Consider the following 72,089-nt stretch of genomic DNA (forward strand, 5'->3'; position numbering starts at 1 on the left):
TAGTTGCAATGTGTGAAAAGTTCCTAATGAACCTCCTATAGTACCCTGCAAATCCCATGAATGATCTCACCTCATCCACATTCTTAGGAGCTTCCCACTTCATGATGACCCTTATCTTTTCTAGATATTTCTATACCCTCATTGGAAACAACATGTCCCAAGAAATGCACCTATGTCTGAAAGAAGTTGCACTTGCTAAGCTTGGCATACAATTGATGCTCTCTTAGAAATCTCAACACTGCTGCTAAATGCTTGGTATGCTCTTCCTCATTCTTGGAGTATATCAAAATGTCATCAATGAATACAATAACAAACTTGTCCAAATAAGGATGCAACGCACTATTCATCAAACACATAAATGTAGTTGGAGCATTAAACAAATCGAATGGAACTAAAAGAAACACATAATGCCCATACGTGATCCTGAACATAGTCTTGTAGATATCCTCTTCCTTGATGTGTACCTGATGGTATCTTGATCTCAAGTCAATCTTAGAGAACATTGTTGCTCCCTTCAACTGATCAAACAAATCATCAATCCTAGGCAATGGGTACCTGTTCTTGATCGTTACCCTATTCAAGTGTCTATAATCAATACACAATATGAAAGTACCATATTTCTTCTTTATGAACAACACTAGTGCACCCCTAGGTAATACACTTGGCCTAATGTATCTGTTAAATTATGGTATGTTTTATGCTTAGAGTAGTTTACTTATTTTTCTTCTTATTACCCACAAATTAGCAATCACATATACATTAAGTAAAGTGCAGATAGAACATTAAATTATCAACAAAAAACAAGCCAAGACAAGAGACACAAGATGTGGCAGCTAGCGAGGGACAAACCCCAATGCAAGGAAACCCTTCGATAAAATATTCTTTTATCTTCAATAGTTCAGCATAGAGAAATAATACAAAATTTGAATTTTGTAATTTTATATCAGCAGCAGCAAACCCTAGATCAACAAAGTCAAACTTGGTCAAACTAATTGAAATTGACCTCTAAAATGCTTGGTCAATTTCCAATGAACTTGTCCTTGAACAGCCTAAAGAAACATCCCTTGAACAACCCCAAAATTATAGTCAATTTGCAGATTTCTGAAGTCAACTTGCAGCCCGAAACTAGGGCAATCAACACTGGTCAAACCAGAGGTTAGATCACCTCGGTTTTCATACCAAAAATTGCGGCCTGCCTAGGAGAGGCAACCACACCCAATCCACACTTCTGGATGGTCAACGCTTGGTCAAAGCTGGTCAAAGAGATGACCTGCTGCCCTAGCGTCCTTCTTTTTGCGTCTTCCTTGCCCTAGGACGTCTTCCTTTCAACCACATGTGTGAGAGAGAGAGAGGCTCCTTTTATGCGTAGGAGAGAGAGAGAGAGAAGATAAGTGAATGAATTGTGCAAATGAGGAGGAGGCTCCTTGTATTTATATGCAAACGTTGAGGGTGAATAGACGTGACTGTTGGGCTTCTGAGCCTACATAAGTTTGTTGGCCGACCTTGACAATTTGTCCATAATCAAAATAAATTCATATCTCCATAAATATTTATTAGAATCGGATGATCTTTAGATCAATCCTACACCACTCGATGAGAGGAATCTAGGAAAAATATCAGAAGCCATAAATAAGGTGATCCACATAGAGTTTGGCCCTAGTTTCCAATTTTAACATTCCCTCTCAACTAGGGAGAAATTCATCTGCAATCCGTCAGACCATCGCTGCTATCCATCCATCAAATGCACTATCATGTACAGCTTGACCCCACTCTGCTCTGCTCAAACTATGAAGAAGAAGAAATGATCGAGGATGTATCATACCATCCTCCACTGACCCGAAGTCAGTCTTAGAGTGTGAAACACTCTCATTGATCCAAGATTAGTATCATTGATCCCAAATCAATGGAGGTCATCCTAGCATTGGGAGTATGGTAAATACAGTGATGCGTCCATCGATGGTACTACTATGGTCCCTATCCTCATTTCCCTGCTCATTGGTCAGATGAGAGGTACTTCCCATGAGTCCTAGACTGCATGGGTAGGATGCCTCAACATGAGAACTAATCATCCTGTCCACAGGAGAACGAATCATCCTGTCCAGTGGATGCCACGGAGAACTTATCATCTTGGCCTATAGGAGAACTAATCATCTAGCTCCACAGTCGCCACGGAGAACGAATCATCCTGGCCCATAGGAGAACTAATCATCCTGTTCCACGGTCGCCACGGGGTGTCACAGGGGAAGGTTGAACCTTTACCCTATACATAGTGCACCACCAGGGGATGGTGAGTCGCCCTGTGGTCACGTGTCGCTCCAAGAAGTACCCTGCGCCCCCCTGGAGCTCCCAGAGCTCAATACATCATACACGACCCTCATAAGAGGGTCTTTGAGCGACACCAAGTTGTTCTCGGAAAGTCAAGAATTTGACCTTTCCTAAGGGCTTTGCCAAAATGTCGGTGACCTGTTCATCTGTACCAATATGTTGGAGCTTTATTTCTCCTCGCTGCACCATATCTCAAATATAGTGGTGCCTAATATCGATATGCTTGGAGCGATCATGAAATACAGGATTCTCTGATAAATGGATCCCGCTCGGGTTGTCACACAGGATCACGGTGGTATCCAATGTAAATCCAAACAACGCACTAAAGAGCTTTCACAACCAGACTTCCTCACAGGAGGCCATGCTAGCAGCAATGTAATCTGCCTCGGCAATGCTCAAAGCCACCAACTTCTGCTTCTGCTCATCCAGGATATCGAGGCAGATCCCAAAGAGAAACAACACCCAGAAGTGCTTTTTCGGTCCACCACACTGCCTGCCTAATCAACATCAGTATACCCAAGTAGTCTCATATCTCTGATAGTGTATCTCAACCCATGAGCGATTGTGCCATGAAGATATATCAACAGATTCTTGGCACCAATCCAATGTGAGTGGTGAGGCTCAACCATATGTTGACTCAATGTGTTGACTGCAAAGCATATATCCAGATGGGAGTTCACCAAGAACATTAATGCTCTGATGAGTTGACGATACTCGGTAGCATTTCGTAAAATAGGTTCGGCAACACTACCGCTTAACTTCTTGAAGTCAAGCTCCATCGGGGTAGTTACGGGCTTGTAGTCCACCATGTCGAATCTCTCCAATATCTTCACCACATATTTTCCTTGAGATAGGAAAATCTCCCCTGGTTTCTGCCAAACTTCCAGTCCTAGGAAATAGTGCATAATTCCTAGGTCTTTCATCTCAAACTCAGAAGCCAGCTCCCTCTTACATTCGTGAATGAGAGGGTCTGCACCTATTAGAAACAGGTCGTTAACATATAGCACCAGTATGAGAGGCTTGTCATCTATAACCTTAAAGTAAAGGTCGGCTTCACTCCTAGTGAATCCCAACTTCATCAAGTAGCTATCGATCCTCTCATACCATGCTCGAGGTGCTTGCTTTAGCCCATAGAGGGCCTTCTTCAACTTGCATACATGAGATTCGCAATCATAAAGTTCAAATCCTTCGGGTTGCTCCACATAGACCTCCTCTTTGATCGAACCATGTAAGAACGCAGTCTTGACATCCCTCTGATGTAGGTTCCATCCTTACGAAGCAACAAGGGCTATGATCGAGCGGATGATGGTATATCGGGCAACATGTGCAAATATCTCGTCATAGTCTATACCTACCTTCTGGGAGAAGCCACGAGTGACAAAATGAGCCTTATAATTTTCCGCACTTCCATCAACTGCATGCTTTATCTTGTAAAGCCATTTTGAAGTGACAACTGCTTTGCCTGGGGTCTGGGGACCACATCCCAAACATCGTTTTTCATAATGGACTCATATTCCTTGGTCATAGAATCCTTCCATACTTAATGCTTTACAACATCTGTGAATGACGAAGGCTCATTCTGGATGATCGTGCTCATGATGGTCAGTAATCCTTGATACCTGTTCGGCTTCTTACTTTCACGGAAGGTTCCTCTGGGTGCAATGTGTCCTTTAGCATCATCAAGTGTCCCCCTAAGCCATGAAGGCCTCTTCCTAGAAGAGGAAGGCTCTTGCAGAGGAGGATCAATAGGATCCATAGGTTCTTCCACATCAGGCATCGTCTCATCTTCCTTTTCCTTCGGTTCCCCGGTGTCAGCTTCTTTAGATCCCCTTAAAGTAGGAAGATTGTCTACTTTGCTAAGAGCCATATCTTCGTCAAAGGTGACATCATGACTAATCTCAACTTCCCTTTGACCAGCTACATAGATTCTATAGCCCTTAGTATTTTCGCTATAGCCCACAAAGATTCCATTCTTTCTAGATGCACCCAATTTATTCCTTTTCTCTTTAGGCACATGAAAATATACAGGGCTTCCAAAAATTCTAAAATGAGATATGTCAGGTTTCTTACCAGTGAACATTTCTTCGAGAGTCTTGGAACCCAATGCTTGATGAGGGCATCGGTTTTGTACATATACGGTGGTATTTGCCGCTTCGGCCCATAGAAACTTCGGAAGTCTTTGATCATGGAGCATAGCACAGAAAACTTCCACAATTGTATGATTCTTCCTTTCCGCCACACCATTCTACTCAGGAGTATATGGTGTAGTAGTCTCCCTCTTAATGCCAACCTCTTTGCAAAAGTCATGAAACTTATTGGATTCATATTCAATCCCATTATTAGTCATTAGGCTCTTGATCTTCTTTTCGGTTTGATTCTCATCAAGGCTTTGAAGTGTTGAAACCAGGAGAAGACTTCATCTTTCTTTTTCAAGAAGTATATCCAAGTCTTGCGAGAATAATCATCTGTAAAAGTGAGGTAATATAAATATCCTCCCAAGGAGCTCACAGGCATCATACTGGATATGTCTGAGTGAACCAACTGCAATATATCAGAGGTCTTGCTTTGGATTGAGGGGAATGGTCCCCTTTTGAGCTTTCCTTCGGCACATTCTGGACATACACCTTCTTGCTCTAATCTGAACTCAGACATCCGGATCACAATGTTTCTTACATTGGGTAGAGCTTTATAATGAAGGTGAGAAAACCTCTGATGCCATAGTTCAGACTGAAGAGATGTGTCAGAAGACATGACACCCAGCGGACTTCCTCCGACCTGATATAATGAATCAACTCGAAACCCAAGAGTAAAAGCATCTTTAAAGTTCTTTTTCCATACACGTACCTTGCCATCACTGAAGGCCACCTTGTAGCCTTTGTCTTCCATTGCCGAAATGGACACCAGGTTATTTTTGAGATCAAGTACATATGGACACCAGGTTCTTTTTGAGATCAAGTACATATAATACATCTTGTAAGTGGATGGTATTACCCTGATTCAATTGAAAGGTGACATTTCCTACACCTTTCACAGGATATTTTGAATTATCTCCAAGAACAATTTCCAGGTTGGTTTCCTTCTCTATCAGATTATAGAGAGATTCTTTGTAACCAGTGAAGTGCCTTGAGGCACCACTATCAATAAGCCAATTTCCCAGTGAGTCTGGGGGAGCAGTAGTAGTTAGAGCTGTTGGTAGATAATATTCATCTTGCTTATTGTTAACAGTGTTAGATGCATACCTAGAATTTCTTGCCTTCTTGAATGGTTGTCCTCTTCCTTGATTTCTAGCACTTCTTTTACCTCTGCCATTTGACCTGCCATTCCTTTGATTGCCTTAAGATGGATTTTGATCATCGTCCCGGTGTGAGTCCCTTTTATCAAGGCACTCCCTTGCATAGTGACCTGTTTTATTGCAATTGTAACATCGTCCTTTTCTTCCACCCTTTGGTCCAACCTTTCCTTTGAATTTAGCCCCAGAATTGTTTCTTCTTTTAGTATGAGAAGAAAAGGTGGAGGGATGGCCTTTAAGTATGGGCATTTCTTGCTCTTCCATCCTCGTTTCTTCTTGAATGCATCTGGCCATTAATTCCTCAAATCTAGGAATTACGTTATTGTTGAGAAGAGTAGTCCTGAATATATACCATTCAGATGGTAGTCCTCCAAGAGTTGTGAGTGTCATTTCCCTATCAGGAATTACTTCCCCAATAGATAGGAGATCGTTCTTGATCTCGATGATCCTTAAGAAATATGCTTGCATACTCTCATCTTTGCCCTTTTTAATTTCCTTCGGCTTATTTCTAAGAAACAAGACTTGATTTGCATCATTAACTTTAAATAAACTCACCAGTCTATCGTAGATTTCCTTGGAGGTGTTCAGCTCGGAAACATAGGCCACCAAGTGCTTGTCGATAGAGTCCCGGATGATCTTCCTTGCTTTGACTTCTCCCTTGGTCCATTTGTTCCTAGTAGCAGCAGATGCATTTGATGGAGGCTCAACAATTCCGCCTCTCACATGGTCCAACACTTCCTGTTCTTCTAATGTTAGATCGAGAGACATCTTCCATCCATGATAGTCAAATTTCTCACGGAGTTTGTCTTCAACAGGGAAGTGTGTTGAGGACCCCATGATTTCTTTCAGATGGCCTTGCCAACCTTCTCTTCGGTGATTTCTCTTGCTCTTGCTCTTGCTTGGGCTTTGTCTTCACCTCAGCTCTGATACCATGTTAAATTATGGTATGTTCTATGCTTAGAGCAGTTTACTTATTTTTCTTCTTATTACCCACAGATTAGCAATCACATATACATTAAGTAAAGTGCAGATAGAACATTAAATGATCAATAGAAAACAAGCCAAGACAAGAGACACAAGATGTGGCGGCTAGCCAGGGACAAACCCCAATGCGGGGAAACCCTTTGATCAAATTTTCTTTTATCTTCAATAGTTCAGCAGAGAGAAATAATACAAAATCTGAATCCTGTAATTTTATATCAGCAGCAGCAAACCCTAGATCAACAAAGTCAAACTTGGTCAAACTAGTTGAAATTGACCTCTAAAATGCTTGGTTAATTTCCGATCAACTTGTCCTCAAACAGCCTGAAGAAACATCCCTTGAACATCCCCAAAAGTACAGTCAATTTGTAGATTTCTGAAGTCAACTTGCAACCCTAAACTAGGGCAGTCAACATCGGTCAAACCAGAGGTCAAATCACCTCGATTTTTGTGCCAAAAATTGCAGCCTGCTTAGGAGAGGCAACCACACCTAATCCACACTTCTAAATGATCAATACTTGGTCAACGCTGATCAAAGAGATGACCTGCTGCCCTAGCATCCTTCTTTCTACGTCTTCCTTGCCCTAGGACGTCTTCCTTTCAGCCACATGTGAGAGAGAGAGAGAGGCTCCTTTTATGCGTAGGAGAGAGAGAGAGAGAGAAGATGAGTGAATGAATTGTGCAAATGAGAAGGAGGCTCCTTGTATTTATATGCAAACGTTGAGGGTGAATAGACGTGACTGTTGGGCTTCTGAGCCTACATAAGTTTGTTGGCCGACCTTGATAATTTGTCCATAATAAAAATAAATTCATATCTCCATAAATACTTATCAGAATCAAATGATCTTTTGATCAATCCTACACCTCTCGATGAGAAAAATCTAGGAAAAATATCAGAAGCCATAAATAAGTTGATCCACATGGAGTTTGGCCCTAGTTGCCAATTTTAATAGTATCCCTTGTTAAGTATCTCCTTTAACTACAATTTCAACTCTACTAGCTCTGGGGTACTCATCCTGTAAAATGCCTTTGATGCTAGTGTTTCCCCTGGAAAAAACTCAATAGAGAAATCTACTTCCATGTCAGGAGGTAACTCTGGAATATTTGCTAGAAACACATCCTGATACTACTGCAATACATCGTACCTATTGAATATTTGTACATCCTCAACATCTTTACCCTTGTCACTAGATATATGCACTGCAAACATCACACAACCTTTTCTGCAACTATGCTTAGCCTGCATAGCGGTAACCATCCTCACTGATGTAGGCTTCTTCTTTCCCTGCAAAATTTTGTTTTACCCATTATCATCCAAGCACTCAATGGTCTTGTCGAAGCAATCCACTTTGATCATGTGAAGGTATAGCAAATCCATCCCCAAAAGCATGCTATACAATCCCAATGGCAATACATTCAAATGTGTTGTTCTAGGCATAACATTTAACTCAAATGCACAAGCTCTTGCACAATGGTGAACTCTCTTCTTTGTACATGTAGCCAACTGTACCAACCAAGATCCTGCATGCACTTATTTTCTCAAACCACACTTATCCACCAGGTCAGGATTAATATAACTATGGTTAAACCCAAGATCAATCAAAATAGAAACAACTTGATCACAAATCTTACTGTCCATCTCAATGATAGATGCTTGATGATCCACCTGCCTATTTTCCACAGCTACATAGATCCTAGGAATGCTATAACCAACATCACCAACTGTATGCACCTCCTGAGCACTATAGATCCGGGGTCTACCACCCTGATACTGCGGAGAGTCCCTCTTACTATTATCCTTGCCACATATCCAACACTGCAACAGTTCTCTACCATCGCCTCTTGTCTACTACTCTCCATGTCCCTTCTCAGTTGTATTGAACTTCTTATAAGGGAATACATTTCCTTTCTCACTTGCATCTTAAGGTCTTCCTCGCTTTGGTGGCCATTTTCCTTTTACTTTCTCATTTCCTTTCAAGTCACGCTTATGCTCAACTTTGTGCTTCCACTACTCATAATAATGTTTCAGCTTTTAGATGGCCTCCTCAAATGATCTAGGCTCATCAAACTCAATCCGGTCTTTGTATGCTGCTGGCAGTCCACTGATGAATATCTGAATCTTGGCCTTCTCCTCCTTGAGGTAATGCATATATCTCAAAAACTCCAAGAAACTGCTAGTATATTCATCATTTGTCCTGGAACCCATCTACAACTCATAAAACTCCTTAGCTCGGTAATCATAGTACATTTATGACAAATACTTCTTCTTGAAGAGCCTCTCAAACTCATTCCAAGTCAAGTCATCTTTCTGAATGCCTTTAACATTATTCACATCTTCCCACCAAATATTTGTGTTACCTTTGAGACTGAAAGTGGCTATCCTTACCTTCATGTTCTCTGAATAATCATGCAACCTGAAGAACTTCCTCATACCAAGGAACTATGCCTCCGCATCTTGTGGTTTCTTCATCTCTCCATCGAATGTAGGTGGTTTTTCTTTCTTAAACTCATCTGAAAAATATCCCATATCACTCCTCAGGTAAGGATGATAACGATGATGATCATAATGCCTGTCAGAATCAGAATTAGAATAGTACCCGTGTCTATCACCCCTCATATTTGGAGTACCCAAGGACTTGCCATCTCCGATCGTGTCCTCTCCATCCAACTTGTACTCACCATGAGACCTGTTGCCATATGTCCCATTAATTTTGTCCTCCTACTCATGGTTGATCTAAAGTGGTCCCTGTCGCTACAATTCTGACAAACTCTGGGTATCGTTGCATTTACCTTTGCTTGTTTCTCCTGTGCCTGTATGATTCTGTCATTTTTTGTGTTGCAACTCCTTATTTCTACCTTTAAGCTTTTCACTGTGTCTGCCAAATTAGAAGGGTGCCCAATGTCACACTGCTCATCGAATCCATAAGGAGAGTCTCGGGAACTGTAGTCTACCATCTTTCTAGTCATTTTTAATATTCTTCCTGCAATGTATATCATGTCATCTAAACCAAATCACAATAAACCAACATACCTTAGCATAATTCGGCCAAGATACCTTGTCTGCAAGATCAAAAAATCAGCATGATACATGTATAACATAATGACAATAGCACATAGAAATATAACACCTAAGCATGTAACCATATATTCATCATTCTAACTAGAGTCTAGTCATCAATGCTTAACCATATCAATTACACATACCATGACCTCATGCATGACAACAACCACCACATCATTGTAAAATTGACCACATGTGAACACTAACGTGCATAAACAACATGTAACCAATCATACACTCATGACGGCACACTTCACAACAACAACATCCTCCTTCACATGGCGACATCACTTCAACCATGCCCAACACCATGCATATTCAACAAGCATATAGACCACAAGGATGATTAACACAAGTGCAACTGGCCAACACATAGCCCGTATGCATGACCAACACATAGTCCATCCAATCTGAGGGGTGAACTATGCTCTGATACAACTCTGTAATGCCCTCCTCCTACATCTACCCAAGTAACCGTCCAACTAGGGTAATCATGTGACGAGAAATTACCAAGATATGATTCAACCTCCTAAGTGACCTTAAGGAAGTGGAATCGATGGAAACACACCATACCAGACCTTCTACACCTGCTACAAGACTCCCAGAATGCATCTTAGTCATTCCCCTAACTAGCCCCTCAGTCCCACTAAACCTTTAGACCACTAAACCCTTGGACGTTCCCTTTATATGGGCAAGGGTGCGTCTAAGGACCTCTAGACACATGCACAACATGGGTATGCTAGCGTCCAAGAACTTTCCTGTGCCTGCGTCCCCAAGATTTAAGCCACTTTTTCAAGACCATAGCCTAGGTCACTTCCCATAACTCAATGACACTTTCAAAATCTATAAATTACATGATGACAAGACTTGCAAATCAAAATTGGCTTCAGGACTAGGCCTGACCATCCCCAACCAAGACTGACATTCTTTCAAACAGTTGGCATCAATGCACTCTACACAAAATGAATACAAGACAGAGCATAAATGACTGATAACTCATATGAGACTTGACAAGAAGGATCATCACCCTCTTCCTTTAACTATTTTCACATCAATTAGGATTTTCATCCATTATCCTTTCAGTTACGAGTAAATACATGAAATAACCATGACAATAACCAGTCATATGACCATGCTTATAATCCAACATCAAACCATGTAAATAATGATTGGATAATAACCATTAAAGCCACATATTCGCAAGTACAAAAGCAAGAGAACTTAGCTTTTATTAAACATAGGCAAAGTCGACCAGGTTTGGGACTTCCATGTACCACCCGACCATAGATATGGTTGAACCAAATCTTTCTTTCATCTAGTCACCCCTGTGCCATATTCCAAGCATGATGTGGGATATCATAGATAAACCAATCCAAAAACAATCAAAGAAATCCAGAGGTTAATACACCTCCACCCTCACCAAATCGTGATCTCACCAAAATCAACATCGAGATCACAAAAACAAACCAAGCTTGGAATGCCTCTAGATTCCATCACTATCCTTGAGGAATTTTATGTCTCCTTGTCTCTCGAGCTTTATCCCAATCCAAACTGAATTGCTAGGCCCTAAACCGAGACACCAGTCTCTCAGGCTTTATCGCAATCCACACCCGATCAATAGGCCCTAAACCGAGACCACACCCTCAGGCTTTATCGTGTATCCCGCTAAAATCGGTCAAGGGATTCCTAGGTTTTTGGGAATTTTCTTAAGACCACCTCTGCCCCGGATTCCGAAACCATCCAGAAATTCCAAAGCTAAAAACTGAGAAAACAATCCCATGACACCATGACTATCCAAAAAAAGGCAAGGCTAGGCTGAAAACCAATGTCATAACCCGACAAAACCATGCCATCAACACCAAGAGAACCATATATCAACATGCAAAGCCATCCATGTCAAAACCACTTAGGAAATCACACATGCAATATATTACCTGCAAGTATTCATGTTGAAGTTGCTTGATCCTACTCTTCCTTGCTTAATCATTGTTTTCCTTCCTTTGTTTGGTTTTCCTTTATTTGCTCCAAATCTAGAGTGCTTTAAGAAAACTTGATCCATGTGGATATTGGTAGCCACCCGCCAATTCCACTTGGACCCCCACCATTGTTTCTTTCAGTTTTTCAGTTTCCTTATTTGTAGCACAATTTACTATGTTTGGTAGTTTTTTTCGGAACCTGAACATCCAGAGCCGTTTTGAGGCCCTAAACGAAGATTTTGGGAAAACTAAGAGCAACATGAGTCCATGGATCAATGTTTCTCATCCCAAAGTTGTAGTCCTCAGATAGACCTTTCTAACGAGGTATTGTGCACGTAAAATGAAGATCGTATGCCAAAGTTACGACCCCGGGAAGTTGATGTACCAATTCACCCAAAACGGGGCCCATAGTTTGGTGCTACATCTCCGAGGGTTAGGGTTTTGGATGTTTAGGGTTTTCCATTGTTTCTCAACAACAAATAGGCCTTTGAGCCTCATTGTAATACAGTTCAGAGGCATGTAGCCACCACATCTCTCCTCAGGGATAAGCTACCATCACCTGAGCTAGTTTATTTCCATTTCTGTTTGTAAGCATACTTCAGTATTTTACATTAATGAAATGAAGTATTATTTTTGCTGCATCTTTGTATTTATGGTTATCTCTGTAATTTGTTGCATTCCTGTTTAAATATGGATCAGTGGTATTAGAGCGGTCTGCTCTTTCTCTGTTTTACTTTGCATGTCCCAACAAGGTCGGGATATAAGGAGTTAGGGCTTGAACTAGTCGAACCTTTGCAAGACCAGCCTCACAAATCCCGACGGCCTCCCATGGCGGATGAAAATAAAGATGATGGGGTGGGAGATCCTATCAAAATATTTCTCGAAGAGGCCCTTGAGCGACAAAGGAACGCAATGATGGACAACTTTGCCCAGATCCTTCAGCGGCTACCCAGGGGCGACACATCTACTTCCAGCAGCTACTCTAGAAGCGCCACACTCTTTAAGGTACAAGTTAACTTTTACATTCCCATATTTGAGGGTCAGATAGATGCAGACGCTGTAGATAAATGGTTAAATTTTCTAGAAGGTTATTTTTCTGTTCATGATTTTTCCGTCCAGGAAAAGATTACTTTCGCTCTTCTCAAAGCCACCCCCCACGTCAAGGACTCATGGGAAACCTACTGCGAGAAGAAGGATGAAAGTACGGCCTCACTTTTTTCAGTTGCACCCACTTGGAATTCATTTCGGAATTCCATTAAGGAGCAGTACTACCCTGTCAAAATCTATGAGGATAAATACATAAAGTGGACCACGTTGTGGCAGGGAAGGGACCAAGACATGCCAGAGTTTACCAATATTTTTCATACCCTTCGCACCAAGTTGGGTATCAAGGATTCTGAGCTGCATTTGGTACTCAAATATCGCGGCTGCCTACACAGGCACATCCAAGATGAGATGGAGTTCCTGGACATCTCCTCGCATGGCACAACGTACCGATACGCTGTCAAAATCGAGCAGAAGTTTAAACAGAAGAAGCGAAACTTTAGATCTGAAAATCTGAAGCAAGGGAAAGACGCCCCCAAACCACTGAACAAAGGACAAAGCCAAGGCGAGGTGGCCCAAGACAACCTGCCAAATCCACAAGCAAAGGAAAACACCACGAAGCCGAAGAAGGACACGGGAAAGTGGTGTGAGTTCCATAAGAGCTCCACTCACAACATAAGTGAGTATTGGGTCTAGCAGTCGTTGGTGGCCGAGATAAAGTTTTTGGAATCAGATGCATGTTCATACTTTGAGTCAGAACCTGATAAGGGGAATGACAAAAGAAAGTAGATTATGGATACAGAGCCCAACACCACCGTTGCCACCACGAAAATCCATAAGGAGGAACCTGAAGATCCAAAGGAGGAGGAGCGCCTCTTCCACTCCCAGATGTGGGTAAAGGGCTCCCCGCTACAGTTCATTGTCGACAGAGAGAGCCGAAAGAACCTCATTTTGGTAGAGGTCATGAAGCGGATGGGCTTACCGACCACAACACATCCACAACCGTACACCATTGGATGGATTCACCAAGGAAGGGATCTTCACATGAGCTAGCAGTGTCGCCTTCCAAACAACATCAAGCCCTTCATGAATGAGGTATTGTGTGATGTTTCTCCCCTTGATGTTTGTGATGTATTATTAGGACAACCATACTTGTGGAAGTGACATGATGTATATGAGTCAAGGCCTCGTGCTGTTATTGTTACTTTTGGAAATAAGTTGTACAGGATACTGAAGGTAGCACCGCCCACTGCCATATCTTTGGTTACTACAAAACAATGCAGTAAGCTCATTTCCAAAATTGAGAAATTTGTTTTCCTGATGATAAGCCCTCAAGGAAAGAATAAGACAGTGGCCACAACCTCTAGATAGGGCCCCTCCACACGACAACTACAGATGGACAAGGTCGTGGAGGATTACGAGGACATCTTCACCTCCCTCGCAGGGGTTCCTCTACACTGTTAGGTCAAGCACTCCATCGATCTGACCCCAGGTGCATTGCTGCCCAATGGTCCAATCTATCAGCGCTCCATTCTGGAAAATGATGAAATCAAGAGGCATATTCAGGAGCTGTTGCAGAAAGGTCACATTTGACTAAGTTCATCGCCCTGTGGGAGCCCGATCGTGTTGGTACAGAAGAAGGATGGGACTTGGAGATTTTGTATTGACTATCGGGCACTGAGCAAGATCACTGTCCGGAATAGGTACTTGATCCCATGGATTGATGACCTTCTGGACCAATTGAAGGGGGGAAAATATTTTAGCAAGATTGATTTGAAGTCAGGATATCACCAGGTACCGATCGAACCCTCCGCTGTGTGGAAGACTACCTTCAAAGCCAAGGAGGGCCTTTTCAAATGGTTGGTTATGCCTTTCGGGTTGACGAATGCTCCTGCAACCTTCATGAGGCTAATGGATGACATCTTGCGGCCATTCACTAACTCATTTGTAGTGGTATACTTGGATGACATCCTGATCTTCAGCCCCTGTTGGGAAGAGCACCTCCACCACATCCGACAGGTTCTCCAAACACTGTGGCAACACAAGTTATGTGCCAGTTTGGAGAAATGCACTTTTAGCATGACCCAAGTTCAGTATCTGGGATACATTATTGATGAACAGGGGGTGTATGTGGATCTAGCCAAGATCCAAGTCATTCAGGATTGGCCATCTCCATCCACTTTGACAGAGCCCGCAGGTTTCTGGGTCTTGCCAACTTCTACCGGAGGTTCGTGTTGGTATTTTCTCATATCACTTGGCCCTTGAGTCAAGTCACCAAGGGAGGAGTGAAAGAAAAATTCTTTTGGTCTAAATCTCAACAAAAGGCATTCATACAGTTGAAACATCACATATGCTCGGCACCAGTGCTCGCATTACCAGACTTGCAACAAACATTTGAGATCGAGACAGATGCCTCTGACTATGCTATTGGGGCAGTCCTTACTCAACACAGGCATCCAATGGCATATCACAGTGAGACACATTCAGATACAGTCCAGAAGTATTCCATTGTGCAGGCTTGTCGAGAATGGAAGCATTACATTTTGGGGAAGGAAACAGTCATCCACACAGACCATCGGCCCCTGCAGTTCATACAGACACAAGGGAAGTTGCAGAATGATTGCCATCAGAAGTGGTCCACATACCTGCAACAGTTCTATTTGAATATCAAGTATAAGAAAGGCATCACCAATAATGTTACAGATTTCCTTAGTCGACCACCGATCATGACGTTAACCACCATGCTCAACTCTTGTGGGCACGAGACTTCTGATTGGCCACTTCTCTACAAAAGTGACCCAGAATTTAGCCACACATACCAGACACTCTTGGGGGGTCAGCATGTTCCAGATTTTCACCTCCAGGATGCCCTGTTATGCCACCTGGGTCACCTTTATGTTCCTTCAAGCAAGAGTGCCAAGATGATTTGGGAAGCACACTACAGTCGGGCTGTTGAGAATTTCAGGGTCGAGAAAACAGTGGCAGTGCTGGAAAAGTATTTCTATTGGCAAAATCTTTGACAAGATGTCGAGAAGTACATCAGATCCTGCACGGCCCGCGCCATTGCCAAACCGACCATCAATAAGCAAGGCCTCTATACTCTGCTACCTACCCCTAGTCGACCTTGGGAATCCATCTCCATGGATTACATGTCGGGCCTTCCTTCTACTAAGCATGGAAACAACTGTGTTTTTGTGGTTGTATACAGGTTCTCAAAGATGGCCATTATAGCGGCCTATAAGAAGAATATCATAGCAGAAGCCACTGCTAAACTCTTCTTTGAACGAGTGTGGGTACACTTTGGAATTCCACACTCTATCATCTCAGATCAGGACAGCAAGTTCCTCAGTACATTTTGGTCCAATCTCTAGTTGATGCTGGACAACAAACTCACTAAGTCCACAACCTTCCATCCCCAAACTAATGGCCAGACAGAGGTTTTCAATAGGATGATCATACACATTTTGCGCATGTATAACTCAAAGTATCCACGCACACGGGATGAGAGCCTCCTCTATGTTTAGCACAGCTATAACCGGGCTCTCCACAGCTCGACTGGCCACAACTCTTTTCAAGTGGGCTTGGGATTCCACCCACTATGTCCCATTAATGTGGCCATGCCATTTGCAGCTACTCAGGCATATTCAGCTCATGTCTAGTCTGAAACAGATAATGAAAATAGCTTCATTGAGCACATCCAACATATCCGCAAGTAGGTCCACGACATTCTGGAGAAATCAAATGCCAAGTAAAAGCAGCGACATGATCAACATCAGGTGCCACACAAGTTTCAGGTGGATGACAAAGTCTAGTTGCATTTGCAAAAGGAATGCCTTACTGAAGCCTATCGAAAACTCAGACCACTCTGATATGGTCCTTACACCATTACCAAGGTTGTGGGAGACAATGCATTTGAGCTCAACATTCCCCCATTCCTTGGCCTGCACCCAGTGTTCAATGTGGACTGCCTTCAGCCATACTTTCCACCATTACTGGACACATCCGACATTGCAGAATAGCTCACACCAACAAAGTTAAATCCAGATTTCATGGAACAAGCTGCAAGTGATTGGATAATGGACACGCAGATCAAGCACACTCGCCAACAGAAGATCCAACTGTATCGAGTTGTCAAAGCAGGCCAACTCGTTCACCAGGGCAAATGGCTCACGGGGGACCAAGTTCAACAGAAGTTTCCTCATCTCATGGAGGAACTCAACGCAATGGGGACCATTGCTTCCTAAGGGGGAGGAATGATCCTGGTGGATATTGGTGGCCACCTGCCAATTCCACTTGGACCCCCACCATTGTTTCTTTCAGTTTTTCATTTTCCTTATTTGTAGCACAATTTATTATTTTTGGAAATTTTCAGGTCCCGAACTTCTAGAGTTGTTTTGAGGCCCTAAACGACGTTTTTTTGGAAAACTCGGAGCAACATGGGTCCATGAATTGATGTTACTCATCTTTATAGTGAGGTATTGTGCGCGTCAAATGGAGATCGTATGCCAAAGCTACGACCCCAAGATGTTGATGTACCAATTCACCCAAAATGGGGCCCATAGTTTGGCACTTCATCTCCTAGGGTTAGGGTTTTGGATGTTTAGGGTTTTCCATTGTTTCTCAACAATAAATAGGCCTTCGAGCCTCATTGTAAGACAGTTCAGAGGCATGTAGACGCCACATCTCTCCTCAGGGAGAATCTACCATCGCCCGAGCTAGTTTATTTCCATTTCTGTTTGTAAGCATATTTCAGTATTTTACATTAATGAAATGAAGTATTATTTCTATTGCATCTCTGTATTTATGGTTATCTCTGTAATTTGTTACGTTCCTGTTTAAATCCGAATCAAAAGTCTAACTGTCCAAGAGTGTGAGAGAGAGAGAATAATGATAGAGCTCCAAAACTGAACTGACAAAAGATTGCAAACTAGTCCCCAGAAGCCTTTTTATCAATGAGACCTCTATTTTCTTCATTTTCTATTATTTTCCTTCAATTTTCTCCTCACATGCAGCCAGTACCCTTTCACCTCCCTTTTCTCCTATTTTCCTTTATTATCATAAATAAATGTGCCAAAAATAACTTTTTGCCTTTTTAATGCCTTAGTCATTGCCTTTGCCAATTTTCTTAACCATAAACACATCCATTGGTGCCCAATAGGATATATTTTCCCAACATTCAGCTTGGAATAAGTGTCCCTTAACCGTGGTCTTATTTTGCCTTGATTATATTTTATTACTTGAACTTTTAACCAGGGCCTGTTATAGTGCTCCTATCACTTGATGCCTCTAGCACTACAGAGACTGTGGCTCTGACGACTGCAAGGTTGTTGTGTTAACCATCGAAGAGTTGTCGAGGCCCCTCAAGCTAAGTAAGAAAGGTTGCCCTATCTCTCTATCAACCTAGCTTATGCTAGGAGGTAAATTATTAATGCAATTTAAATCTAATATGTTAATGCAAGAGATTATGGGTGAGATTATCTTGAGTTAAGATTGCTTAAGTTATTTAAGTACTTATGTGAAATTTGTCTTAACGCAAAAGTACTTAACAATGTTGTGATATACTCTTAAACAAGATAAGTACTAAGAAATACAAGTGTAAATTTCAAGTAACCAATGTATCCAACATTGATTATTAACACAAGATATTATGCCAATCAACAAGATCAATGTCAAATTATGAGTGCAAAAATGATATAAGCCAATTTATAACAGCAAACAATGTAAACTTTGAAACGGGAACTATAAACTCAAAACGGGAACTCTTGCCAAAAAAAGCCAAAAAAACATCAAAAACAATGTTAAAAACGAAAAGTGTGTATACTAGAACGATGGTTTTTTTTTTAGGGAAAATTTTGAACATGTTTTAAAAATGGTAGTGAAAACGAAATTTTCCTGCAAAATACAGCTTGAAAACGAAAAAGTGATGATACTGGAATGATGATTTCTTTTTAGGGTCAATTTTTTTTTTTAGTGTAACTCCCCCCACCCGCAATCGGCCGGCCACCTGCTCCCTCCCCCCACTCCCCACCTTACCTGCCTCCTCCCCACACTCCCCTACCCTACCCGCCACCTCCCCACACTCCCCTACCCTACCCACCTCCCCCTTCTCACCCCCCCTCCCCTTCCCCCACCCCTCCCCAACCCCCCCACCCCCCCTCACGCCCCCCCTCACCCTACCCGGCCCTCACCCTACCTGCCCTACCCACCCACCCCCTCACGCCCCCTCGCCCTACCCGACCCTCACCCTACCTGCCCACCCCCTCACGCCCTCCCCACCTTGCATAAAATAGGAGAAGGAAAAAGGCACTTCAGTGTTGTATTTTAGTAGCTCCCCAACTTCAATGCACCTTCATGGTGATGAGATATGGCCAATTGGTTGTGCAATTACTTCCCTTCTATTAAATATTATTTCCATGTTAGAGACTTACTCTTGGAGGATGAGGGCATTGCCAAGCAATAACTCAAACTAAAGAAAAAAGCCTATAAAAAGGAAGGAAAACCCTAATCTTCAATTGAGTGCTCCACTTGATCATGAGACTATTTTTGTAAAGAAAACAGAGCATTGTTTGTGTTAATGGTTTCCACTACAAATCTATGTAATGGTCACTTGTATAATTGATTTTGTTGTTTTAATTTATCCTATGCATAATGTACTTATAATTATGCAATATTCAACTTTATGTTTCATATACTTCGAATGTGATTATAAATAGGTTTTGGAATGGATGCTAATTCTGTTTTCTCAATATCAACATATGATAAATTTGAGACATCTATATCTACATTCTTTAAATTGATCCTCATTTATATGGATTACATTTTTTTTTATGAGCTCAACATGTCACTTATCAAATATAACTTGAGGGAGAATAGCATTCCATTCCACAATCACTCTAGCTAAACCCAATTAATAAATAGATTACACACCAATAAACATCAACCAACTCTCACTTTCCTCAGCAATGATGTAAAAATATATATAGCCTATTAAATGTGTTTACTGACTCTCACTTTCCTCAACAATGATGTAAAAATATATATAAACTATTAAATGTGGACCATTAAAGTGACCTTACGTATGTAAACATGCAACTAAGAACATAATAGATACATATTTCTTTAAATTTTAATTTTAAGATTTAAAAGAGGGAACCAAATATAATTATTTAAGGTTATTTATTTTTAATGTTTGATTCCAACAACCCTGGCAATATATATATCTGTGCTGAGTCGTTATCACCTCACATGTTGAACCCTGTAACTATGTTGATGACTACCACCACTTAGCGTTGCTTACCAAGTGGAACCAAGAACAGAGGATTTCATAGCACAACATGTTGAAGCCTGTAACTATGTTGATGACTACCACCACTTAGCGTTGCTTACCAAGTGGAACCAAGAACAGAGGATTTCATAGCACAACTTATGAACAACTTGAAATATATATTAACATGCACAGGGCTGAAAACAATTAAAGAGAAAATTACCAATACATATTAAAATTTAAAGTGGTGCTACAATTTCGAAGTCAATGCTAAAATTTTATCTTTTTATGGTACTACAACGAGAACGAATAAGCTATTGTGAATGTAATACTGGTGGAATTACTGTAAATCGATGTCAAACACTAAAACTTTAGAGTTTGGAATTTCGGAATTTATGAAACGGATGAAAAACAGGGTTGAAAAACAAAAATAAAACTTTAGAGTTCGGAATTTCGGAATTTATGAAACGGATGAAAAACAGGGTTGAAAAACAAAAATAAAACTGACCGATCCCATTACAGTCATAACTTTACTTCAATGAAACCGTACCAATTTGGTGCTAAAACAGACACTGTGAATCACTATGCGAAAACATAGCCAGTTTTTGACCTTCTATGCATATTTTTAATCACTATGGTGAAAATACAACTAGTTGTTAACCAGAAAGTTAAACCTACACCATCCTTTTGTTGTTGGTAATAGTTAAACCTTTAAATGTTTTCATTCAAAGCCCTAATGGTTTTCTGAGACCAAGTTGCGATGTTTGGGTCAAATTTCAATTCCCATGCTGGCCAATAGTGCAAATCTTGCTTCAAAGTAACCACTGACGGTTTCCCATTCAGCTGCACTGTCTTCACACGAACAAACACTCCATTCTCCAATTCCTTGATAACGTTTACAAATGTCTCCAGATCAGGAGTTGGTTTGCCATTAACTTCAACAATCCACTGTCTGGGAGAATGATTCATCAAAAGTCTTGGAAAATACTCCGCCCTTAGTTGATGGCTGATTCTAAGAATCGACCAGCCACCACGGGCGGAGTATTTTCCAAGACTTTTGATGAATCATTCTCCACACTAACAAATTTTGTGCTAGATTCTGCACGCCACTGAAGAATCCCATGTGCCTCGCAATCCAATTGGGCATGACCAATGTTGGATCGGGATTCGAACCCTGAACGTTGAGTACCGTCGACGTCAGGCTTCCCAACAGACAAGCCAGTCCGCTCAACACGAGCATCGCCCTTCTGAATTTGTCGAGCATGGCCGCCGTGAGGGCGTAGGCGGGTATTTCTGCGATTGCGTTGAGGAAAACGCTCACATATAAATTAGTACTCAGATTTACCACGTTCAGGCTTAATCCATAGTACCCCACACCACAGACCAACCAGCTGAACGCCATTAAAACCATCCTCGTCCGCGTCACGGGCGACTTGAATACGTCCACCAGGCTTCCCGATCGTTCCTCAGGCTCTGCAGAATCGTGCTCGTCCCCGTCCAATGCCAACGATACTCCCGCCGGCAGAGATTTCTCGTTCTTAGCCGCAATCGATCTCATGACTTTCATGGCATCTTCCAGCCTGCCCTTGACGAGGTACCATCGCGGGGACTCTGATACAAATGGCAGAACGAAAAGGAAATACAAGGCCAAAGGAATCGAAGCGACTATGTACAGATATCTCCAGCTGCCAGAAAAGTAGGAGAGAGCTAGAAACAGAGCTATGCCAAGGGAAAAGAAGTACAAAGTCGACATGCCAACTCGTCCTCTCTTAGACTGCCCGACGGGCTCAGTTTCCAAAACGAAGGACGACAGCCCAATGCCACTAGTGCTAATTCTTGTCAATAAGCAAAGAATCAAATAAACCCAAAAATTGGGTGAGAAGGCCGTTAAGAAACCAATGATGGCATGGAAAATACATACCAACCTCACTACTCCCTTTCGTCCCAGCGAAGAATCAGACAATTGCCCAAATATCCCTGCACCTGCATCAGCAAATAAACATCAAGAGAAAAATCTTAACAATTGCTTGAAAGGGTCTAAAAAATTCAGAGAAAAGGATGTCTAAAAACTTCCCTCCGGAGAAAATTTAATAATGATCTAGCGGCAGCAAAGTGCATATAAAGCTTCAGAGGTGAAATAATTAAAATTACCAATCAAACACCTGATGAAAAACGCAAACTACAGAACCCCAACTTTATATTTCTGATCCCAAACAAGACCCCATTCAGAAATCGTCGAAACTCCACTCCCTCCATCCCAGCCCCATGACACCCGATCCATGGAACACACAGATCCCGTGGAACTGCAGGATTCGAACCCGCGCTTCATGGAAAGGAAATCGTCGAAGGGTTTCTCTATGTTGCAGTGCCAGTTGGGCTCATAGTCTGCAAAAATCATGACCATCGTATGAAAGGCCTCGAGAGTCCATGCGAGACTGGAGAGCACAAAATGCTTGAGCTGCCATCGTCCGAATTCTCCCGTCCATTTCTGCAGCATGTTGTCGATGCCGATTCTCTCTACCAGTGGATCAATGGATCAATGTGCACCATCTTAGACTAGGGGTTTTTCGGACGGATGCCATCTTGTCATAAGTGAATTGCAGATGCAGGAAATCTATCGTGCTATGGAAATATTGTGAAGAAGGAGATGGAGAAGGAAGACATGCTAGAAGATACATATTTAGTTGAAGAGATAATATTATCAGCAAGCGAGAAGACGAAGGAACTGTTGAAGAATCTAAGGAAATATGACATTAATGATTCTTCTAACTATGATAATTGCTTGTGATGTCTTTTTACTTATTAGGATTGTCTTATTATTATTATAGTGTGTTCTTCAATCATCAAACAACTACCAAAACAGGAATATCAACAAGATACAAGTACACAAGATGTAGGCTCCAAGCCAGGGCAAAACATCTCCTCTTAAGAGGAAAACCCTTCAATCTCTTCTTATAGATTCTTTATTGACGAATACCAAGACCTTTTACCAATATTGAAGCCCTTCCCAGACCAATATCAACTTCTCAACAATGTGCTTATTTTACTGCTTTCCAAACCTGGCAGAATCTCTCCTTGCAAACTATTCTTCGACCTTCAGCCACATATTTTCATCCCTAATTGCAGATCTGCAACTTTGGCCCCCCGACAGCAACTGCTACTTCGCACATGTGGACTAGAACTACTTCTTCTTTACCTCCAGCTACCTCGCTTGACCTAATTTGTCTTCTAGATCTAGAAGGGGACTTTGTTGGCCCTTCCTTCAACCCTTTTTCATCAGATTGAACCCTCACAGTGAAACCCTAGCCAAAAAGTATAAACCCTAATGAAACGCTGCAGAATTGTGACTCTCTTCTTTGCACGTGTGGAGAGAAAGAGCGAGAGAGGAACCCAAAACGCTTCTTCTCCTCCTTCTGTCTTCTTCGCCCTTTTTTGCTTCTTCCTTCACATGAGAGAGAGAGGAATGAATGTGTCCAAATGAGGTCGAATCGTTTCCTATATATAGGGCTTCCCAGGGTATGAATTCCAGCTTCTAGGCCGACTTGACAGGCTGGCAAGCCGACTTGGTCTTGGAAGGCTCAGTAAAATATAGAAATAATTATTTTTACAATTTACAAGATGCCTGATGGTGTCTTCATATTATGACAATGTCCCTATTTGACTTCTTGACCAAGGACAACCCTAGAAGCACTTTCAACTAACGCTTGACCTATAGAAATAATTTCTTGGGCAAGAAACCCAAGCTAAATAATAATAATAATCATTTTTCTTTATATTACAAAATACAAGAATCAAAAGTACATTTCATATTTATGAAGACCGAACCTAGTTACACTTTCTTCAACACTCCTTAACTAGGGAGGTATTCATAAATGGTACATGGCTATTCTCAATACTGAAGAGATATCATAAGAAGAGTCAGACTAGTAATCCATCTGTATAGCATCCTTATAACCAACATTATCACATAGCAAGGGCTTGACTAATAGATCTACCTCTCAATAGATCTGAGCACAATGTTGACGAGACCAATGATTATAGACACCTTCATCATTGTCTCTCAAGGTACATACCCACCCTAGTGTTCACCAAGTATGACCTTCTAGGACTATTCTTATCTTGGCTCCCTAGCCCTTAAACAATATTATTCCTCTTACCTACTCTTATCTTGGATGCCCTACCACATCCTCAAAGAGTATCGGATGCCAAATGATTACTTAATCCTCCATTCTTTCTTCCAAAGTGAATACAAGAATGATGTGTCTATCTCTCCCTCTCAACTAGGGAAGATATGTCAGTCAATCCAAGCTTGTTTATAAAATACACAAGCTTCTTATTGGGAAGATATTTTTTCAAAATATCAGTAGTTTGATCATCGGTGGGTATATACTCCAACTTCAGTACACCATCTTGTACCAACTTTCAAATGTAGTGGCACTTGTTCTTTATGTGCTTCGTCTTTCTGTGAAATACTAGATCCTCATACGGTCTTATACAACTGGTATTATCACAATGTATTATGGTATGGTCCAACGGTCCTGCAAATAGATCAGATAACATCTTCCTTAACCATACCACTTCCCTACTTACTTCACAGGCTGCAATGTACTTGGCCTCAGCACTACTCAAAGCCATTGTGTCTTTCTTTTTGCTCATCCAGGAGACCATGGAGGATCCCAATCTAAAACATCCTCCAATAGTGCTTCTCCCATCCTTCTTGTTGCCTCACCAATTAGAATCAGTAAATCCTTCTAGATGAACATCTTTTCCTTTTTCATACTTCATGCAGTAGTGGACGGTTCCCTGTAAATATCTCAGTATATGCTTGGCAGCTATCTAATCATCATGTCTAAGCTCCATTTGAAATTGACTGAGAACATTTACTGCAAAACATATGTCTGGTCGAGTATTCACTAGATACATCGGGGAGCCAATCAGTTGTCTGTTCTTGGTAGGATCCACTAGACTGGATTCAGAATTTCTTAACATTTTCATGTTTGTGATCATCATAGTTATCATGGGTTTGCATTCCATCATATCAGACCTTTCCAATAGCCCGATCACATACTTTCCTTATCCCAGGGTAGATTTCATTTGGTTCCTGCCAGACTTCCAGTCCTAGATAACAATGCATAAGTCCTAGATCATTCATATCAAATTCAACTGCCAACAATTTCTTACATTCTTGAATTCTTTCTTCATCACCAATTATTAAAAGATCATCTACATATAGAATAATGATGACAGGTTCATCATTCTCTACTTTGATGTAGAGATTGGGATATGTCGTTCTTTTCCTGAAACCCAACCTTTGCAAGTATGCATCCATTCTAGCATACCATGATGCCCTAGGAGCTTGCTTGAGGCCATAAAGTGCCTTATTCAAGCTGCAAACATGAGTTTCTCTATCCTTTACTTCAAATACCAATGGTTGTTCTATTTAGACTTCTTCATCTATGGTACCATTCAAGAATGTTGTTTTGAAATCCATTTGATGTACCTTCCATCCCATTGATGCTGCCAGAGATATCAGATATTAGATCATGGTATACCTTGTTGTGGGAGCAAAGGTCTCTTCATAGTCAATGCCTTCTTCCTAAGAGAAACCTTGAGCCATGAATCTAGCCTTCAATTTATCTATGCTTCCATCTACAGCATGCTTGATCTTATACAACCACTTAGAGGTTACCACTGATTTGTTTTCTGGTCTTGGGACAATTTCCCAGACTCCATTCTTCATAATAGATTGGTATTCCTCATTCATTGCATTCTTCCATTCTTGGTGTTTGGTTGCTTCTTCGAAAGTGGAAGGTTCATCTTCAATTAGATTTGATATGCATGATGCATATCCTTAGTATCTTTTCGGTTTCTTGCTCTCCCTGAATCTTCCTCTTGCGGAGTGACCTTCTGCTTCTTAAAGTGTAGAAGTTAACGAGTTATGTCTTTTTCTTCTTTTAGGGAGAGACATTGGTTCACTAGGACCTTCTTCTTCATGATGAGATACTTCTTCTTCCTTATTAACTTCTTCCTCAAACATAGGAAGATCCTCCTCATCAGAATCGGATGGGAGATCTTTGGATTTCTTGAAGGCAATGCTCTCATCAAAAATTACATCTTTGCTTACTTCTATTTCATGTCCTTCCTTTATGTAGATCATGTAAGCTTTGGAAGAGTTTCTTTATCCAACCAATATTCCTTTCTTTCTTGCGAGATCTAGCTTCTTTCTTTTGTCCCTGCGAATGTGAATATATACAAGACACCCATATATCCGAAGATGATCAATATTTGGTTTCTTCCTAGTGAAGACTTCTTCTGGAGTCATATTGGCAAGTGACCTGTGAGGACTTCTATTTTGGATGTATACTGTAATCCTCGTTTCTTATCCCTATAGAAATCTCGGTAGATCTTGATCATGGAGCATAGCCTTGACACTTTCTTATGTAGCTCTATTCTTTCGTTCAGCTACTCCATTCTGCTCAAGATTGTATGGAACTATAAGCTCCCTCTTAATCCTAGCCTCCTTACAGAAAGCAATGATTCCTTTGGAAGTATACTCGCCTCCATTATATGACCTTAGAATCTTTATCTTTCTTTCTATAAGATTTTCTACCTCTGCCTTGAATTCTTGAAATTTTATGAATACTTCATCCTTGGATTTAAGTAGATAAACCCAAGTTTTCCTTGAATGATCATCAACAAAAGTAACATAGTATAGATGACCTCCAAGTGATTTAGACATGGGACCACATCCATCAAGGTGGATGAGGTCTAGAATATCTTGAGCTCTAGATGTACTATGTGCAAATGGTTTCTTTGTATTATTTCCCAGAGCACAACCTTTGAATACTCCTTCATGGTATTCTTTGAGATTTGGTATCCCATTTACAATGGAGTTTAGAGTTGGAAAGATCTTGTAATGAAGATGGCCCAATCTTCTATGCCAAAGTTCACACTAACTTATCTCAATGTGCACAAGTGCTTGATTTAGAGGAGATGAGAGTCTATAGAGTCTTCCTTCACGAACTCCTATGGTTCTATCTTTTTCAATTCTTGAATATTTAGCCCAAACCACTACTTTACCATCCATAAAAGCAACTCTATCTCCTTTTTCTTCTAATTATGAAACATAAATAAGATTTTTTCACAAACTTGGAACATATAGAATGTTGTTGAGATGATTGTTACCTCCTCCTTCCAGCTCAATTGATGTAGATCCAATGCCTTTTACCAGATATCTCTTGTTGTCACCAAGCTTCACAGAGTATGAGGACTTCCCTTTGGATAGGCTTTTGAGTTGCTTGTGATAACTAGTCATGTGTCTTGAATCTCCACTATCTATCACCCATATATTTTCATCTTGAAATGTTTCGGTGAGGGTTGAGAATGATCCTTCATTCCTTGAAGATTTGAGATCTTTGGAAGAGAAGAGATGATTCCATACTGCCTTGAAACTTTTTTTGATGATACTTGCTAATGATGAACACTTTTTTTCAAGCCTCTTCATAATAGAGGTGACTTTCTTATTCCTTGTACGAACCATAGCTTTAATACCATGTTGAAGAATCTAAGGCAATATGACATTAATGATTCTTCTAAATATGATAATTGCTTGTGATGCCTTTTTACTTATTAGGATTATCTTCTTATTATTATTATTATTATAGTGTGTTCTTCAATCATCAAACAACTACCAAAACAGGAAGATCAACAAGATACAAGTACACAAGATGTAGGCTCCAAGCCAAGGCAAAACCTCTCCTCTTGAGAGGAAAACCATTCAATATCTTCTTATAGATTCTTTATTGACAGATACCAAGACCTTTAACCAATATTGAAGCCCTTCCAAGACCAAGATCAACTTTTCAACAATGTGCTTACTTTATTGCTTTCCAAACACGGCATAATCTCTTCTGACAACACTTGTTCGACCTTCAACCGCATATTTTCGACCCTAACTGCAGATCTACAACTTCAACCCCCCGACAGCAACTACTACTTTGCACATGTGGACTAGAACTGCTTCTTTGCCTCCAACTGCCTCACTTGACCTAATTTTTCTTCTGGATCTAGAAGGGGACTTTGTTGCTCCTTCCTTTAGCAATTTTTCATCAAATCGAACCCTCACAATGAAACCCTAGCCAAGCAGCAGAAACCCTAGTGAAAAGTTGCAGAATTTCAACCCTCTTCTTCACACGTGTGGAGAGAAAGAGAGAGAAAGGAACCCAAAATACTTCTTCTCCTTCTTCTACCTTCTTTGCTTCCCGTTTTGACTTTTTCCTTTGCAAGAGAGAGAGGAATGAATGTGTCCAAATGAGGTCGAACTATCTCCTATATATAGGTCTTCCAGGGGTATGAATTCCAGCTTCTAGGCTAACTTGGTCTTGGAAGGCTCAGTAAAATACAAAAATAATTCTTTTTACAATTTACAAGATCCCCGATGGGGTCTTCATATTATGACAATGTCCCTATTTGACTTCTTGACCTAGGACAACCCTAGAAGCACTTTCAATTAATGCTTGACCTATAGAACAAATTTCTTGCGCAAGAAACCCAAGCTCAATAATAATAATAATCATTTTTCTTTCTTTTACAAAATACAAGAATCAAAGTACATTTCATATTTATGAAGACCGAACCTAGTTACACTTTCTTCACAGGAACATCGAACTTTAACAGAAGATCAAGATCAAGATCACATGGAAGACTCATCATCTTTAAGTCATAAGGAGGAGGAAGAAGAAGAACATGTAACATCTGTTCAAGAAGATACAAAGAAAGAAGCAGCAAGAAGGGCGGCTTGGCACTATCACATCATCATGTGGTCCATGTCATCAGTGTCATGTCATGTCTTGTCACAAGTCATTGCATGCCACATAATTATTGTGGATTATGTCATTACCTATTCAAAATGTATTGTAAAGTGGAAGTCCAAAGGACACACATGGAATCTGAAGAGTCATGTAAGTTGAAAAGTCATAGGAAGTCAAACAGTCATGAGGGTAGTCAAAGAGCCACTAGGAGGGTGAAGCATCACCCCTTGGTTATATATACACCCTCATTGTATGAGTAAAGTAATTTTCACCTTGGCTCCTCCCGCAAGGCATTAAAGAGATAAGTTAGTTCTTTTGAGGAGCAAGGAGTGGCTCCAACACTCCACTATTGGAGCTAGTGGTGTTCATTGTATACATGTGTCTTGGAACTTTTACTTAATAAAAGAAGTCTTCATGGTCAACACTTCCTTCATGCATGGATTATGGATATTTGTAAGACTATTATGTGAATTTTTGTAATTCATGTTTGCTTTCATCTATGCTAAAGTAGTTGAACTAATTCAGTAATTTTGGTACTTATCATATTGAGAATGTGTTGTAGTTGTTATTATCGTTGTTGCATCCTCATGGACTATTCTACCGGATATTAGACAGATCTTCCTCGTTATATTGGTTTCAATGACAATCACATCTCTATGGACTATTCCACCTGATGTTGTACAGACCCTTATTGTTCATGTGTGTCTCTATTATAGTGGTACTACTACCTCACTCTTAGAGGCTCACTTTCCCTCCCCTCCGAAGTAAAAGAACTGGCGGGCGATATAAATGCAAGATTTACACCAACATTTAATTTGTCAATCCGGGTAAGTAAACTTATAGGCATAGCACAATATATGCCAGAATACGACCTCGGGGATCTATCAAATAAAAACCAAGCTCTTGCAAGAAATTCAAAAAGGCATCATTCAGGAAAAGGAAGAAGGCTCTTCAAAGCAAAGTAAACACACTGGGAATCTACTTCTTGCTCCACTTCTGGGTTGAGTTTACTCCTACAGAGAGTCTTCCTCAGTTGTCCAGGGGACAAGGGAATCTAGGCCCCATTCAAACTGACAAACCATTCAAGAAGTAAAGAATGTGATTTAGGAAATAAAGAATGCAAAACCTCTTTAAAAATTATTGTTATGTTGCAAAGATGAAAAGTGCTATGGGGTAAAATGCACGGGATGAAAACTACCCTCAAAGGCCTTCCCGGGACCTTCGACAGACTGTAAGATTATCTGAACAAGCTACCTGTTACACAGATGTTTATCTATCAAACATAAATTGACAGGGTATGGAAAGAGGATCACCTTCAGGTCCTTCTAGATTCGCTTGGGGAGCTCCGTGTGGCAAGAAGAACTCCTTCTAAGCCAGCTCCAAGTCGATTCCTGCACAAAGGACAAAGCAAACCAATCACAGCATACACTTCTGAAAAGTAATGTAAGAATCTGTAACAAACATGTATTAATGTATAACTTAACTACTCAACTTGACAAGCATTAGAATGAACAAATAAATGGACAATATCATTGACACTTTGGAGTAGGGAACACAACTGCAGTTCTATATTCAGAATGGAAGAGTGATTACAACAATCCGTTGCATCAGCCTTCCTTACCCCGTCTTCCTCTCTCTCTCTCTCTCCTTCTTTTAGCTAGCTCCTTCAAGAATATGACAGTTCACAATAGCTCTACGGGCTATCCTTCTAAATGCTCTGACCCTTTTGCAATGGCCCTCTCATTGCTTATGTAGCAACCAAGTTAGGGCTGCCAAGCTCCATCTAGATTTTATTAGGGTGAAAACCATGAACCTGCCCTGTTTACAAGCTTTTTCCCATTTGCCTTCATTCTCGGAATAGAATTTCTCCAAATATCTTGATTTTTGGAGTTTCCTTGCTTTTCTTGCATAAATATATGGATTTAATATCTAGATATTTTATGAGCAGATTCATTGGCATAACCTTTTGAACATCACTTAAGTTCACTAACGCTCCCCCTGGTCTAACAACATGAGTTACCAGGGTGACTAACGCTCCTTTATGCTTGGTAACAAGCTTTATAAAGCAAGTTGTCAGTGTATAGAGAGCGTTAGTGTGGATTCTGGGCCTGCAATTGTGGTCATTGTTTCAGTCACCTTGTCTTTCACCTCTGAGTTGATGAGGAGGTCAATTTGTCCTATAACAGATGCCCCCTAAAGTATGAGATCAGAGGTAGAGATGATGGCTGAAATACTTTATGAAAAAACATTGTAATTTGCTGTCAAAATATTTGTAGAGAGAGAGAGAAGTTTCGAGCGGCAAGGAAAACCTGATACAACACAGATACATATATATAAACTGCTAAAATCATGTCCTGAGTCGGGCATTCCCATGCTCAGTAGCTATGTCAGAGTAATTTTCTCCTCGGAGATATAACAATGCTGGCCGCCAATATGGCACAGGGCGGATCCATTGTTATAATAGATCATCCTGAAATAGTTTTCTCCAAAGAACAATATCCGCAACTTGGGAGAGGAAACAAGGCTGAATGATGCAAGCCTTTACCCAAGGTCTTTATTCTTGCTTCACCGAACAGCATAGATTGGTACATGTGATAATATGTGTTGACGTCGAACATGCACGAAATCATCTGATTACCAGCCAATAATGGAGCTCGTTAACAGATGCAAGGAAGGCCACCGATAATGGTGATGGTCTCCAAGATGCACAATGCAAACTAGCGAGTGTGAAATATTTTTTGTGGTCGAACACTCGTAGAATCGCTTAACCAGGAGCCAATAATGAAAACCCGTGATCAAACACAAGGTAACCTGCCACTAATGTCTGCAAGAACCAAGGAAATGAATGTGTTTCTAGGTTATCTACCTAGATAGAGTGTTGAAGTCGATAGGAAGAAACTTGTCGAAAGGTAGGCAATGACGTGTCCTACATCAATCGACACGAAACGAGACAAGAATGATTTTGTTTTTTGAAGAATCTTTTGAGCTTTTGGGTCTAAACAACAGATGGCATGATGAAAGGATATGTAGGATCGGTTGATAGAGGAAACAAGTAGGGACCCTTGAACAGTAGAAGGCACGACAACGGTTTTAACCAAACAGCACTAGACTCATGAACACTACAGAGTGTTTAAGATACGGAGATGTAATTACATCAGGGTATATTGGCCAAAAACTCATAGGTTGGTAGGGTTCATATTGAGAGGCTATCAAAATGAAGGTTTATCTGAGGGAGTGCCATGTTCAAGGGAACGTTCGCTGCCAAACCACGCTTTTGAATACAGGATACAGTTATATTGTCCACTTTCCCCATCTGATTTTTTAATGAGTCCAGAGGGGTAAACTCATCGATCTTTTCATGTTTAAAGAGTCTGAAAATGATCACAAAAAGAACGACTCTTTGCCATATTTGATTAGTTTAATGAGTCCAGACAGGCAAACTTGTCGATTTTTTCATCTTTTAAAAGTCTGAAAAGTATCGTAAAAAGAACGACTCTATATCTTGTCTGTGTATGTAAAGAGTCTAGACTAGACAACTCGGTGGTCTTTTCATCTTTAGAGAGTCTGAAAAGATCGTAAAGAGAGACTCCATGGTGGTCCCTTTGTCATAGTTGTTAACCGGCTACGACAAAAGGTTAATAGTATACTTAGATCGGTTACTTTTCCGTATTTTAATCTATTGAACCCGGATAAATAGAAACCTTTTTTCAATAGATGTCGACTTCATTTTGTTATGAGTACAAGGCGACGGACTAAACTCGCATTTTTTCATGACACTTTAACGAGCGCATTAACAAAAACTCGGGATTTTTCATTTTTTAACGAGCAATAAAAAGTACCTGAAAGAATGCTCAGGTCATATTTAGCATGTTTAACGAGCAGCAAGACACAGCTCAGGATTTTTTCAGTTTAAAGAGCGAGAAAAAAGTGCCTAAAAAGGATGCTCCGTTGGTCTTTTTCAGTTTATGAGCTAGAAAAAGATCAAAAAAGAGGTGCTCAGAGCATCGTTTGCATATATTTAACGAGTGCAAATGATGAAAAACTCGGATATGGTTATTATTTTTTAAAGAGAAATAAAATATCATAAAAAGTGCTCTGACCATCATTGCATATATTTAACGAGTGCAATGATGAAAACTCGGGGATGTTTATATTTTTTAAAGAGTGATAAAATATCCCTAAAAGTGCTCTATTGATTGCGGTATATGTGTTTAACGAGCCCTACTACAAAAAACTCGGAGATGTTTATATTTTTTAAAGAGCAATAAAATGTCTCCAAAAGTGCTCTATCCATGGTTGGATAGTTTTTAACGAGCTCAACAATGAAAACTCGGAGATGTTTATATTTTTTAAAGAGCAATAAAATATCTCAAAAAGTGTTCTATCCATGGTTGGATAGTTTTTAACGAGCTCAACAATGAAAACTCGGAGATGTTTATATTTTTTAAAGAGCAATAAAATATCTCAAAAAGTGCTATATCCTTCTTTGTAGTAGTTTAACAAGCCCAAAGAAGAAGACTCGAGGTTTTTTGGATTAACGAGCAAGAAAAATACCATAAAAAGAACGCTTGACCTTCCTTGATCTCATGCTTGACAATAAAAGGGTCTATGCCATGCATTTCCTCATAAGACCAAGGAAAAACATCACGGAAGTCCCTAAACGGGTAGGTGAAGCTCACAATTTCCTCAGGATTGTGATTGGCTCCACTCTGTATGTTTTCCACGATGCCTGTCATGACAGAAATATCAGGGAGCAATGTTTGTGAAATATTGCCCCTGTTTCCTTCCGAGTCCAAAAGTTGGATAGTTGTATACGGTGAGGAAACGATTTCATGTGCGTCAGGTGACAGGATTTGAAGAGGCATCATGTCCGAATCAGATATCGAAACATGATGGTGCGAATCCTCCCAAGGTCGCTCTTCTAACCTCGTGATCTCTCTAATAGCTTCGTCCATCAGTAGGACTTGATTGAGTGGATCGAAAGAAAGAGCGGTTATGGGAGGGGCAGTGGTACCGTTGGCCGAAACCAAAGTGACCGGAGATTCGAATGCAATTTGAATGGCTTCGTAGGCCAATTCAGCTGGTGACAGCGGCATTTGTTCTCTGTAAGTGTCAATGTCTGAAGGAGCCGGTAGGATCCATGGATCGGTCTGTTCATGAGGAAAAGATGAAAGCATGTTGACCGATTGTGAAACCTTCAGCTGCTAAAGATGGAAACAACCCATGAGGGAAGAATCCTTCAGTAGACTGGTACCTAAACTGATGTAACTGTCAGTTCCACCCCCTACTAGGGGTACAGAGCCACTTGGTAATGGTGAATAATCAAGGGTGCAGAAAGACAACTGATCTACTGTAATAACCTTTCCATCCAATGGAAATTGGATGATGCGAAAGACAGTAGATACAACGGTCGTCATGGCATATGTCCAACTGCAACCCAGCAACAGATTATAGTCGAGTTTCTTGTCCATGACTTCTACGTCCACCGTTACTATTTTCCCATGCAATGTGATAGGAAAATTGGCTAAGTATCCTTTTGGGACAAAGGTGTGGCCGTCAAAAGCTTTAAGGGAGTTCGACAGCGGGGATAGGGTTGGGGAACCCAGGGCGAGCAAACATGAAGCTGACATGATGCAGGTTGAAGCACCTTCGTCGATGACAGTTCGGTGTATACCTTTACATTTCGAAGTGATATGCACCTGAAATGAAAGTTGGTGGGAAAGGGGAGGTTTACACTTGTCCATGGCGAAAATAGCAAGCATGGAATTTGTAGGGTCAATACCCCCGATAGCTGAAAGCAAAGCTTTCCTTTGGCTGGGGCATGTTTGTAATACTTCGAGCGCCGACATAGATGACGACGCTTGCGCCAAATCCCCTGTGATGTTGTAGTGTTGGGCAGTACATGCAGATGTATTGTGCATTGTGCGTCGAAGTGCCCCCTTGGGGGGTCGAATTACAAAGTCCTCAACTAGACTTCGATATGCAGATCGTTGGGCCGCGATGGGTTTTGACCTGAGGATGGTTCTGCTACCGAAGCGACAGGAGCTCCATAAGATTTGGCTCTTGTGGTGAGATCTACTATTCCAAATGTGTAAATGGAAGAAGATCCTTCTTTAGCTAAAGGATGTTGCGAACCATCGTTGCCCCCTGGCGTGGGTTGCTGTTGGTTGGCAATAAGATTTTGCTGCTGCTGAGTGGGAAAAGGATTCCTAAGGATAGCAGGGGCCTTACCAGTATCCCTTTTGGCAAGGTAATCTGTGCATTCTTGAAGCCGCGGACAACGCCAGGTTTCGTGGTCTTCAACACAGAGTTTGCAAGGAAATCTAGCAAGTGTATCCTTTTCATCAGCAGTAGGCGTAGCAGCCTTCTATTTTGGGTTGGGCTGCTTTATTGACTACTCTTCAGAAGGAGCGGTCTTTTTCTTACCATTGGGATGTTGTTTAGACTGCATAGAGTTTATCGCAGTGGTAGGAAGAGCAGTTGATTTTGTGGTAGCGGAAGCATTGGGGTTGCCAGGGGCATTGGGGATTATGTCGTAAAGAGTGCCAGACTGTGAATATATCAAATCCAAGTGCTGGGCACAACGTATGGATTGGTCTTCTGTGACCACACCACCTAGAGCGACATCTCTAGCGATTTGCGGAAGTAACGACCTACAAAACCAGTCCGTTAAGAGAAATTCTGGGAGGGGAGCTTTGAGTAACCTCCGCCTACATCTCCATTCATGTATATGATCGGAGATGTGGGTGGCGGTATCCTGACGAAATGAAGTGAGGAGCTCTGTCCCAGTCTCATAGTGGATGGGTAGCTGGAAGTGCCTTAGGAATTCCATCGCTAAAGTGTCGAAGGTATTTACTGACGCGCGTGGTAACTCAATATACCACTTTGCTGCATTGCCAGTAAGGGTGTCGGGAAAAAGACGTAACTGGACACTATCATCCACCATGGAGTTAGAAACACACCAGAGACGGTAGGTGGTGATATGAGTGCCTGGATCCTCCCCTTGTTTTCCGTCGAACTTAGGAATGTCTGTCGGTATTTTATGCGGGATAGGCGGCCATTGTAAGTTGTGGTAGATGGTGTCGTTTGTCAACTTGTATAAGTCGAGAATATTCAATGTTGCCAAAAAAGGCAAATTGTTGGTTGCCCCCGACTCGGACCATGGTGATGATGGATGCCCTGAGGAGCTCTACGCTCTTCCCATCGTTTGGTTCCCCATGGTGTACATGGGCTACATGGTGTAGTAGTTGCTTTGCGGTACGTGTTGTAGAGTGGATTTCCATGAGGATTTTGATATTGGGGTATGAAGTTTCCCCCAGTATAAGTGGTGCCCCTTTGACTCATCTGAGTTTGTGAGTAGGGTGTCCCCATGGATTGGGTGGGAATCCCTTGTGGATTTCCAACCGACACAGAACTAACCATATGGGTTTGATTGACAGAGGGAAAACTCATGTCAATCAGCGACTGTCCATGCATGCCTAAGAACGGCGGGGGAACTGTGACATTCCCCGCCGGCATGTGCATATTGGGAACCACCCCAAATATCTGAATCTGGGGGTTGGAACTATACATTGGTGGCCGACCTTGTTGTTGGTAAACTGGAACCGCATCGATAGTGACGCATTGAGTGTTATATGGAGCACTATATGTGGCACTAGTCGAAGGTATGCTTTGTCGCACCATAGGAGTGGAACCTGACATCTGCTGGGTTCCACTTATAGAGGGTGTTATGTGAGTTGCAGTACCTGGGACGAACGGAATAGTGAGATTCCACATTATCGGTGTTGTGATGACCATCGACTGGGGAAGTGGTAGAGGACCAACAGTGTCTCTATAATTCCACAACCCTTGAGGTGTCGACTGGATAGATGGGAAAGTTCCACCTATTGAAGAAGGAAGTACAGGTACCACGGGAGCAATGATAGGATCCGACGGATTTGTAAGCGGAGCGTTAACATGAGAAAGAAATCCTTCCGTGAAGAAATCCTCTGGCAAACTGGAATCGTCGGTTGTCCACACAGATCCCGTGTGCGATTTAGGAGACTGATTCCTCGAAGATGAGGAATCTGAGTCAGTGGAACTCAGCGGATCCTCCACAATGAGTGAAGGAAGTCCTAACAATCGTGTGGATTGACGATGAGGGCCGGATGTAGCCACAGTGACTGGTAAGTTTTATCAGATAAATTTTAATGCGATATTCTTGAAAGTCTCGAAAATAGTAGCACTCCGGTGCCTAAAAAGAAAAAATACACTAAATATGTCAATCAGCAAACAGAGGGAAATTACCTTTTCTGATAAGCATCGATTATTAGACATGAAACCCAGTCTCTCAATGAGTAACAGAGAAGGATGGCCAAATGTACGGTTACAGTTACTTTTGAGCTTCACTCGAACCTCAGATTGAGGGGCTAAGTACTCTCGTGAAGACAAGCACCCTCCCAAAAACTGAAGACAAAGTAGATCCGTCCGTTTGAGGTACCAGGACAGCCTGTCCCAGTCACCTTAGGTAAGTACCTAGAAGTTTTGGCCACTAGAGATACCTCAAATCATAGACATTACCAGGGGGGACATAGTCGTAGACAGCACGTTGTGTGGGTAGGATACCTAATTCCCTGACTCAATTCCGAAATCCCTGAAGGGGCCCCCAATACACAGAATGCCCAAAGGAGTTGTAAGAGAAGGCGGGCTACCTTCAATTACAGTCCAATGTTGTCTCATATTTCACTCCATTGTTAGTGGAGTGGTCCTGGTAATATGAGTGCAGAAGGATTTTTCACTCATTAATGACACTAGTTTTGATTTTCAACCTTGGGCAGTTCACTCACATGCTTATCCCAAGGTCCTAATCTAGCTAATGTTGGTTTGCTCAAAAAAGAGTAACTGATTGATTTTAATGTAAATTTTAGTGTACTTGATTATTTGTCTTCGGTAGGGGTGTTGACGTATGAATATGATGAGACTCTCGACTCAATAAACCATGCAGAACAATGCTCTAAAAAAAAAAAATCAATTTCTTATGCAAACAAGTCTTATTCTACACATGTATCATTTCACATATTCATGGATTCATCAGTGCATCTAAAGCCATTCAACACTTGCATAACCAAAAGTTTCTTTTCTCAATATTCCCTAACAACTACTGAAAACCAAAATGAAGCAGCCTACAACTATTTCGACAGAAGGAAAAATACAGTTTATCAACTTTTCTTTCAAAAAAAATGTCTTTTGAGAGAGAAAAACTAAAACATTTTCTTAAAAATAAAATTTTTAAGACACCAAATTTGTTAACATGACAATGTTGCAGACCTTACTTTAGCCCCTGAGACAAGTTCCCCCCCTTTTGGTCCACAGAATATTCTGGAAAACATGGAAATGGGTAACTAACACTCTGTCTCTTTGTAAACAGAGAGTTAGTTTGGCCACTAATGCTCCCTGTGCACAGTCAAAGAGCTTTATAAAGCTCTGTGTAGACTAGCAACCTATGTTAGTGAGGGAAATAGCTCAACAAAGGGTATTTAGGATCAGTTTCTGAGGAGAATGCAACTTTGCAGGATGCAACAAGTTAGATGGTGGATCAGAAAAGGATTTGAAGAAGCGGGAAGCTCATAGAAGAGAGGAGTCGGGATGAAAACTACCCTCAAAGGCCTTCCTGGGACCTATGACAGACCGTAAGATTATCTGCACAAGCTACCTATTACACACATGTTTATCTATCAAACATAAATTGACAGGGTATGGAAAGAGGATCACCTTCGGTTCCTTCTAGATTCGCTTGGGGATCTCCGTGCGGCAAGAAGAACTCCTTCTAAGCCGGCTCCAAGTCGATTCCTACACAAAGGACAAAGAAAACCAATCACAGCATACACTTCTAAAAACTAATGTAAGAATCTGTAACAAACATGTATTAATGTATAACTTAACTACTCAACTTGACAAGCATCAGAATGAACAAATAAATGGACAATATCACCGACACTTTGGAGTAGGGAACACAACTGCAGTTCTATATTCAGAATGGAAGAGTGATTACAACAATCCGTTGCATCAGCCTTCCTTACCCCTTCTTCCTCTCTCTCTCTCCTTCTTTCAGCTAGCTCCTTCAAGAATATGACAGTTCACAACAGCTCTACAGGTTATCCTTCTAAATGCTCTAACCCTTTTGCAATGGCCCTCTCGTTGCTTATGTAGCAATCGAGTTAGGGCTGCCAAGCTCCATCTAGAGTTCATTAGGGTGAAAACCATGAACCTGCCCTGTTTACAAGCTTTTTCCCATTTGCCTTCATTCTCGGAATAGAATTTCTCCAAATATCTTGATTTTTGGAGTTTCCTTGCTTTTCTTGCATAAATATAGGGATTTAATATCTAGATATTTTATGAGCAGATTCGTTGGCATAACCTTCTGAACATCACTTAAGTTCACTAACACTCCCCCTGGTCTAACAACATGAGTTAGCAGGGTGACTAACACTCCTTTATGCTTGGTAACAAGCTTTATAAAGCAGGTTGTCAGTGTATAGAGAGCGTTAGTGTGGATTCTGGGCGTGCAGTTGTGGTCATTATTTCAGTCACCTTGTCTTTCACCTCTAAGTTGATGAGGAGGTCAATTTTTCCTATAACAAAAAGCATGAAATAAAACTAGGAAGCATAAAGAAACTTCATTCCAACTAATCTATGAAAATCATTGAATGCTTTGAAAAGAATTGAGATGATATATGCCCTGCTTCTTTAAAGACAATTCAGTATTTCACTGTAAGGAAAGTGTGTAATAAGAGCAAATAGGATAAATATATTTTATGCTGCTTACCCCGATCCTATAAAATCATTAAATACTTCCTCTGCAATATATAAATATCTTATATAACGTGTGCAACATTTAATTATAATGAAAGGAATATCAATCATAGCTATTAACCTCAAGACATTTCAAGATTTCTACGAGCACTTTACTTTGCCAATAAAACAAGATTCACAACGTCACCTTATGTTGATCCTGTCATTTATTTGTTTATTAAGATTTCAAAAATGAATGTTTTTCTTCAAAGTGCAGGAATCAATTTCACATTTAAATAATGATTTTAAGGCAATCATGAATACTCAAATGGTATGTGCTAAATCAGAATTCTTAATAATCCATTATATCCTTGCACACAACAAATGAAACCAGGGTAAGCATCACACTTAATTTATAACAAAAGTAAGAGATGCAGTAAGGAATTCACTATCGATCTTTTGTCTACCTCATATCAGCCTTCATAGAAATACATTCCAAAAGAACAACTAGATCATTAAATTCAAATGACCAGAATAATGGAAAAGAAATTATGGAAAGAAATCGGAAATTGAATTACCAGAACAGGAAGAAGAAATGTGAAATGAAATTGCATAACTATTTTAAATCACACTCACACCATGCAAAACAAAATGCAGCAAAGGAAATCCTAAGAAGTTTGGGGCAACGGGCTGGGGCCCAACCACCCATCTCGTTGCCCTTGCAACAATTAAATCACAATATCATAATCATTCAAGAGATATACAAAAACAAAATCAAATTCCATCTTAGGTTATTGTTGAATCCTATTACATCATGACTGAACAAGCAATGTTGTGCCCCAATGGTCCCCTCCAAGGATCATTCCATTGGGCATGTAGGCTCCTCCGTCCCTGCACAATCGAAATCGATCCCCTGTTCTATGAAAAATGTGATGTACAGAATACAATTATGGGATCCCCCTATAGTATACAACCCTCTATCTTATAGCAGCAATGCTACCCCAATTACTTAGATCTATGTGTACAAGTTTAGCATGGTTGTTAAAACTAATCTGGAACCAAAACAGGGAAATCCAATTTTTACTGAGTTCGAATGGGTGCGGGATGCATTTGTTGGGTGTATGTATTTTAATCATGATGCTAACGACTCTGTGGCTTATAGTAGTTTGACTTTATCTCCATGTATTGCTTTCTGCGATAGTAAACATCCTTAGGCTCAGTCTCATAATTATATGCTATGGTCTTGGACTTCAGCTCTGCATTCTTATTTCCACTTTACACGTTTTGATGCCATATGTAGCAAAATTGAATACAACAAGTTTTCTCTAATGAAGGCCATAAAAAATTTCGTAATCTACACAACCCCATGAGTTTTTCACAATCCAATAGTCCAACCCATCATCCAACCATGGTCCAAGTTGGTTCCACATGTGCTTGTAATTACATCAGTTGTATAGAATTGGAAGTCACAACCACCATCTTCAATTGCCACACTGATGGGTTGGTTTGTTGCATCCTTCTTAAGTGCCTTCTCATCATTCTGAGACACATCTTCATAGTCATCGATGGTGCATTTTTCCTATTTATGTCGCACCGGGAATCAACACCCTTGTAAGGATAATCCTCATCGCTGTCAATACCTCCATTGTTTATGATGAATTCAAAAGCATGGTCCATCAAGCCACCATTGCATCCATGTTTGTAAGAAGTATCACAGCCCACCAACTCTTGTTCATACAGAGTAATCAAACTATTGTTCACAATTTGGTTTATACCTTCCATAGCTACAACTGCCAAGAATGCCCAACAACTTCTGCAAAAGGCTTGATTCTTCACTTTTTCCATGGCCCCTTTTTTTCTCCAGTCCACACTATTGCCAACATTGTACTGGTATCTAGGGCTTAGAGACTTCCTCTTTCTTGTGACATCAAATCTGGTTCCCAGATATCTTGCCTTGAATTCTTGGTGTGTAAGATCTACAAATTCATTGAGACCCAGCTAGTATGACAGGTTCCTCCGGTCCCGTGCATCGATATAATGCAAGTATCCTTGAAAACAATAAATATCTTGTGTTTCTCATCCAGTGAATTGTATGCCTATCTGTACTTGATCATCCATGATTCTTGATCCCTTAAAAATTACATCTGATGCTATCGACTTTGCCAAACCTTTCATGACTGCATCGAGATCTGCTTGTAGTTGTGGGACTCTAAATATTTTATTGAATTGTTGATGACTGTTGTAATAAGCACAGGCAAGCAATGCCCTGCTTAGTGCATAATCAAGGCTGGCAGTATCTAGCAAAAACCGCGGAGATGAGACATTGCAGTTCCTGCACTGCTGGTACAGAAACTGCTAGTACATGAACTGTTCACCTACCACCAAGAGAGCATATTACTAATGCTACTTTCTCATTAAATTATTTTCAAATTAATCAAACAAGGAGAATTTATAAATCAATCATTGCTACCTCTAAATGCCTCTAAATAATAACTTAATAATTCATAAAAAGAATAATAATGATTATAGACAGTTAGTACAGGCATAAAATTATTCAAGAAAATCATGAAAATATTGACAAAATGGAGGCTCAACACTCCCCCATGCTGACCTTCTTGCATTTCCTCATGCAAGCCGAATTATAAAATCATGGAAGAAGGCAGGGGAAACGTTTAAAGATCAAACTATGCTCCCTAACAAAAGTGTCAACAAAAATCTTAGCAAGGAAATATTAAGATATCATGGTATGTCCTCATTTTTAAAGCATTCATTAATTCTGCAACATCACTATTACAATGCCAACTAAAACCATGTTACAGCGCTTATGAAAGTATCGAGTGCAGGAATGATAAAATTGCAATGTAACAAGATCAGGTACGAGAAAGCAATGCTTTGTACCATACATTATGGAAAAAGAGTACTGCACCTTTATGATAGACATCACATACCTACTGTCCTATTTCAAATGAACTCCCTGCTTGTCATAGATTTCAAAGCTCTTATTTCTTCCCAGAGTCTTATTAACATTCATGATCAAAAAATCAAATGTTTGCTAAAAAGGTGCAATTTCAAGAAGACTACCACAAGATTCCTGCACCTACTATAACAATCATGTACCTAGGTCATGTAGTGCTTATTTAGAGGTAGCCACAATCAACACACATTGTTGTCCATCAACACCTAGTGAGTAATCATCGTTGAGCAATTCATCACTCTAAATACCATAAAGAATTGAGGTGAGCTATGATACGAGAAAAGGGAAATAAAAATAGAACAGTATGACACCTTCCTGGACCAACCAGCAACCTCTTCATTGAACACTCTAAATTTTGTTGTCATCTAGATGCAAAACTGAATTTCCTCTAAATCCAGTGGAAAGAAGTACATCCACTAAGGGTACCACATCATTGAAGATTCCTAATTTTTGAAAGATAGAACTCAAAGCATCATGCTCAAATCATCTTAAAACCATTGTCTACGAAATAAAATGATGATTTTTAGGGGAAAGAGAAAGATAACCATGTAAATATTAGTATGAAATTAACTTTAATACCATAGCCATGGCCCTGCTGCCTGCAGGCGTCTATAGCCTCGGCAGGGATGTCTTTTAACCCAGCGAAATGCTTGTATCCCACTTACTAGATATAGATTCAGAGTTATCTTATTTAATTTAAAAATTAACTGAAGGCCATTGTCTTGGCTTGGTAACCAGCGGATGGCAGTGCCACTCACAAGAAGTAACACGGATGAACAGGTCGGCTCGTGATGAGACCTCCTGTCTTCCAGCTTTTCAACTGAAAGCCATTACTCTGGCTTGGTGACCAACAACAATAATGTCATGCATGTTAGGTCCCATGATCATGGTAGGTCGGCTCATCATGAGACCTCTTATCCTCCGCTAAATCTTTTTGTAAACTTTGATTGTAATCAACTTCAAATGTTACTTAATAAGTGAGAAGGCAGATCTACTCCCTAAGAGTATGGGATGGCGTGAAAAGTTTTTAATGACTAATAATTATTGGCTAGTTCCTCTACCCTAAAGACTTTTTTAATAAGATGTCTCAGATAACCACTGAAAGAATCTTTGAAATAATGCTAGTGTTCTCATGAATAACTCATTATGATATTTACAAGAGTGGTCCACCAGAAGGGGCTCTCCAATAATACTTTCTAAGGGAAACTGAAAATATATATCTCAGATGACAACTCATTAGAGTGATTAATCATGGATACTTTTGCAAAATCATGAGGTATTAGGCTAAATCATACTCAACAAGATTTGTCACAGATGTGGGTGTAACAACCAAAGTGGATCAAATACAGTTTCGGTGGCTATGCTTTGGAAGTCAAAACCCTAATAGCATTGTTGTAACATCTTTATTCATGGCATTGATTTTATTCTTCTACCCTACTCTACCCTAAGAAGCAGAAGGCTCCCTTTTAAGTATAGGAGTACTTCCAATGCATCCATGTGCGCAATAGGAGGATAATCCTACTCATGTTCAAATTTAGAAAGTGTATGCGAGAAAATACCAGAACATGAGGTACCAGTTGCATTAACTGTTGTGATGCTAGAAATTGTTGAATGATAAGGGAGGGATGAATACTAACAGTAATCTGAAACCAAGATTCTATTGGATCCGTATACTCTTCTTCATTTGATTCATGGGCAACATCTGGTGCATCATACAAATCCTCCAATTTTCCTTGTTCATCCTCTAAAGTGAAGGTTGGATCAGGTTGGTGTTCTTCAATCTCTGCTTCTGATGGCTTCTCCTCATCAAGCATGATCCATAGCTTCTCGGTCTCCCTAGGAAGATCTTATGGTTCTTCATGATTCTCTTCTTCCAGAGGAGTAGACCGATTTCTAATTGATGCCAAGATGTGTTCTTTCTGTGAAGCAGAGACCCTAGCTTTTGCCAGAATTTGAGATAGTTCTTTGAATAGCATCACACTTCCTGGCATTTTCCTGCTAGCTGGAAAGTCTTGTCAGCACCTGGATTGAGAGCGAGGGGTTCTTTTAGCACTTGAAAAACTCAAAAGATCAATTGCAGTAAAAAGAACAAACCAAGATTGTAAACTAAGGAAATCACACTTGCGAAAATTAAATAACCTCTATTGCAAAAAAAAATAAGAGTAGCACACTTTGCAGTCAAATAAATTTCTCATAAAAAACTCAATTGCAGTAAATCAAGCATCACACTTTGCACAAATAAAAATTAGTCATAAAAACTAAATTGCAGTAAAAGAAACAAATCAGGCATCACACTTTGCAGTAAAGGAAATCACTCATTTGCAAAAAGAAAAACCTGGCTTGTGAGCTCTCTAGGAATGTCGTCCAATATGATTCAGCAAGCAAGGGGAATCTCGTTAATATAGAAATTCAATTGTGAAGAAAAGGGAAAAGCATGATAAATCGTTGAGGCCTTATCCTACAACGCCTTCCCGGCAACAACGCCAAAATGTCGGGTGGTATAAATGCAAGATTTACACCAACATTTAATTTGTCAATCCGGGTAAGTAAACTTAGAGGCATAGCACAATATATGCCAAAATACGACCTCAAGGATCTGTCAAATAAAAACCAATCTCTTACAAGAAATTCAAAAAGACATCATTCAGGCAAAAGGAACAAGACTCTTCAAAGCAAAGTAAACACACTAGGAATCTACTTCTAACTCCTCTTCAGGGTTGAGTTGACTCCTTCAGAAAGTCTTCCTCAGTTGTCCAGTGGACAAGGGAATGTAGGCCCCATTCAAATTAAGAAACCGTTCATGAAGTAAAGAATGTGATCCAGGAAATAAATAATGCAAAAACTCTTTAAAAATTATTGCTATGTTGCAAAGACGAATAACATGAAATAAAACTAGGAAGCATAAAGCAACTTCATTCCAACTAATCTACAGAAATCATTGAATGCTTTGAAAAGAATCGAGATGATATATTCCCTGCTTCTTTAAAGACAATTCAGTATTTAGTTGTAAGGAAAGTGTGTAATAAGAGAAAATAGGATAAATATATTTTCTGCTGCTTACCCCAATCCTATAAAATCATTAAATACTTCCTCTTTCAATATAGAAATATCCTATATGACGTGTGCAACATTTAATTATGATGAAAGGAATATAAATCATAGTTATTAATCTCAAGACATTTCAAGAATTATGTGAGAACTTTACTTTGCCAATAAAACAAGATTCACAACTTCACCTTATGTTGATCCTGTCATTTATTTGTTTATTAAGATTTCAAAAATGAATGTTTTTCTTCAAAGTGCAAGAATCAGTTTCACATTTAAAATAATGATTTTAAGGCAATCATGAATACTCAAGTGGTATATGCTAAATCAGAATTCTTCATAGGCCATTATATACTTGCACACAACAAATGAAACCAGGGTAAGCATCACACTTAATTTATAACGAAAGTAAGAGATGCAGTAGGGCATTCACTATCGATCCTCTGTCTACCTCAGCTCAACCTTCATAGAAATACATTCCAAAATAACAGCTACATCATTAAACTCAAATGACCAGAATAATGGAAAAGAAATTATGGAATGAAATCAGAAATAGAATGACCAGAGGAGGAAGAAGAAATGCGAAATGAAATTGCATAACTATATTAAATCACACATACATCATGCAAAACAAAATGTAGCAAAGGAAATGCTAAGAAGTTTGGGGTAGCGAGCTGGCTGGTGGGCCCAACCACCCATATTGTTGCCCTTGCAGCAATTAAATCACAATATCATAATCATTCAGGAGAGATACAAACACAGAATCGAATGCCAGTTTAGATTATTGTTGAATCCTGTTACATCATGACTGAACAAGCAGTGATTTGCTCCAATGGTCCCCTCTAGGGATCATCCCGTTGGGCACGCAAGCTCCTCCTTCCCTGCACAATCAAAATCAATCCCCTGTTCTATGAAAAATGCGATGTACAGAAGAAAAAATTATGGGATCCCCCTACAGTAGACAACCCTATGTCTTATAGCAGTAGTGCTACCCCGATCTATGCGTACAAGTTTATCATGGTTGTTAAAAATAATCTGGAACCAAAACAGGGAAATCTGATTTTTACCGAATTCGAATGGGTGCAGGATGCATTTGCTGGGTGTATGTATTTAATCATGATGCTAACGACTTTGTGGCTTTTAGAAGTAGTTTGACTTTAGCTCCATGTCTTGCTTTCTGCACTAGACCAGTGAACATTCTTAGGCTCAGTCTCATAATTATATGTTATGGTCTTGGACTTCAGCACTGCATTCTTATTTCCACTTGACACTTTTTTATGCGATATGTAGAAAAATTAAATACAAGAAGTTTGCCCATAATGAAGGCCATAAAAATGTCGTAATCTGCACAATGATCCCCACGAGTTTTTCACAATCCAATAGTCCAACCCATCATCCGACCATGGTCCAAGTTGGTTCCACATGTGCCTATAAATACACCATTTGTATAGAATTGGAAGTCACAACCAGCATCTTCAATCGCCACATTGATGGGTTGGTTTGTTGCAACCTTCTTAAGTGCCTTCTCATCATTGTGAGGCACATCTTCATAGTCATCGATGGTGCATTTTTCTTATTTATGTCGCACTGGGAATCGACACCCTTGTAAGGATAATCCTAATCGCTGTCAATACCTCCATTGTTTATGATGAATTCAAAAGCATAGTCCATTAAGCCACCATTACATCCTTGGTTGTAAGAAGTATCACAGTGCACCAACTCTTATTTAGATAGAGTAATGAAATTATTCGTCACAATTTGGTTTATACCTTCCATAGCTACAATTGTCCAGAATGCCCAACAACTTCTACATGCAGCTTGATTCTTCACTTTTTCCACGGCCCCTTTTTTTTTTCCAATCCGCACTATCGCCAACATTGTATTGGTATCTAGGAATCAGAGACTTCCTCTTTCTTGTGACATCAAATTTGGTTCCCAGATATCCTGTCTTGAATTCTTGGTGTGTAAGATCTACAAATTCATTGAGACCCAACTAGTATGACAGGTTCCTCTGGTTCTGCGCATTGATATAATGCAATTTATCCTTGAAAACAATAAATCTCTTGCATTTCTCATCCAGTGAATTGTCTTCCTATCTGTACTTGATCAGCCATGATTCTTGATCCCTTAAAAATTACATTTGATGCTATCGACTTCACCAAACCTTTCATGAGTGCATCAAAAGATGCTTGTAGCTATGGGACTGTAAATCTTTTATTGAAACAATGATGACTGTTGTAATAAGCACAGGCAGACAACGCCCTGTTTAGTGCATAATCAAGGCCGACAATATCTGGCAACAACCGCAGAGGTGGGACATTGCAGTTCATGTACTACTGGTACAAGAACTGCTAGTACAGGAAATGTTCACCTGCCACTAAGAGAGCATATTACTAAAGCTATTTTCTCATTAAATTCTTTTCAAATTAACCAAATAGGAAGGATTTATAAATCAATCACTGTTACCTCTAAATGCCTCTAAATAATAACTTAATAATGCGTAAAAAGAATTTTAATAATGATTATAGACACTTAGTACATGCATAAAATTATTCAGTAAAATCATGAAAATTTGGACAAAATGGAGGCTCAACAAGAACTTTGACACACATACGATCGAACACTCACTAGGCCCACCCCCTTCGTTTTTGAAGGTGAATTTGCACTCCTCTCTCTTGCTGATAGTTAGAGCCAAGGCATATATTTAAGATATATGGCAACCGAGCTGATATTCCGGATGAGGCTCCTACTCCAAACGGTGTGAGTTTTAATTGGGACTTCACATCATGGAGGCCCCTTGGTTAATGGATTTCTTGCACCGCCAACATATTTCTTGGAAAGTTGTTTAAGTTTTGGATTGAAACTCTTTTGCATGCTTGGTTTCTACAACTTAAAAGTTAGTAGCATTGATTTGGCAATTAGAGTAGGTATATGTTAGAGTGGATCTTAGAGAAATAAAATTCAACTCATCCTCTCCACTTTGATTCATTTTTTTGAAATATTGATCATTTAATGCATGTACTTTATTAGTCTACAAGGATTGTTGTTGACTTGCAGGCGTTGGAACACTCACCCACATCCACTTAGGCCATTCCACCTTCCTCCTGGATACCTCATACTGCTCTCAAACTCTATCACTAATATCACCCTTACAGGGCCAATGAAGGACACCGTGGGCATGAACTTGTGTGAAAGATTGGCCTCCAAGGTGTACTAGGATTGGAAAATTGGCTTCCATACCCTTCGTTAACCTTCATCCACATTCCTCCACATTCAAGACACCATCCTTACCCTCAGAAATATCTTTGACACACTATTGTAGAAAAACGGGGCCTCCTGTAGCACTCTTCTTGTAGCAGTGCTGTAGTACTGCTTAAATCCCACCAAATTTGCTTAAAACCTTGACTCTTGCATTTTGAAGTTGAGTAATGGCCCCCAGGCTTTAATTTCGTGATTAAAGAAGATTCCAAGATCACTCCAACCCCATCTTTTCCTCACTGCAAACACAAGACAACAAGTAGAATTACACTTAGTATTTTTGAATTTTGTAGTTGTGTTGAAGATTGAATTCCTTCTTTTCAAGCAAGTTGAAATTAGATAAATGATTCATTAAAGTAGATTATTGATTGTATTACCATGCAAGTAGGGTGGCATGGTTTACTTCTGGCAACTAGATGAGTTTATTCCTTTCATGCAATTACAATTAGCCTTTACATTTAATGAATGGCATTTTCATTTTGTAATTAGAATCATGTTCATTTCCTTGCAATCATGATATTCTTTCAGAAGAAATTCTCTTGGTAGTTAGTTGAAGGAGTGATCTCTTAATACCTTGATTTGATCTAATGATTGAGGGTGACATGATTAGAACTTAACCTATTGTGCATATAGCACTATCACCTCTATGTTTGTACAAACCTCGGGTTGATAATTTATGTTGAGAGGTTTGGAAGTTGCAACATCCTTGATGCAATACCAGGGATCATCACTTTTTGGCATTGTTGTCGGGAGTTGTTCAAGTAGGTGTTGTTTCTACTTAGGAGTTACTTTTTTTTTGTTTTGCATTAGTCTTATTGATTTGAAAGATTAAAAAAAAAACAGATTTTATTCTTTCATGTCTCATAGGAGTAGGGATAGTCAGGGAAATTATTACCAAAAAACCCCACCCCTTCAAGTAGTCAACCTTCCTTATTCTTAGTGATTGTGAACTTCCCTCTCTGACTACATGGGATTAGGAGACACTCTAGGAGAGAAACCTGAATTTTTTGAGGAACCCATAGGGGAAGAAGAACCTATCTCACCTACCCAAACCACGGTTGAAAACAAACAAAATGAGCTTTTCCTATGAGAGAAACTAATGGGGAGGCTAGGATGAAGAATATAAGCCTTGCTTCCCATCCACATTTCCATGACCTAACCTCTTAGGATACTAACACCTTCATGTTTGAATTTGATGTTGGTTGTAGGACCTATGACTATGCCTCTGATGAACATAAGTTGAATTTGTTTCCATGTACCCTCAAAGATGCAGCCTTGTGCTGGTTTATTACCTGGAGGCAACATCACTACCTATGCCAAAATTAAACAAGCCTTCAATGACAAGTACATGGAATATTGTAGGTCCAATGAAACGAAGGACGGAATCTTTAGGATGACCCTAGGACCAGATGAATCCTTAGAGGACTATGAGAAAATATTCCAATTATATATAGGAGGGCTAACTGTACCCTTGACCCTCAGTCACTCAAGCTAGTTCTTCTCTGAGGAATTAGGGAGGATGTAATGGAAACCCTCAACATTTTGTCTGGAGGAGATATCTACCAATTTCCTTATGATGACATCAAAATAGTATTCAGGAATCACTCTAGGGTTGCTTGGAAAAAATGGTAGGTCTAGCCAAGGCTTGGTTAGTTCATCTACCTCTACATCAGCCATCAAACATGAGTTGGAAAGTATGTTGGAGGATTTTAAGAGTGAAATGTTGCATACCTTTTCCCTACATATGGATATTATGCAAATTGAAAGGAAGCAAGAGGAAGCAAAGAGGGCACTAGCTATCTTTTGTCGTAGATGCACTAAGAGACACCCTAAGAATGAGTTCCCACTAAATGTCATAGAAGTCTACTTTGTCTATGAATAAATCATGTAACAGAAAAATGTCCCTTTCTGCCATGTCTGAAGGTTTTATACCAAGGGGTAGAAGGTGGTTCATAGTAACTTTGCTTCATTAACCAAAGGAGGCCTCAACGCTCTCGGCCATATAAACAGGGAATGCAAGGTGTGTACTATCCTCATTACAATACAAATCAAAATGTGCCTTTCTATCCTTGGTACCCTTCCACTCATCCATCATGGCCCACACCTCCTCCTTGGCCTTATACTCCTCGATATCCTCCTCGACCTATTAACCCTCCTTTCTAGCCATATCCACCTCAATCTTTCCAATGGGGCAACTTCTCATAAGGGTGGAGGCCTCAAACAACCCAATCTCCTGCTTTATTGACCTCACCTCAACCTCAACCACAACTCCCTAACCATACCCCACCTAAGCAACCTCAAATGCCTGCTTAACCGAATTCGAACCCGAAGAATAAGCAAGCACAATAGGTTTTTAGTGGGGAGACATCCTATCCTGCTTATGTTGTGGAAATCCAAGAGATCAACCTATGGTCTGGGAAAGTACTCCCAAATAATCACCCACCTTCTCCACCTAGTGAGCTTGAAGAAGAGAAGGAAGAGAGTTCCCCTCAAGCCAATACACCTCTTTACCCTGAAAGATTGGTCCACCCTAAATAGCACACCCCAAAAGAGGCTGAAATTATGGGAGAAGAACTTGTGTGTCAAAATACCCCTTCTCTAGGCCATCAAAGATGTCCCCATTTACAACAATTGTATTAAGGAAGAGTGTTTCAAAAGACTTGGGAGAAGAAGAAGAGATACCCCCAGTATCAATGTTGTTGGACAACTGTCTGACCTAATGCTTGGGAGGGTAATCTCCCCAAAGTACTTGGATCCTGGTAGCCTAGTAGTGGATGTGCACATTGATGGAATTATGGTCCCTAATACCTTGATTGACCTTGGGGATGAAATCAATGTGATGACTAGGGAAACCATGCTCAATCCCAACCTCCAAGGGGCCATGAGGAAGACCACTACAGTACTGCGGGTTGCAGATAGATACATAGTATCTCCTGAGGGATCTATTGAGGATGTAATGTTCTTTATTGACTCGTGGGAGTACCCCAATGATTTCCTTTTCCTCTAGCCCAAAACCAAGTTTAATGGATACCCTCTCATCCTAGGAATACCTCGATTGGCCACTGTTGATGCCTACATTAGTTGTTGGGTTGGGAACATGACCATCAAGAATGGGCATATATCAAAACAACTTGTGTTGTCCTCTTGCTCAACCTTTTGTTGAGCATGACTGTCCCTTATGGTTAGAGGATGAGGAAGAGGAAGAATTTTATCATACATCCCTCTACCCAGTCTTCACAGTGGACAAAGTTATATGGGGGGGGGGACTTGATGAAGATGACCTTATCAACCATATCTTACAGAATCAACCCCCCACTGTCATGCCAATTGATGAACTAATAAAGGAACCTGAGAGTAGTCCTTGCATTGATTTGTGCTATGTTGACTCTAGCCTAGAACATGCCAAGGTTGTGGAGATTAGCCCATCCATAATCCTAAAGATCAACCCCTCTATCTTAGCCGAGTAGGAAGAGCAATTATGCAGTGTGTTGAGGCAACACCTGGATGCTTTTTCTTGGGACTATAAGGAGATGAAGGGTGTCCATCCCTCAGTCGATACTCTTAATATATACATCAAAGAGTGATGCAAGCCTATGCACCAACCCTAAAGAAGGATGAATTGATCCCTTAAGGACATTGTAAAAGAGGAATTATAGAAGCCACTGTATGCAGGGTTCATATACCCCTTTTCAGATAGTGAGTGGGTGTCCCCTCTCATTTTAGTCCCCAAGAAAAATTGGAACTGGAGGATCTATGTTGACTACCGAGAGCTTAACAAGGCTACAAAGAATAACCACTTCCCTTAGTTCTTCATTGACCAAGTCCTAGATGGCCTTGTAGGGAAGAGATTCTTCTCCTTCCTAGATGGTTTTAGTGGGTATAAACAAATATATATCAACCCTAAACAATAAGATAAGACCACATTCACATGTCCTTGGGGTACCTTTGCCTATAGGGTCCTTCCATTCAGTTTGTGTGATGCCCCTGCTACCTTCTAGAGGGCAGTTCTATGTATATTTTATGACCTTGTTCATGAAATGTTGGGTGCGGGATCCCCCAAGGAAAGTTTTGGGGCTTAAAGTCCAGATTTTGGCTAAAAATTGTAAATCTGATGTAAAGACTCTGCATTTTGTGGGTGCGGATCGCGAAGTTGTAAATGAGTCATAGGGTTGTCCACCCTCAATTTTGTAATGTAATGTCGGCTTTAGATATCTACCCATGGTCCACAGACCATGGGATTGTATAAATAGAGTGAGGCTCTAAGTAGTTAAGAGATCTAATTCAAGTAATGATCATGGAATAGAAGCATAGCATAAGATCTAAGTGTAAAGTTGAGTCTTTGGGTCGTAGAGTAGGAGAAGTCTCTACAGCTGAGTGCGCAGAGGCCTAGTAGTCCATAGTTGAGTGCGCGGACCCCTGCAGCTGAGTGCGCAGAGGCCTAGTAGTCCGCAGTTGAGTGCGCGGACCCCTGCATCTGAGTGCGTAGGACGAGTCGAGTCTGTAACCAGTGGAGCATTAATAAAGAGAAGTTTTCATATCAATTCTGTGTAATTATTTCTTGTTTTCTGCATTGAATATATTGGGTATAAATTGCATTTATGTTGTTTATATGATGCGCGAACATACATAACTGTGTAGATTAAGTGAATGTGAGATAAAGTATCTGTTTACGCGAAGTTAACTAACATTTGTAAGAAGATAAGTAAGATACATGGTGTAACTTGGCGAAATAGCGCATATCACTGCCTTAGTAGCGTGGAAGCATCTCGGCCCTAGTTAGGGATGCGCGAAAGACTATCATAACAGATCGCGAGGGTCTCGCAGGCTAGAACAGTGCACGAAGTGACCTGCGCAAAGGTAGGCACAGTTGGACTAAATCGACCCCTCAGACATCTTAAGGGTGCAGAAACTTGGTTCCAGCATCCCCCCATACTGCTTTGGGTGAGACTTAAGTCCGTGCTCCGCGGGCTGATGCCGAAAGGGCCAGTAATGTAGGGATTTGTTTGGCTAATTAAATTCGAACCTGGGTCAGGCCCCATCAAGCCAACAAATGGTTCCGTTGTTGGGACCAAAATCTGCATAGAGATGTCTGGTGCCGTATCATCGAAATCCAACTAAGAAGGAAATTGAAGGTTGGTTGGACAAGAGAATTCACAAGTTCGTGGTGCAAGAGAATAGGAAGCCACGACTGAAAAAAGAAGAGTGGTTAGACTGCTACATGTACACAAAGATCCACGAAATCTTCTTTGCATCTTCCCCACTGAGATGTATGAGTGGATCGCGAAGCTAGAGGATAGTGAAGGAAGGTGGAAGCTCGACGGTCCTATTGTGTGGGCCCCAGAGTTGGTGCGCAGATTGGAAGCATCGGAGGATAAGATCGCGCACGCTGTTGATCACTGGCTCGATCAGATTATAAGAGGATTCATTACTAAGTTTGCGGTAGACACTTCAATAAGCTATAGCGAGATAGAGCGACGCTTTCTCAAAGGACCGCGAGGTAAGTACGTAAAGTCTCTGAATACTTGGATTAAAATGTTATTTTTAAAAAAGAGGATTATGTAGTTACATGAATGTTCGGGGCTATGCGAAGTGGAAAAACTTACAGAAACGAAGGGAGTAAGGGACCAGAGAATAGCCCCTTGATTTCACCTCTGCGAGGGGGTGAGGAAGAGCTCGCGAAGGTCTCTCCACGAAGTGCGATCCATTTGATAAGGCAAAGAATTCCCCGAATACCACCCCCGCCCACACCACCACTAGCTTCATCGCCATCACCTCCATCTTCGCCCGTACAAACCCCGCCACCACCGCAATTCAATATGGAAAGCACAATAAAGTTGCCTGTGTTCAAGGGATTAGGAAATGAAGATTCGGACCAATTTTGGTTCAAGGTAAGAGCCGTATGGGAAGTGCAGGGAGTTACAAATGACAATATAAAGAAAGTGACGTTGGTTAGCGCTCTGCAGGATCGTGCGTTGACTTGTACATTAAGCACTCAAATGATAATCTGAATGCGAGAATTGCAAATATCCAAATTGCGCTAAATAAGGAATTTAGCAGGTCAAAGCCTAAAACACAATCGATCATTGGATTTAAAGAGATCACAATGCTACCAGGTGAGACTCCTTTGGAATTGGATTAGAGGTTGAAGTGTATGATTCGCGAAGCTAACATGAATCTGATGGATGGACAGCACCGCGAATGGTTTGTAGCATCGCTAACACTACATTTGAGGAGTACGCTATCACAGCAAAAGCTAACGACTCAGGAAAAGGCCTTAGAGATCGCGATGAGGCTACATGAAACCCCAATGTGGGATCCCAACTTAGGAGTTCAGCAGATCCACGCATAGTTGAAAACTTATGCGTTGAGGACAGCTCGACCAGAAGTGCATGAAGAGGTGTGGTGCGTAAAATGCAAGGGTTAGGGTCATGATAAGGACCACTGCCCGGTGTTCACAAATTACCTCGTAGGGGAGGACTGATGTCGTTAAGGCCGAAAGCACAAGAAGGACCTAGCGCGGCGCCTACTTTGTGGTGCGCGATTTGTCAAATAGGTGGAAAGCATGCTACGGACAATTGCCATTTGTTACAAAAGTACACGCAGAATTTGTAGCAGTTGTTCTGTAACTTTTGTAGGTCAGTGGGACACGATGAGCGCACTTGTAGAAGCTATGATTTCATGATGGATAGAACTCCCACCTACAGAGTTCAAGCTAAATTGCGGCCCCTAGACCAGAATGCAGGAATGGCGCGAACAGGATTCCAGGGGCATGGACAAGGCTGAGGCCGACGTGGAGGAGGACCTGGAAGAGGTCAGGGACAGTTGATATACTACAATTGTGGAGGGCCGGGACATTATGCCCGCGATTGTACGAATGCAACGCGCCCATCGTGTTTGTATTGTACCTCGTTTGATCATGAGACGAAATATTGTCCTACGCTGATAGCTAGGATTCGTGACAAAGAAGCACTACCACCTCCCTCGACTCAGAACCTATAAATGATGAGGTCTGAGCCACGCGACGAAGATCCAAATGTGAACATTGTGCTCTGAAGTGGAATCACAATGCGAGATGACAAAGGAAAACAACCAAAAGATAGTACTTGGGTTCGCAAAGCTCCGGCGAAAGAAGCGGAGTTTGATTTGGAGCGCACTTGGGAAACCTTCATGGAAGCTAAGAAGAGCTTTGTTGATGCCTCCACTTCAGGAAGTAAAGATAGACCAGAGTTGGAGGTGGACCCATCTATGCTCACAATGTTCCTAGAAACATGCATGAAGTTACTGTGCGACAGTAAGGCTGTAAAAGGATTATAGGAACTCATTAACAGATGGGTTGGGACCGAGTCAGGAGAACCGCGCGTGGTCAAAAATATTGGAAAGCATCAGACAAGGACGGGAAGAGAAATGAGGTTAACCACGCAAATTGGAGAATATGAAATGGACCAAGTAATTTTGGATTTAGGATCAGATGCGAATGTTCTGCCGAAGCAGACATGGGAGCGAATGGGGAGACCTACGCTACAATGGTCTCCTATTTAGCTGCGAATGGCGAACCAACAGAAGATAATACCCATGGGGTGATTGTAGGGAATCATAGTGGATATTGAGGGAGCGAGCGCACTAGTACACTTTGAAGTAATAGAGATTCTTGATGACATCAATCCTTACCCCGTGCTCTTAGGAATTGATTGGGCCAATGACATGAACAGGGTGATTAATTTGAAGAAGCGCAAGATGATTACGTGTAGTTATACCCTTGGACCCTGCTGAAGGATCGCGCTATACAGAGTTAGTACGCAACTATGAAAGAGATGATGACTTGGACTGCATCTACAAGATAACCACGCGAGAGCAAGACTGGGTAAATCCCACCGCAGATGGGCGAATTTCATGGGAGCGCGAAAGCTCCTATATGTCGAATTCTGATGAGGAGATAAAGCGATGGCAGAACCGGTTACATGAGGTAAGCATGCTTAATTGTAATATGATGACAAGGTCACTGCGTTGCGTATCAACATAAGTGAGAGATCTACCTACTTATAATGGGTTAACTGAGGTAGATGCCTTATTGGACAAATTTTGAAAGGGAAGTCCCGGAAAAGCAACGCTTCTAGGCCTTGAACTGGGTATTGCGCACTACGCTCGCAAGGTGGTGGGGTATGCACAAAGGAAGCTTTGACGACTGGCGTGAATGTAGAAGGATGATGTGCACATGGTTTGGGAAGCCTAGAGTGCGATTGACAGATAAATACAATGGGCAGATGGTCCGCGCGCACATCTAGCCAGATGGGTGCAGGCATATGAAAAACAACCTACGCGGATGCACATGAACTCCACGCTGAGAGGTATGGTCAATAAGCATGTGTTGGGGAGGCAGATGTGCAAATGGCTCTTCAGGTTGGAAAAACAATATGTAGGAAGAATGATCGTGCAGATGGTTATCCACATGGAAGCATTCAATAAGGTATGCAAGGTGCTGAACAGGGTATGTAACGCGCAGCGAAGTGATTAGGACTTGCGCATACCCATAGTATTATGGGTTTATTGGAAGACATGCAAGAAACTGACAGGATAGACGCCTTTTAGGCTTGTCTATGGAGTGGAAGCCATAATGTCGATGGAATATATCCTGCCTAGTCTGCGCATAGCAGTGCTCACAAGTATGACGGACCGCAGAGCCCTGGAGGAGAGGCTCGTGCAGTTGGAAGAGCTCAAAGAAGAATGGTTGGGACTCGATGAAGAGATTTAGCAGGGTGATCTTAGGCTCCAAGAACTCATGGATGAAAGAGTTCGGTTGAGGGAGAAAAGCACCATGGCGGAAGCAGAAGTCAAGAAGCTTGAGGAAGGAATAAAGAAGGACTTTCTTGGTAGAAAGACCGTGGTGATAGAGCAGGATGAGCTCGATTACATTAACAGACTTGGGGACTACCACCGAGAGTTTACCAGTTTGATGCATTGGATGGGACCGTATGTTATTAAGGAGATCACAGATGGTGGCGTGGTGCAGTTGGTAAAACTGAATGGCGACTTTTCCCAAGGAAAGTAAATGGTAGTCGTTTGAAGCCATATATAGGTGGCCCGGCCATCTGACTAGCTGAGGGAAGCACAGTCTTAGCACTCCAGGCAGCTGAAAGGAGGCGCGGGACTATAAAGTACCCTTCCCAGGAGCTGCGCGATGTCAGAAGTACGCGCAGTAGTGAGGTGTCACAAGGCCCGCGACAGCGCGAGGGTAGTTGCGCTGCCGCGCAGGTTGGCTGGAAAGTGACCGTTGCAGTCACTATTCACGATGTGATGTTTGGTTTGAGACCAAATGAAGCGGGTGACAGGAATTTAAGGCGAACTTTATGGGCTAGATTTGGGAAAATCTACCGCCAAGGGAACATTAATGGACCAGATTTGGGGGGAACGGTTGAATTCAAATTCAAAAGGTGTTATATATTACAAAGGACTGCCTAGCAAACAACACTTGGCCATTTGAGAATTGAGCCATTGCACCCCCTGAGATTCATGAACCCTGATTTGTTTGATCTTTTAAAGATGAAGGCATTGTTTGAGCCCTTACCTAAGCCACTGAGAGAATTGTGAAATAGCAGTATGGCCGCGCCAGAGGAAGCCATGGATATTGGAGAGATGACCACTGAAGAGGCTGTGTAGGCCATGACGATAGGAGAAGCCCCAGAAGGTGTCAGGATAGTTGCAGAAATCCCTAAATCGTCGTGCACACCGAGACCCAAGAAAGAAAAGTAGCCTATGGTACCGGTGCGTGTGTCCCCCAGGAATCCGTTAAGGACAAGGCTCACCATGGAAGAAAAGGGGAAGGTGATCAATTTGGAAGCTGAAGAGGAGGAGGAAGACCTTGAGGAAATCTTGGTCGAAGAGGAGGAGGACGAAGAAATGGAGATGGAAACCCAGGGTGCAGACCCTCTAACCAGGCTACCCACATATGTTCCTCCGTGGAAGGGGAAAGCAAGGGTGCCCAAGGACCTAGACGAGAGAAAGAGCTCTCTGCAGACTCCACAGCTCCCCGATGACATCATTTTTTACGGAGCACACTTGGGATGGGTGCCGATTTTAAAATTTGAAGACTGGGATCTCGCGGAACACGAGAAATTCCCACATTTGGAAACCGCGCAGCTAATGCACCAGAAGAAAAACACATCGGCGAGAGTCATAGAGTTGGAGCCCCACAAATGGCTGTGAGGGGTAGAGAAAGTAGGGTTGTTAAACATGCTCTGGGTGTCGCATTACCATCACGCCCTGGTGCCTATCTTTGTCATCAGGCAGCTACTCTGCCTGATGCATGATGTGTGCTTGTGGCTGGAGGAGCCCATCCCCATCATGGACCACCTAATTCACAGAACTACTTGACTCCCTTGCAAGGGGGAGGACCCACTGAATATCTTAGAGGGTAAAAGTGATGATTTGGCCGTCGTGGAGGCCATGAAGAAGAAGTTCAAGTTGGAGAAGAAAAAGAGAGGGTACGCGATCTCCAGTATCAATAACGTCGTGGTCAAAGTCGTGACGCTGATATTAGCCAGGAAAGTTATGCGGAAGTGTCGTGCAGATGAGGTGCCCACGCCGGTGGTTGCACTTGCCGCGCAGTGCGCATAGGGGGTCCAGTTTAACTGGGCGGATTACTTGTGCAGAGAGTTCCTGGAGAACTATCGCGAGGCGCAAGAGCAAGGGAAGACTTTCCACTATGCATGGCTTCTATTATCCATAGTGCTAGTGGCTTGGGAATTGCCCGAGGATAGCCAGTTCCCAACGATTGTGCAGGATCTTCAGGGGGCAATGAAGCACACTTCACTGTGGGCAACTAAAGATGCGCAGAGGATCAGAGACAACAAACTATTCTGGGTGTTCATGGAGATGAACATCAGAATGGGGATTAATGCAAGTTGTGGTTATCGCCCATTGTCTATAACACTCTGCAGAGCTTCACGGAGTTCAAGGCGGAATTTCATCACGTGTACATTAGGGCAAGGAAGGACCCCGTGAAGGCATGGAAGGAGCTACCTTATCTGGCGACGGACAATGTCTTATTCGTCGTCCTTGAGTCGTGGCCGCCAGAGTGGCACGCTCCAGCCAGCGTTGTGGTGGAAGCAGAGAAGTATGCTACACAGAGGAAAAAGGAGGAGGCAAAACTATGAATGGTGCAGTTGGCATAGAAGCGATGGAACGAAGCAGCAGCAGTGAAGGCGTAGGAGACGCGAGACGCTGTGAAGGCAGCAGAAGAACAACAAAAGGCAGCAGAGAAGGAGCGCGAGGGCTAGAAGTCACCTTCGCCTGAACAGGAGACAGAAATAGAGGAAAGTGGCATGGACCCACAAACAGCGTCCACACAGCTGAAGCGACAGCGCTCGAGAGAGCAGGTGGGGCCATAGAAGAAGTCGAAGGCCTCCAAGACTTATTTTGACTCGATCACCCTCACTGAGGAGGATCTCCATGACATAGGGATGACGGTGCGGGACGCCACCGTGGAGGCCCTCCATCAGTTCGTGGAGGAAAACCAAATGGTGTTGGGGGCCCTCCGGGAACAGATATAGGAGTTGCAGGTGCGCACTCCTCAAGCTGGTACTCTGTCGACCAGCCTCGCAGTAGGCATGGTCGCTGCTGAGGAAATGTTGCGCGCCCACATGACCAACACTATAGTGCTGCCAGAGGGAGAACTGGTTATATAAAATGAGGTAAACAGGCCTATCGTCAATGCGCTGAAGGGAGTTGAAATAAACATGGATGTGATCCCTCGAGAGACGCTCTATGTTCTGTAGGATGGAGTGACTGTAGAACTGCGAGCTAGGGAGGGTCACACACTCCAGGTGATGAGCGAGAAACAAATTAATATTGAAAAATTAAGCCTGCAGTGCAACGAGGTCGTGACACAGAACAGACAGCTAGTGCAGGTGGTCGACGAAGCCTGCCAAATGGTCCCAGATCTAGCCATCCAAGCAGAGGAACCAGCTAAGGCGCGCATCCAGAAACTAGCAGCAGGGGTGCGCGAGGCGATGGAAGAGATGGCTAAGGTTCAGCTGGAGCTGAACCTTCAGGTAGCTGAGCTGCAATTGAAGGTGCAACCTTCAACTCTGCCAGAGGTGAAGGAACAACGCGCCAGTTCCATTACAGCAGGAATAATGGAGATCAACAGTGCAGTAAAGGACTGTACCAAGCTATTTGAAAAGTGGTTTGAGGTCCTCACTACTTTGCTGGAGGACTCGAATATACAACACCTAGAAACAGAGGCGCACGAGCTACAGCAACAGTATGACGAAATAAAAGGGACCGCGCAAATGGTGGCCCTTACACAGAGGCTCGCACGGATGTAGTAAGCGAAAGCGCTCAAGGAGCAGGTGGACGTTGCTTGACACAAGGAAGTTGTCTTAAAGGCGTGCATACAACCATGGATCGATGAGGCCTTCGTCATTACAGCCTCCATCGAAGAAAAGCTCGTACAAATTCAAGGTACAGAGGAACAAATTCAGGACAGCAGTTTAGCTACCATGGTCTTTGAACAACGCGTCCAGGAAGTGCAGCAGGCAGCCGCTTAGTGCGCTGCCGATCTTACAGCAGTTCAGGCAGAGTTGGGAGGTCTCCGCGCGAAGATCTCCACACCGACAGAATGACCCGAGGCTGAGTCACGATGTTTGTGTTGGGGGCCTGTTGGGCGCGGGATCCCCCAAGGAAATTTTTGGGGCTTAAAGCCCAGATTTTGGCTAAAAATTGTAAATCTGATGTAAAGACTCCGCATTTTGTGGGTGCGGAGCGTGAAGTTGTAAATGAGTCATAGGGTTGTCTGCCCTCAATTTTGTAATGTAATGTCGGCTTTAGAGATCTACCCATGGTCCGTGGACCATGGGATTGTATAAATAGAGCGAGGCTCTAAGTAGTTGAGAGATCTAATTCAAGTAATGATCATGGAATAGAAGCATAGTAGAAGATCTAAGTGTAAAGTCGAGTCTTTGGGTCGTAGAGTAGGAGAAGGCTCTGCAGCTGAGTGTGCAGAGGCCTAGTAGTCCGCAGCTGAGTGCGCAGACCCCTGCAGCTGAGTGCGCAGGGCAAGTCGAGTCTGTAACCATTGAAGCATTAATAAAGAGAAGTTTTCATATCAATTCTGTGTAATTATTTCATGTTTTCTGCATTGAATATATTGGGTATAAATTGCATTTCTGTTGTTTATATGATGCACGAACATACATAACTGTGTAGATTAAGTGAATGTGAGATAAAGTATCTGTCTACGCGAAGTTAACTAACATTTGTAAGAAGATAAGTAAGATACGCGGCGTAACTTGGGGAAATAGAATAGATCATTGCCTTAGTAGCGCGAAAGCATCTCAACCCTGGTTAGGGTTGCGCGAAAGACGATCATAATAGATCGCGAGGGTCTCGCAGGCTAGAACAGTGTGCGAAGTGACCTGCGTGAAGGTAGGCATAGTTGGACTAAATCGACCCCTCAGACATCTTAAGGGTGTGGAAGCTTGGTTCCAGCATCCCCCCATACTGCTTCGGGTGAGACTTCAGCTCGCGCTCCGCGGGTTGATGCCGAAAGGGCTAGTAGTGTAGTGATTTGTTTGGCTAATTAACTCGAACCTAGGTCAGGCCCCATCGAGCCAACATGAAACTTTTGAGATATACATGGATGACTTCACTCCTTATGGATGTGACTTCCAGGAAGCTCTTTCTAATCTATGCAAAGTCTTTAAGAAATGCAATGAAATGAATATTTCATTGAGTCCTGAGAATTATGAAGTTTTGATGATGCATGGACTGTTCTCGGCCATTCCATATCCAAGGAAGGGATATAGGTTGACCCCAACAAAATTTCCATCATCAAAAGCATCCCTATCCCTCAAAAGCAAAGAGATGTCAGGAGCTTCCTTAGATTGGCTAGGTGTTATAGAAGGTTCATTAAAGACTTCAGTAAATTGGCTTCAACCGTGTTTGGACTACTGGCTAAATATTAAGACTTTAGTTGGACAAACAACCATCAACAGGCCTTCGAAGTGATAAAACAAAAGTTGACCACTGCACCCATCCTTAGAGGTCCCAACTGGGCATTACATTTCCACATACACACAAATGCATGAGATAAAGTTGTAGGGGAAACCTTAGGATAAATGGAAGACAAATTGCCTTATGCTATGTATTTCACCATTAAGAACCTTTCTAAAGCTGAGTTAAACTATACAGTCACTAAAAAGGAACTCCTAGTTTTGGTACACTCTTTGAACAAGTTTAGTCATTACATCACTGGTTATTAAACTTTTGTCCACATAGATCATGCAACCATTAGATATTTAGTGAATAAACATGATGTCAATGCTAGGATAATTAGATGGCTGTTATTATTGCAACAATTTGATTTGACTATTACTGACAAACCAGGAAAAGAGAATGTGGTTGCAAATCTCTTGTCAAACTAACCTTGTTTGCAGAAAAGGAAGAAATGGTAGATGATTAGCTTGAGATGAACACCTCTTTTCCATCTCAGTACTCTCTCCTTGGTTTGTTGATATAACCAATTACTTGGTCACTGGGAGGTTCCCTGCTAATCTATCCTCCAAGGAGAAAAACAAGATTATTAGGAAAAGTGCCCCATTCACTTGGATTGGGGGAAATCTTTTCAAGTTGGGGCCAGATCAAATCTTGAGGAGATGTGTGAGGGAAGAGGAGGTCTTTGACATCCTCTCAGCATGCCATGATGGACCTTGTGGAGGCTATTTTGTTGCTAAGAGAACAACCTTCAAGGTTCTACAAGTAGGTTACTACTGACCCACTCTACATCAAGATGCAAGAAGATACACCACCATGTGTGATCAGTGCGAAAGGATGGGTAAGACCAAACCTAAGGATGAAAATCCCTTACAACCTTAAGTGACTCTAGAGCCATTTGAGAAATGGGGCATGGACTTCATTAGGCCCATTGATCCCCCATTAGGATAAAAGAAGTATATCATTGTGTACACTAATTACCTAACTAAATCAGGGTTAAAACAAAGGTAGTTAAGGCAACAACTGAGCAAAAGGTGGCTGAGTTTATGAGGGAGAACGTCTTCTACAAGTTTGGTTTTTGAGAGATTTGGTCACTGATCAAGGGACACAATTCACCTCAAATATGATTGAAGACCTCGTGAAGCAACACCACATCAAGTATAGGACATCCACTACCTATCACCCTTAGGAAAATGGGCAAGTGGTTGTCACAAATAGGGCATTAGAGATCATTCTGACCAAGGTTGTTAGCATCAACAAAAAGGATTGGGCAGACAGACTTGTAGAAGCCACTTAGGCCTACAACACCACTTGGAAGACTACCACTAGATTTCCTCCATTCGAAATAGTCTATGGGAAGAAGGCCTTGTTGTCCATTGAATTTGAATACAGCATCTTAAGGATGGAAGCTCATTTAGACTTGGAACTCATTGCAGAATAACAAGAGAGGCTACTCCAATTCAATGTTTAGATGAATTCAGGCTGCAAGCTCTCCTGCACATTGAGGTAATCTAGCTACAAAGGAAGATTTGGCATGAAAAACACATTAGGGAGAGGAATTTTCAAGAAGGTGATTGGGTCCTGCTGTATGATTCCAGATTCAAGGATTTTAAAGTAAAATTAATGACAAGATGGTTGGGCCCCTATCTAGTGGAAAAATGTCATGAGAATGGGTTTGTCCAAATCAGAACTATTGATGAGGAAGGTATTCCCTTGCTTGTTAATGGTTACATGTTGAAGTTGTACAAAATACCATTTTCCAAAGAAGAGATTATTAATTTAATTAGAAAGGAGTTGAATGTGATTAGGAGGCTCACGGCCCTCAGTCCACCAAGCTTTTGAAAAAAGAAAAAACTAAATGGCCTAGATTAAAACCTCCATGAGGCATCTAAGGCCAACTCTAGGGTTGAAAATATACGAATTGGATCATTATATTGTTTTTCATCCATCTCGATGCATTTGTAGTGGAAAAAGCGGAGGAATCAGCTCACGAGACCAATTTTACTAGTAGGACCTATTTTGGCGAAATGGGGTTTGAAACCTTTTGGAAGCATTTTGAGGCATCAAACAATGTTTTTTTGGGGCAACACTTTGTTGCTTTAGCGCCACACCTTTTCATGCTATTCTACACACAAAGACCTTTCCAATGGCACAATAAGCGCATCAATCAAAGTCCATATGCAAAAGTTATGCCACTCAAAAGTTGACCTTCCTATTTTGAAACCTATAGTTCAGGAGGATGTTGCCTCAGCCCCCATTATTCATGGAAAATGGGCTAGCCACGTGTTTGTGATGTAAAAGACTCTAGAAGATTATATTTTGTAACTCTAGTTAAGAGTTGATGTAGTCAAAGTTAACCACTAATAGGCTCTCGGGTTGTGTTATAACAGGGCCACTAGGAGGAAGAGGCATTACATTCTTTCGAGAGCATTTTGTTCCATAGCTGAGAAAATATAGCCAGGAGAGATGGGAGGCAGGGCACACAGAGAGGATTTGTGCACTGTAGCAACCCATGGGCCACATGCATTACTTCTTTGTACCTGCAACCATATTTCTAGATAGAGAAAGAGAGCGAAGCGACCTCACTTTCCAGCTGGGTTGTCTTCCGAAGGGTTTCCCAGAGAGCATGTCTTGTGTCTTATGTGTGTGTGTGAGCTTATTTCTCATTCTCTACTTTTCTACATAATTTCTATTCACATTCATGCACTAATTACAGTAAAATCTACAAATCGAGAATTTAAATAAAGTTGTAATATTGTAAAAATATAATATTTTATATATTATTATCATATATTTTTTGAAGAACTATCCAGTGGAATATCCATTGTAGTTTGCGAATCATTTGGTATCAGAGCATGTTTCTTTAGGTATTTGTCGATATTTGTAGGGGATCTAGGTCAACGGGGTCAAAATCGTAAAACCCTAATCATGGCCAACGAATATGTAAAGGAACCTCGTGATCCTGCAGAGGTGAGGTTTTCGCGGCTCAAACAGTAAGTCGTGGATATAAACTAAAATGTAAACCTCCACATGGCAGCCTTAAGCAATAAACTTGGGTTATTTGGAGAAGATGGGGTTTTGAATGCATAAGACAAATTAGAAGGGGGATCAAGTAATCAAGAAGAACCAACTAAAGAAAGAACCCGGAAAAGATCAACCCAGTTCAAGTGTTGTGGATCAATCCTTGTTCAAAATCGAAGAAAAAGTCGATATCAAGCCATACCACAATGAGATCGAAGCTCTGAAGTTGAACCACTAGTTGCAACAACTGAAAGTTTATTTCAACATCCATCAGATCAAGGAAGGGAAAAATATATCCTTCACGTAGCCCTGTAATTAGAAGGCCATGCACTGACTTGGTGGGAGAGCCACACAGAAACCCTCAGGTTGGAGGGAGAACCTCAAGTGACTAAGTGGGAGGATTTCAAAACCCTCATTAAGTGATAGTTTTATCCCATTGGGTACGTGGAGGACTAGTGGATTTGGTGGCATTACTTTAGGTAAAAGTCGGGCCAAAGCATGCAGGAGTACACCACCCAATTTAGAAAGATGGCTATAATGTTTGGTATCTCTCCAAAGAACCCAGATGTACTCCTCATGTATTTGGGGGCCCTGCACTGCCATCTACGTGAGGAAGTGATGTTGTTCAATCCCAATCGATGGACGAGGACTGTGTATAGGCACAGTACCTGGAGAACATAGGCTTGAAAAGAGCACAATCAAGTGGATTGAAGCAAAAGGAGAAACTGGAAGCTTCTAAGGAGGGGAAGAAGAAGCAAAAAGGGGGAAAAGATAAAAAGACGGCAGCAACAACACACCAGTGCAAAGATCCTAACAACCACTACAACCACTGCAACATTGATGGCCATACAGAGGAGAAGTGTTGGAAGTTGCATCTAGAGTTAAACCCAAAGAACAAGAAGAAATATAATAAGAAGAAGAATCTTATGGCCACTGATTTGAGCAACCAAGTTGAAAGCAGCTCAGACGTGGATGAGAAGATCATATGTACATCAATACATAAGGAGGTGAATCTGAGTAGCCTTTAGCAACAGGAAGAGAAAGAAATTGCCAAACTCTTCCATATAAAGATACAGGTCAAGAAGACAAAGATTGATGCTCTGTTTGACTAAGGATCGCAGGCAAATCTCATTGCAGCAAAGTTGATCAAGAAGTTGGGGCTAGAATTTTGTGATCATCCAAACCCATATCCACTGGGATGGATAAATAAGGATGCAAAGTTGAAGGTAACAAAACAGTGCAAAATTAAATTCGATATCAATATTGATTTTATTGATGAAGTGGATTTAGATGTGGTTCCCCTTGATGTATGTGGAGTCGTGTTTGGGAGTCCATACATGTACATGTGTGATACAATATTCATGAGAAGTTCTAACCAGTACTAGCTCATTAAGGATGGAAATCGTTCATCATTATCGCGCGCAAAGCGCAAGTCAAAAATTTCACTGGTAAGTGCCAACCAAGCCAAGAAATTGATCAGTTCCAACAAGAAGTATGTTTTATTGTTTTTAAGAGAAAGTTAGTCTGAAGAAGAGTCAATAAGAGGCAAGGCATCCCTGGAGGGGTGTACTAAGAAACAAAAACAACAATTGGAGGAGTTGTTACAGGCATACAAGGATGTGTTCCAAGAGCCTAAAGGGTTACCACCTAAGAGAGAAGTGGAGCATGAGATCTAGCTATTGTCAGACTCCCCATTTCCAAATATTGGGTTGTATAGGCAGTTTGTTATAAAAGCAAGTGAGGTGAAGAAATAGTTGCAGCAGTTGCTGGAACAGGGTGTCATTCAACCGAGTACATCACCATGTGGGTCACCCATCATCATTGTGCCAAAGAAGGATGGAACTTGGCGGATGTGTATCGATTACAAGGCATTGAATAAAATCACGCTCAAGAATAGATACCCCCTACCTAGGATAGAGGATCTACTAGATCAGTTGCAGCAAGCAAACTATTTCACCAAGTTGGACTTGAAGTTTGGATATCACCAGGTTTGAGTCAAAGAAGAAGATACATGGAAGACAACCTTCAAAACCAGGCAAGGTTTGTATGAGTGGTTACTTATGTCATTTGGCCTATGTAATGCACCACCTACATTTATGAGATTAATGAATGATATACTATTCCCTTTTATAGATTCATTTGTCATTGTATATTTGGATGATATACTGGTATATAGTGCTACCCGGGAGGAGCATATTTCACATTTGACGCAAGTGCTAAAAACATTGAAGAAGCACCAACTGCTAGCAAATGTCAAGAAGTGTAGTTTGCGCAACAATCTCTGGTGTATATAGGGTATGTGATCAGTGGAGGAGAGTTGAAGATATACCCTTCCAAGGTGGAGGTCATCATGAAATGGTCGGTGCCTACTAATTTTTCTGAGGTCATGAGTTTTATTGGGGCAGCATAGTACCTAAGAAAATTTATAGCCTCATTTTCAGCGGTAGCAGCACTGCTCCATGCTATAACGACAAGTGGAAAGAGTTTTCAGTTGGGAAAAGGTTAGCAGAAGGCTTTCGAGGAGCTAAAGAAGAAGATCAGTCAAGCACTAGTTCTGTAATTACCAAACTTGCATCGGCCCTTTGAAGTGGAGACAGATGCGAGTGGGTATGCTATGGAAGTTGTCTTGATGTAAGGAGGAAGGCTCGTTTGCTACCATTCTGAAGTATTTCTTGGGGTAGTTCATAACTACCCTACCTACGATAAGGAGCTCTATGCCATGGTGCAAGCTGTGAAGAAGTGGAAGCACTATCTGATGGGAAAGGAGACAATAATCCACACAAATCACTAATTGTTACAATACTTGCAGGCCTAGAGTAAGCTACAACAAGCCAGGCATTACAATTGGACGGGGCTTTTACAACAATTTCATTTGGTGATGAAGTATAAGAAGGGAAACACAAACAAGTTGGTCAATATGCTTTCAAAGCCACCCACATAAAATATTATAGCTTTGGGGACTCTTATGCACATGGATCCATTCACCCATGATGCATACATAGAGGCATATTCAGAAGAAGAGGACTTAAATGAGGTGTATCAACACTTGCAAAGTCAGAGTCATGTCACAATGGCGATAACATCGTTGACTACCATCGCCAGGATGGGTTACTCTACAGGTTGGAGAAGCTATGTGTTCCTAAAGGTAAGAGTTTGTAGCTGATTAGAGAGGCTCACACCTCCAAGGTTGCAAGGCACTTTGGTGTAGGGTGTTGAAGAAAAGTGTAACTAGGTTCGATATTTGTCAATGTAATTTTGATCTTTGTACTTGTCAAGAAAAATAAATATTATTTTTTTATGAATTATATGAATGACTTTCTTGCTCATTCCATAGGTCTAGGAAAGTCAAAGAGTCAAAATCATGTTAAAGATCTCTTCTTGAGCATTTATGTAATGTACATGGGTCAACCTAGTGTCAAGTATCCCTCCAAGACAAGCACCATCCTCCAAAGAAGAAGACTGCAAGCAAAAAAATGAAGAGAACATCATGTCAGCCTCAAAATATATATATTAATTTCATGTCAGCTCATATAAAAGACACAACGATTCACCAGGACAAGTCGGCTGAAAATGGAGACATAACACCTATATATACCTAGCTGAGGTATCCGTAAAAGATAGAAAGAATCTCGGACTTGTCTGAAATTTTTTGGTAGTCTACTACAAGATCTTGGATAAGCACATTAAGTACAGAACTTCATACTAGCTTTACAACTTCGGATAAGAAGACAAAACCTCATATATGTCTGAAGTTTTTGGTGGTGATTACAATAAGTAATCACAGTCCTAAGATCTTCCAAAAATCTAAAATCATTGTTCTTAGAATGAGTATTATCAAGATGAATGTACTATGTCTCCTCCCTGTCTCGGTGATCACAGAAGCAATGTTACAATCTTAACATACATATGGAAAGGAAGACACTCTTTTTCTCAACCTCCTCATACTCATTGCCTCAGTATTCGGTCATAGTCTCAGCATATATGAACGATCTTAGTCACACTATGTTTCAGCATATACATTACTTGATGATCATTGTCTCACAAGTCTCGATGATGATATCAGTGGTAGTGCAGCAAGGTGTAATAAAGATGTAACAACAATAATGACATAATAAAGATAATCTCAATAAGATGATGATACAAGGAAGGAGCAAAGCGATGGTGCAGAAACAATGATCTCATCATTATGATGAAGTTCTCCATGAAGGTCTGTTGAAAACAACAACAAGAAATGCTAAAAATAGAAATACTATAAATAGCATTTCAGGTACCAGTGTTGGAAATAGCAACAAGGAATGATAAAATAGAAATGCTAAAAATAGCATTGCTATAAATAGAATTTCGGGATACATTCCAATTTTAGTTAGTCCTTGAACTAAAATTGAGAATTGAAATTCGAATTTGATCTTAGTAGCTATTTGAAAAAAAAAAAAAAAAATTCGTCTTGCGTTAATTAGTTGGAGAAAATCAAACATGAAATCTATGTGAAGACATGCAATAGTTATCCCTTTGATTGAGGAAGTTATCCCTTAATTAAGGAGATAAGGATGACTTGTATTTGAGTTGTAATTAGTTAGCTCAGTTAACTAAGTTAAGTCCAATTAGATTAGTTCCAACAGTTTGTGGAACTAATTGTGAGTTCAGTTAGTTAATGCATGCATGCATGTAACTAGTGTACTTCAGATAACTGAATATTATCTCATAAATAACTCATGCATGTCAGTTTAGTCAGAGACCCAATTGAGATCAGAGGATGGGACAGTGTACTATCAGTTGGAGGAATTTTCCTATATAGGAAACTCATCCATGCAGAAGGAATTATCTTCTTTAGGATTGCGCAATTATTTCAGAGGTCAGTGTTGTGTGTGAGGTGAGAATCACACAAGTTGCAGCTGGGGGACCCAGGAGAAACTGCACAAGGAAATATGAGGCTTGGAGGACTGAAGGAAGGCATATGTGTTGTCTATTATGTCTATGAGCAGTAGTGACGGATTGTACTGAGAGCTGGATAGCTTGTGAGCTAAAGCTTTGTGTAATCCTGAGATATTTCCACTTGTATGATAATAAAGATAGCAGGGTTTTTAGCTGAGGCTTTCCCCAGAGCATTCTTCTGTGTTCATGTGTGATTGATTTCTTATTCTTTGTTATATGTGTTCTGGTTGATCTTGCTAAAAATCGATTAAGCTTCCAAAAGTTTGATTGTAGAATTAAATTAAGTATTTTGCTTTAGTACATTGCATTATCACATGATCTACAGTGGGAAATTCTACATGGTATCAGAGCAAAGGTGATCAAAGTGAAGAACAATATACAAAGAAGGGAGAAGTTCGAAGTTTGAAGTTCCTGATTATAGAAATCAAATTCTTATCACATCTCAAATTTCACCAATGGCGTTCAACGGTTTGAGACTCGAGTATGCCCTAGATGGCAGCTCGAATGATATAGCCTGGAAGGATCGCATGGAAGCAGTATTAGAGGACAACGGTTTGAAGGACTTCATTGATCAAGAAGTTCCCAAGCCAGCAGTTGCTAATGCCCAAGAATTGGCGGAATGGAAGAAATGTATGGCAAGAGTGAGGAGGATTCTTCTGGAGGGAGTTTGAGACCACATTGTCTCGAGTCTCCATGGGAAGGAGTGTTATCAGGAAAACTAGTGTCCATTCAGAGCTGCTAGTCCCACTAAGACGGGTAGCTATCTTAGAAACAAACAAACTAAAGTCACTTGTGTTTTCCTTTATGAGAGATAGATGAGAGAGAAGTAAAGAGTACCAACCTCAGTCTTTCGCTAGTCTCCTTGCTTGTTTCCTCTCTCCCTTGATAGAGCTTTCACCACTCCTTTTTCACTTGTCCCGCTTCAAAGAACACCTGTAGAGTCAAGGCAGCAAAATACCATCAAAGCATAGAGATCTATAACCATAAATAATGTAGGATCAGATGTACATTAACCATATAAATGCATACATAAATACAAGATTCAGATATATACAAGCATATGGAGGAAAAATCAAATAGCTTTATTGATAGAAGTAGTAGAAGAGAGGATTACAACCAGGTTGTCTGATCCAGCATCATCCTCCCAGCATGAAAGCCCTCTTCACCTCATACAAAGCAAGATCACCCAACAATGTCTTCAAAGAGAAACCAACAACACTTCCTTGCAAATTATAAAATTCCAACCTCTGGATCTCTAGGATGAGGGACCCACATATAGATGTTTACAAGAGAGTGAGTCAGCTTCTGGGATTTTGATTAGTGTCATTTCAATGATAGTTCTTGGTTCCA

General features: G+C 41.2%; 1 pseudogene; it reads right to left on the minus strand.

The window, feature by feature from the left end:
- Positions 1–20,651: 20,651 nt before the first annotated feature.
- Positions 20,652–44,308, minus strand: LOC149203264 (organic cation/carnitine transporter 4-like; annotated as a pseudogene).
- Between the last annotated feature and the right edge of the window lie 27,781 nt (positions 44,309–72,089).

Source organism: Pinus tabuliformis, chromosome 2_1, assembly GCF_031772625.1.
Source record: "Pinus tabuliformis cultivar Carrire ecotype Pingquan chromosome 2_1, CPIR1, whole genome shotgun sequence".
Lineage (NCBI taxonomy): Eukaryota > Viridiplantae > Streptophyta > Pinopsida > Pinales > Pinaceae > Pinus > Pinus tabuliformis.